The 60,948-nt window shown below is 28.3% G+C and overlaps 8 protein-coding genes and 1 non-coding gene across 14 annotated transcripts; 4 read left to right on the top strand and 5 right to left on the bottom strand.

The window, feature by feature from the left end:
* Positions 1-2,026: 2,026 nt before the first annotated feature.
* On the bottom strand, positions 2,027-2,145 carry LOC113550772. Its single transcript, XR_003405080.1, has one exon. It is a non-coding gene; the product is annotated as a 5S ribosomal RNA (ribosomal RNA).
* Positions 2,146-3,940: 1,795 nt separating this feature from the next.
* LOC113548025 (eukaryotic translation initiation factor 4E-like) lies at positions 3,941-7,040 on the bottom strand. Its single transcript, XM_026948669.1, has 5 exons — positions 6,879-7,040; positions 5,665-5,867; positions 5,152-5,329; positions 4,952-5,094; positions 3,941-4,128 (listed from the first exon to the last, which is right to left on the bottom strand). The coding sequence occupies exons 1-5, from the start codon at positions 6,885-6,887 to the stop codon at positions 4,017-4,019; spliced, it is 645 nt and encodes a 214-aa protein (XP_026804470.1). The 5' UTR covers positions 6,888-7,040; the 3' UTR covers positions 3,941-4,016.
* Positions 7,041-7,191: 151 nt separating this feature from the next.
* Positions 7,192-14,639, top strand: LOC113561226. Of its 6 annotated transcripts, none has more exons than XM_026967523.1 (13): positions 7,192-7,481; positions 7,578-10,542; positions 10,615-10,696; positions 10,779-10,990; positions 11,057-11,182; positions 11,265-11,517; positions 11,583-11,717; positions 11,918-12,087; positions 12,160-12,307; positions 12,387-12,513; positions 12,633-12,697; positions 12,889-12,995; positions 14,151-14,263. In XM_026967523.1, the coding sequence occupies exons 2-13, from the start codon at positions 7,602-7,604 to the stop codon at positions 14,261-14,263; spliced, it is 4,479 nt and encodes a 1,492-aa protein (XP_026823324.1). In that variant the 5' UTR covers positions 7,192-7,481; positions 7,578-7,601. The 6 variants fall into 6 exon arrangements, with proteins under 6 accessions (XP_026823324.1, XP_026823326.1, XP_026823327.1 ...); XM_026967524.1 differs by having other exon boundaries at positions 7,211-7,489; XM_026967525.1 differs by lacking the exon at positions 12,889-12,995 and having other exon boundaries at positions 14,151-14,324.
* Positions 14,640-16,414: 1,775 nt separating this feature from the next.
* On the bottom strand, positions 16,415-18,583 carry LOC113553479 (DNA-directed RNA polymerases I, II, and III subunit RPABC2). Its single transcript, XM_026956835.1, has 4 exons — positions 18,382-18,583; positions 17,065-17,131; positions 16,818-16,909; positions 16,415-16,724 (listed from the first exon to the last, which is right to left on the bottom strand). Exons 1-4 carry the CDS (start codon positions 18,408-18,410, stop codon positions 16,514-16,516), a joined length of 399 nt encoding a protein of 132 aa, XP_026812636.1. The 5' UTR covers positions 18,411-18,583; the 3' UTR covers positions 16,415-16,513.
* A 175-nt stretch (positions 18,584-18,758) lies between these two features.
* Positions 18,759-21,510, top strand: LOC113553472 (26S proteasome non-ATPase regulatory subunit 8). The gene is made up of 7 exons (XM_026956823.1): positions 18,759-18,932; positions 19,012-19,159; positions 19,990-20,062; positions 20,481-20,583; positions 20,651-20,843; positions 20,915-21,100; positions 21,172-21,510. Exons 2-7 carry the CDS (start codon positions 19,049-19,051, stop codon positions 21,307-21,309), a joined length of 804 nt encoding a protein of 267 aa, XP_026812624.1. The 5' UTR covers positions 18,759-18,932; positions 19,012-19,048; the 3' UTR covers positions 21,310-21,510.
* Positions 21,511-21,515: 5 nt separating this feature from the next.
* LOC113553467 (CWF19-like protein 2) lies at positions 21,516-24,959 on the bottom strand. The gene is made up of 9 exons (XM_026956809.1): positions 24,757-24,959; positions 24,464-24,676; positions 23,687-24,394; positions 23,264-23,530; positions 23,126-23,191; positions 22,804-22,998; positions 22,619-22,735; positions 22,204-22,542; positions 21,516-21,708 (listed from the first exon to the last, which is right to left on the bottom strand). The coding sequence occupies exons 1-9, from the start codon at positions 24,814-24,816 to the stop codon at positions 21,574-21,576; spliced, it is 2,100 nt and encodes a 699-aa protein (XP_026812610.1). The 5' UTR covers positions 24,817-24,959; the 3' UTR covers positions 21,516-21,573.
* Positions 24,960-27,005: 2,046 nt separating this feature from the next.
* Positions 27,006-37,402, bottom strand: LOC113547922 (abnormal spindle-like microcephaly-associated protein homolog). The gene is made up of 15 exons (XM_026948512.1): positions 37,388-37,402; positions 36,200-36,385; positions 35,857-36,069; positions 34,968-35,772; positions 34,757-34,873; positions 34,465-34,588; positions 32,373-32,746; positions 32,063-32,283; positions 31,622-31,744; positions 28,650-31,556; positions 28,460-28,585; positions 28,208-28,388; positions 27,960-28,144; positions 27,747-27,887; positions 27,006-27,420 (listed from the first exon to the last, which is right to left on the bottom strand). Exons 1-15 carry the CDS (start codon positions 37,400-37,402, stop codon positions 27,214-27,216), a joined length of 5,925 nt encoding a protein of 1,974 aa, XP_026804313.1. The 3' UTR covers positions 27,006-27,213.
* Positions 37,403-38,078: 676 nt separating this feature from the next.
* Positions 38,079-40,526, top strand: LOC113548642 (cytoplasmic dynein 1 light intermediate chain 2-like). The gene is made up of 5 exons (XM_026949626.1): positions 38,079-38,340; positions 38,420-38,631; positions 38,689-38,977; positions 39,035-39,296; positions 39,895-40,526. The coding sequence occupies exons 1-5, from the start codon at positions 38,337-38,339 to the stop codon at positions 40,385-40,387; spliced, it is 1,260 nt and encodes a 419-aa protein (XP_026805427.1). The 5' UTR covers positions 38,079-38,336; the 3' UTR covers positions 40,388-40,526.
* A 1,756-nt stretch (positions 40,527-42,282) lies between these two features.
* Positions 42,283-48,434, top strand: LOC113548634 (regulator of nonsense transcripts 1). The gene is made up of 16 exons (XM_026949608.1): positions 42,283-42,459; positions 42,567-42,680; positions 43,044-43,366; positions 43,436-44,023; positions 44,280-44,439; positions 44,512-44,706; positions 44,762-44,850; positions 44,918-45,176; positions 45,239-45,452; positions 45,518-45,744; positions 46,189-46,422; positions 46,481-46,748; positions 46,883-47,050; positions 47,167-47,327; positions 47,629-47,814; positions 47,873-48,434. The coding sequence occupies exons 1-16, from the start codon at positions 42,283-42,285 to the stop codon at positions 47,882-47,884; spliced, it is 3,375 nt and encodes a 1,124-aa protein (XP_026805409.1). The 3' UTR covers positions 47,885-48,434.
* The last annotated feature ends 12,514 nt before the right edge of the window (positions 48,435-60,948 follow it).

The following is a 60,948-nucleotide window of genomic DNA, read 5'->3' as shown; positions in this document are numbered from 1 at the left end:
CTAATCCTTAAAATATGGTATGCTTCAGCTCCCTTAATAAAATTAACACTTAAACTATACATATAGGCAATAGAATATGCAGTATTGCGGTTACCTTCCTTATCATAATTAATAAATTACTAATCTACGAGAGTTATCTTCATAGACCAGTATACGATAATAGTCAATATAGAAATTAAAATTAAAATAACAATATTACTTTAAATATCTGTTTGATGAAAATTCTTTATCCTTAAAACACATTACTGGTTTACATTAACAAATAGGTTTACGTACAAAAAAATGTTTAGAAAAATAGAAAACTCATACATTACCAAAAAAAAAACAATTTATAATAACACTGAATAGTCCACTGTACCATATGCCGGAGACAATCCTACTTAAAAACGAAATATTCTAAACTTCAAGCACACATTAAGGTGTAATGCTGAAACATTATATAGGCATATAAAAAAATGGTCAATTTTTCTATTTCTTAATCTTTTTTAAAACAATATAAGTTTCGATAATCTAAGATTTTGCTACGAAATTCATCGAAAACCCGTTTAAAAAATAACTATGTTTCATGCATTATCTGATTGAAGGAATACATTTTGACTTTCAAAACTTAACATACGCGTTTAGACGCAGTAAAAAACATTATATAAAAGAACGCTTCTTCGTGGTATCCAAATGAATCTACAACATGCGACATATGTTTGTAATGTATGTTTGTATGTCATCATCCCTTAATATTCTTCAATAATTCATAATTTCCGAGAGTAAACAAATATAATATATCATGGTGATAAACAAAAACTATAAACTCTTCAACCCCATAGGTACGATACTATGTATATTATACGAATTATGAATAATACCTATATATATTGTACTATTTATACTAATGCGTGAATTTTTTGGCTTAAAGAAATAATAACATTAAAAAAATAATAAGATTGTGAGATTTTCTATTTTGTTTTTAGTTTATTATTTAGTGACATTATTTTTTAATACTTGAATTAAATTGTATTTCCGTTATAAAAACTATACCTAAGCATATAATGCTGACTGCTAATATTGATAATTATAATATACTAATTTATTAATATGTACATAGTGTTGAAGTACATAATATTATTAATTTCGGTCGCACAGTTTATTATTACAAAGAAATAAAGAATACGTCGAATAACATATTTTGTTCTGAATGTATATTGTTATATTGTAAAATATATTAACATATATCATAAACTATATAGGTAATCATTAATCAAATAAAATAATATTACACCCGACGACGTCTATTGCCCTGTAGTAATGGCTAATGCTATCGAATTCAGCAAAATCACTTTACAAATGGTGAGCCCCAAAAAGTATGCCGAGATTTCTTCGATTCGATAACAAAACAATATGGATCAGTTCCCAATATTGCACATGATGTCTGGCGCAGATGCGTTGAAGGTCCGATTACTGTCTTCGTTATCGACGCGGATAGTATCTGCCGCGCTCGACCAAACGGAACGCCGCGAAGGGTGACTTCACCCGTCTACCGGGGAAACCATTTCGATGCCGAACATTCACATAACGTTTGTTGAAATCGAAGCAATCGAATTAGAGAGCATTTCTATGAAAGTTTTGGCCGAGGTTGAAAATGGAACAAAACCGGCCTATGTGCACGTTTATTCGGATCCAATAACTAACACCAGCCATGGAACCACGACTAAACGTGGACGCCATTCGTGGTGGAAACGTACAAAAAAATTCGTCCGTCGAATGTTTTGTTGTGTGTAATATAGCCTATAGTTTAAAATATAAAACAGTGTAATTATTTTAACTTGTACGCATGTTATAATAAGTTAAGTACATTGTACATGTATATATTATATGTATGAATTTAGAAAAGCTTTTTATGGCTTAACGAATTAGGTTAGGTAAAAATATTTTTTATATTGTGTAATTTAAAAATTTTAAAAATCAATTTGACAACAAAAATATCATAATATTTTTAAAGTTGGAAATAAATATTGAAAAAAAAAATAAAAAGAGCCAACGGCACGTAGTGTTCCCAAGCGGTCACCCATCCAAGTACTAACTACGCCCGACGTTGCTTAACTTCAGTGATCGGACGAGAACTGGTGTATTCAACGTGGTATGGTCGTTGGCGATGATATAGAAGAAAATAATAGTAATTAAATATCATAATCAAATGTTTAAACTTTTGAGTAATGACATAAAACGATAATTGAATTCAGTTAATTTTTAATATTTTTAAAAAAACTAAAAAAAAAGCCAACACGACACTAGACATGGATGTATAAATTGAGTTTTGATTTTATAATAAAACATATCTATTAGTTAGTAGTTAAAATGTTACACGTCGTTTTTTTATCGGAGAGGGCAGATCAAGTTTTGAAAAGTACAATTTAAGATTTTTGTAGCGATTTCCATAGACACTTTAAAAATTAAAATAATTTTCAAATTTTCTTGGTATTTCTGGGTGGGGGTGGGCTGCATTCCCCCCCGGCTACACCACTGTTACACGTTGCATACTTAAATAGTAGAATACGAATTTCAATTGAATTAAAACATTTAAAACTTAGTAGCTGAATATTCCGCAATCCGTATCCTACATCATGTCTATAATATGTAACCGTGTTCGTGTAGGTACAATATTGATCGACACATTGATTAAATTATTTAATCGTAATATTCATAGACATATAATAAATTCTATTATATACGAAGATGCATCGTTTATTAGTTAATTTTGTTTTATTAAAATATGTTTAGAAACCTGGGATTTAGAATATGCTCGTAGAGTGAGAATAAGGCCTGCGCTAGAAGTAATGGGTAATGGCATTTTGGACGAAACTGACGAAAACATGTTTTGGAGCACCTAACTCCCTTTCCCATCTAATTTGAGTAGTAATAAAATTTAGTTTTTTAAGGATATTAACTTACAAAATTACCACATTGCGTAAAAAAATAAAATAAAAATAATAGTTATTTTAAATTGGATACTTTAATACTAAGTAATAACTATAATTAATATTAAAACTAGTTTATTATTCAAATATGAGATGTATCTTCAATTAAAATTACATTAGATAATAAATATTTAAAATTGTGTAGAGATTATTAATACGTATTAAAAGATAAATTAAATAAAAATAATTTTCAACTAGGCGCCCAGGTTGCCCATAGCTTTAGCCAGCCCTGACCGAATATTATTAGTATTAGAGCTAAATTATTGAAACTTATGTAATAATATATTGATATTGTATAATATCGATATTAATTATTTAAATATATGGAATATGGATACAATAAAATATTATAATATCAAGTATATTTTAAATTGATTTTACTCAGGGAAAATAAGTTTGTGAAAACATAAAAACCATATTATATGCATACTTGGTATTTAAAATATTTCAATATTATTTACCATGATAATATAAGAATGCAATTAAATAACGTATATTAGTTATAAATTATAATACTTATTAGATAGTTAATGAATGCTTATGTATGTATATTAAATTAGTATAAAGATACATCTACAGATTTAACATATCACTAACAGTAACTTACTAGACATCTAGTATACAGCCAGGGCTGATCAATTCCGGACCCTTTTACTTATATATACTTATTTTATACCTAACCCAACCGGGCTCCCCCAAGAGGTCCGGGCCCCAGGGCTCAGGCTCTTTTTGCCCTACCCTCTCGTCGGCCCTGTATACAGCACAACAGTGCCCAACTTTTTATATAATCTTACGTTGTATATCTAAAATTTGTGTTTTAGATAGCAATTGAGCGTTAGTCTAAGATACTTTACCGGAGAGGGTGATGGGATTTGGATGGACCAGGTCAAGTTGTTGTTTTAGTATATGTGTATAAGAATACAAAATGTAAAGAAATAGTTAATCAAAAATTAAATTTGCATCTCTAAAAATAAGTCTTGTTATTTTATATATTTATTTTTCACTTTAAATGCATTTAATTTTTAAATATATTAAAACTTAGTTAAATTATATCATAAATGCATGTTTTGTAAATGATCCTTGTTTATTTGCTGTATCTGCATGAGTCTCATAAACCATTTTTTCATTCTGGGCACCCAAAACTTCTTTTATTTTCCTTCTAAAATTTAAATTAAATAATATTAAAAACAATTTTTTGATAATATTAATTAGCCACAATATCAATATTTGTTTTTTTTTGTTTATCTACCTCACAATATAAAACATAGATATTACATATTTTCTTGATTACGACTCTCTGGTTCAGTTTAGGACAAAAGAACCTATTATACATTTTTTAAAGAAGAATATAACTGGATAGATTTCTATTATTTATATATTTTTTTAAATATAAGCATGTTTTAATTTAAAATAATTTTGGTTATTTTTAAACATTAATAACTTATGAAAAAATATTAATATTAAAAATCTATCTGGATAATGCACAGGAAATATTCTTCTTTAAAAAATATATAATATGTTTAACCTCTGCACTAAACTGAACCAGAGTCGTAATTGTGAAAATACTTAATATCTTTGTTCCTATATTTTGTGGGAAATATACAGAAAAAAAAAATTTGTTGAACAATTATCACTTTCAATGCAGCTGACGTGTATACGTTTCATTAGGCTATTCTATTAAGCCAGTGATACGTTTACACGTCAGTTTCATTTACGTTTATATCCACCATAATTTAATTGATTTTATTTTAATAAACTCTGATATGTAAACCGGCTGTAGACAATAAATTCTAAATTTATATCTATAATTAGGTGGGTGGGTTTTCGTTATTTTTAGATTCCCATTATCGAATCATCGCGTCCGGTATGAAAAAAGCGGCATCTTGGTATAACCCACGAAATCACGAATGGCGTTGAAAGTGTTAAACAATTAATTTATACAATAGGAACGTATACTCTATTCTTTATTTTTTATTACATACCCAATAGCCATAATATTGTTTCCATTATCTTTTGATGCATTGTTTGTCCATACTGCTATTTTAGTTCCTTTGCTTCGTACGTTGACTATAGCTCCATTAATTTCAGAACTCTGGTCATATATTTCACCGATTATACTTAATATCTAAAAGTAATAATATTAATAAATTTAAATTAAATGGAAAAATTTTTTTTTCCTTACTATATTTTTCCAGTATTCATCAACAAGTTGGCTATTTTTTGCTGGTGGTAAATGCAATAACCAACGTCCTCCAGCACTATTTTTTCCATCTTCCCACATAGGTTTTATTCCATTTTTAAAATAGTTGTAATCACATTGGTAAGAAAGTTGACTTGGACGTTTAATGTGATTAAACAAGCTAAAATATTTAAGATTGGTATTTTGTATTATTTGTTTTTTTTTTTTTTTAAAGAATTTACATAATAAAAAAAACTCTACTTGGTTAGAATCAAAACAAAATTATGACATTTTTTAATTTATGTATAGTTTCATGTGAGGACAAAATATACCTCTTTTTAACATAATAATTATGATAGACAATAAAAAATGTATTTATTATTTTCTAAAATGTTGTATTTATTTGTCAGTCAAGATTAATCAATATAAAATAATAATATAAAGTTCCAATTTAAAATGACTGAATGGGATGAATGTTAAAGAGTTTAGGCAGGCTCTAGAATAAAGAAAACTTACCACCAAAAATCTTCAACAGTATCAAAACTAGCAACTTCATGTATATTTTCTTCCCAAACTTTACTTTTATTTTCAAAGAACCAAAGTGTCCATTTATTCTCTAATGGATGTTTAACAACTAATTCTGCAACAGCCGGTTCAGCTTCAATTGGTTGTTCATTTTCAACTTTTGGTAATTCATCAGACTGTTGAGCTGGTTCTCCCTAAATGAATATAACATATTATTACTTTTATTATTTATAAAAATAACATTTACAATCTGTAGATTAAAAAAAAATTACAATAAGTAAATGGGTTAACAAAGCAAGAAATGATATATAAACCTGAAAAAAATTAGTAGGGTTCTATCCAGTGATAGAACTCTTTTTGCAAGATTCAGCTAGAAGATAAACATGATAATACTTGAAACTAAAAGATCATGACACTGACTTCTTGCAACGGCGAAGAGGGTTGTTAGGAATTAAGAATAATAATTGAATAATTAAATTTTGGTAAGTAATGGGTACCCCTAGAGATTTATTAATTTTAGAATTTACTAGATTATATTAAGAATACTTAAAATTTGTAATAATGCTGTTATAAGCGTGTGCATAAATTTTCACTTGTTCATTTTTCTAATTCTACTATTTGAAATAGATAAAAAAAAATTATTTCTTAAATTAACTATCTTATTACTGTAAGGGAATTTCATTTTATAAATAATTTTACTTCTAAATATAACATTACGTTTAAATTAAAACCACTGGTAACTTTTAACATAACGCATAATCTGTCCAGTGAAAAAAAACACCAAGACATGAAAAATTCAACTCGTCAGCATATCCTCATGTGACAGTCTACAATGATGGAAAGACATCAAGTGAAAATGCAAAAATTTGGAGAGTTCTTTTGCTTAACACACGAATATAATTTTATTATATAAGTGGCACTACTACATAAAAAATGTCCGAAGGGAGCAAGTCCACAATTTTTAATTATATTAATCATACGTGTAGTTTTTGGTTAATTGCACTATATAATACAAAATAATACTCAATTCTAAAACTGTGTTTACTTAAGTATATTTAATAACCGAGTATAAATTAAATATTAATAAATAGCTATACTAGAAGTCTTAATTCATATAAATGATCAAAAATATATTTTGGCTTTAAAAGTAGTATTATAGCTAAAATCAGCTATCAGGTATAAAGATGTAAAAACATGTATCTCACCTCAACCATATTCGTAAGTGTATTCTTCACCTGCTCTTTGCTAAATTAAAAATTAAAAAAGTGTGGATATTCAAAATAGGTACGTAATAAACATCAACAAAATATCAAGAAAATTGTATTCAGGAAATACTTAAAATAAGTTAAATTTTATGTAGAAAATAAGCAATTAATACATGATTAGAAATAAGACCATGGTATAGAAGATAAAGAAATGGGACCACATTTGGCATCACAGTTTGGCCACATGTACATTTTTTTAATATTTTAGAAACGTTAAATGGAGTCACTGGAAAGATGTAAACATAATTTTTCCAGTCTTGAAATATGGAGTCAGGAGTTTGGACTACGGAGTTTGGAATGAGCTATGATTGATGATTGATGTTCGACTTAACATTTACCAGTAGCTTAATTTTTATTGTCATTCGTCCGACTAACTGCTTTTAAGTGTTATAATAATTATTGTGTTTGGTATTTTTATTCAGCTTGCATTTTAATGTTCTCATGTGTTATTGCTTAAATTACTTAATGCTGTTTTCTATTGGGTTCAATTAGTAATAAATACAACGCTTCACATAAACTGATGTTTCAACTTTAATCGTACTTGTAAGTTGGTATATATCTGCGTTTTCATTTAAATAATTAAAATTATGTTTTTTTTTTTTTATCAAACTTGATAATTTATTGATTTTTTTTTTATAGTTCTATAACGCACGACTGATCAATATGGAAGAGGAAAAAGTCGCCACTGATGTTTCTGAAAAGCGTAAAGTTGAGGATGATAATGTAAATCCTAAACCTAATCCTAAACGAATTAAACTTGTCCGACCTGTATTTTCACCAGTTGCCAAACCTCCAATCTCCACAACCTCAGAAATCGATAAATCAGAAGTTCTACCTATAGATATACCTAAATCTAATATTATACAATCAACAGAAATATCTAAATCTACTTCACAGTCAATAGAAATACCCAAAGCTACAGTACAACAAGCAGAACTACTTAAATTAAATAATTATTCTGATTCAAAAGTTCCAGCTGAGGTTGAAGTTTTACAATGTACTGAAAAATCAGTTGATAAACTAGAAATAATAAAAACATCAATTGCACCAGAAGCTGTTAAAAAGCCCGAAGTCATGATTCACAGTCCTGAAGAACAAATTGATACCAGTTCTGATGCTTTATATATAAAAAATATGTTTAGTGAAGAGACAAAAAAAGAATTGGAACATTTAAAAAAAAATATTTTCAAGATTGATGATGATGGATCATCTTCAGAAAATGATAGTCAACCAAAACGACCTCGATTGAAGCGGCCAACCTTTGTTACATCAACTGTGGAAGTTAAAAATGAACCTACTGATTCAAAAATATTTAATAAAATAAATGAAACATCTAGATTTGATTCAGTAAAATCTGATTGTGAAGATAATACTAACAAAAATACTGATAAACCTAGTGAAAAACTATTAAGTGCTGAAGAAAAGATTGACCAAGCAATAAAAAATACTAATGAGGATGTAAGGTTAAAACAGTTAGGGCAAGTTAAAATTTATGTTGAAGATATAATAAAGACACAATCTAATAAAATTGCCAATATTAATAAAGCTAAAGAAGAAAAATCGACCGCATTCAATTCTGTTGTTAAATTAGTTGAAAACAAAACTGATATAACCAAAAGTATTGAAGTGGATAATGTTAATGATATTGATAAAACAATGCCTATCCAAGTAGATACTATTACACGAGAATTTACTAATTTAAAAGAAAAGGAAAAAGTATTAGTTGAGGAAAAATCTATTGACAAAAAAGTTAACTTAATAGTTGAAGAACAAGAATGTATAGAAAAAGAAAAAATAACTGAAGAAAATAACCTTAGTAAAGTAACTTATGAAAACATTTTAGACTCTAATATTGTGAAAGAAAGTGTCAATGACAACTATAGAGTGGTTTTGGAAAGATATGTTGACAAACAATGTAAAGCACAAGATATAAACCCTAGTCCAATAATTGAGAAACCTAAAGATGAAAAGTCTATAGTAGAAACCAGTTATGAATGTATTAATGAGTATAATAAAAGCAATGACGAAATCAATAGTGAATGTAATATTAATGATAAAATAAAAGGTAAATTATGTGATTCAGAATTAGATAATTCTCAAAAAGCTGATGATAATACTTATTTAGAAAACAAAAAACAAAACTCTTCAAAAAACATACACATTGAAGATGAAAATAAGCATACTACTATTATGTTATCAAATGAAGTAGTAGGCATTGATATAAAACAGAATAATGAAGAAAAAGACTCTCAAATGTTTAAATCTGATATTTTAAAAGCAGCTCTTATGTCAAAAAAATCTCCTGAATCACTTGGAAATTCGTCGGAAGTTTATGATCAACCTTCTGCTAATCTACCTGTGTTAGAAACTAAACAAAATGAAAATTTACCAAAACTGGGTCAAGACTCTATAGTTAATAAAATAGAAGTAGAAATAAATCTTGCTATTAAAGATCAGCCAACTAAAATTAAAAAATCACAAAATAAGATTCTTAGTAATGTAACAGAAATGTCTAAAGAAGCATGTAGCTCTGTTTGTCTTGATGAAAACACATCAGTTGGTAAAATTGATGAGCCTCCAAAATGGGGATCAGCTAAAATGAATGAAGTAGAAAAATTTTTAAATGATTCTAATGTAACCATTACTCCTATTTGTAAGTCTCAAGAATCACCCAAACTTGGTAAAATAACATTGAAATTACCTAAAGTTGGAAATCCAGAAATTAAATCTGAAACTACAGTTCGTCCAGATGTTAAATCTGAATTGATAAAAAAAATCACAAATAAGCATATTGCTATGGGGGATAGTCCTTTAAAAAATGCTCTTTCTCAACCTTCTAAATCTTTTAGTGACTTTGTTACTATCAGACCTGCACCTAAACTCAGTGCTGAACAAATTGCTCTTTTAGAACAACAAATTTTAAATACCCCCAAAAAGAGAGGTAGACCACCAAAAGCTTTGGCTCAACAAAAACAATTATTATTAGAATATCAACAACAACAGTCAAAAGTTCAAGAAGGCAGTACTGAAAATGAACCTGTTTTTCATGTTCCATTATTTGATATGGAAGACATGAGCGGAGGGGCAGGGATGTTTGATTCATTTGAAGCATCAACACCAAAGCGAGGAAAGGGTATCAGAGGTAAAGGTAGTCGTGGGCGAAGAGGTCGAGGAGGTCGTGGTGGTAGTGGTCGTGGCCGCGATGGATCAGACAGTGATACAGCATCAAATTGTAGGCGTATAGATGACGAAGGAGAAACTTTTCATGAAGAAATGAATCAAGAGGAAGAAACCAAACAAGTAGCAATGATAGAAGCTGAACGACTTAGGAAAGAAGAAGAACGTGAAAGAAAATTAGAAGCAAGGAAAAAGAAAATAAAACTCCGTAATGATATTTTAAAAGAAAAGAAATTGAAAAAGAAACAAAGAGCAGAAGAAAGAAGACTTCAGTGGCATGAGAAAAAAAGGCTTATGCAAGAAGAAAAGGCCCGAGCCGCTGAGATGAAGAAATCTCTTCCACCACCTCAAAACTTTGATGATGAGACTCGTATGAGTGCTGATTGTAATAATAGTCTGTCCCAATCTGCTAGGAATTTCATAATGGGTATGTAAATATTTTAAAAATTATTAAAACCCTAATTAAAACAAAGGATATGACAATAATATATATTTTTAGGTGATGAAGATTTGTCTATCAGTGGTACAAATGATAGTATTAGAATGAAGAAAGGTAGAATGGAAGTCATTGATCTTGAAAGGTAAACTTAATTATACTTAACAATACATTTTATATTTTGTAAATTAGTATAGTATTTTAATGTGAGTATTAATTTATAATAGTAATAAAACATTAACTGTTGATCAAATTGCTGAATATCAATGGCCATTGGATGGCGGAGAATTGTATATGATTCAAGAACAAATATCTAATTTCTTGGGTGTTAAATCATTCAAAAGAAAATACCCAGGATTGAAGCGTCGTAATGTCGAAGCTGAAGAACGAACATTCTTGTGTGACAGTGGATTAGTTGCTGAATCATTATGTGATCTTGGTATATTTATAAAACAAATTAATCTAATTTATATTAATAATTTATTAATTTTGATGTGTTAAATAGGCTTAACAGTTTTGTATAGTTCGGAAGTATTAGATGTCATGTATACAGATTTTCCAGAAAAATATGAAGAACTGAGAGAATATATGAGACTTAAACACGCCAAAGAATTATCTAATCGACAAAGAGGTATAATATAACAGTTTTTATACTTCATCATTAAGTATAAAAAAAATTGTTTTTTAATATATGTTTATTTTTATACTTAAAGCATTGATGACAATAAGTTCAAATAACGATGGGTCAAAGTTAGATTTACGTGATAGAGCTATGGAAGCTGTAGCCAATTGGAATGCCAATTTAAACAAGTCACGTCTAGAATCTCGTAAGTGTTCAATGGATATGCAAACATTTATTGTACATTATCCAAAAAACAAATGTAAGAAAATGGCTGTTCCTAAACCTAAAATTGGCAGTTATCCATTGGCTTTACTACCTGGACAATTCTGTGATTACTACGCAACGTAAGAGTTAAAGTAACTAAGCTGAAATTTGTTTTGAACTTCTCAAGTTACTTTGTAAATTTTAGATACTCTAGTGAAGATTTACGTTACTTGCCAATGAACACTGTTATGTATGGTCCTTTGAAATCTGTAGATAAAGACTTTCCTGTTTCATTAAGCAGCCAATCTGAATCTGAAGATAGCTCTTCTGACGACTCTAGGTAAATTTAATTATTTGACTTCTATGTCTATATTAACATAACTAAAAGTACTTAAATGCATGATGAATATGTAAATAAGCAAGGTTAAAGTAAACTATGGTGTAGGACTAATTTCATTGGCAAACATTTAATCAGAAAAGGGTATTTTACAAACTAACCATTTTTGCCATGAAGTGTTCATGTTTAAAATTAATTAATAGTGATAGTGATGATTCAATTGACGTTGACAACAAATCTGACAAAAATTGTTTGGAGTATGGTCCGAGCGATAAAAAAGGAGCTGAATGTAAACTATGTTTTGGCACCGCAGATAAGAATAAAATAGGATCGGTCGAACCATTGATTCATTGCTTTAAATGTTCAACAATTTGTAAGAACAATTAATTAAATCAAAATAAATGTATTTAAAATAATGTTTTGAAAAATATATCATCAATTTTAGATCATCCAACATGTTTGGATATGACATTGGAGATGATTCCCTACATAAAACGTTACAATTGGCAATGTAATGAGTGCAAATCTTGTGCTCAATGTAAAGAAGTGGCTGATGAAGACAAAATGTTATTCTGTGACCTTTGTGATAGAGGGTAAGTTAAAATATAATTAAATTTATTTAATAATTTGTTATTTAAATTTATTACTACTATACATTTTTTTTTTTTATAGGTATCATATTTATTGTGTAGGACTCCGAAGAGTACCTGAAGGTCGTTGGCATTGTCAAGAATGTGCTATGTGTAGTTCATGTGGGGTTTCTGATCCAGGACCAGGTGATTCTAAATGGTTTTATGAGGTAATAGTTTAAAATTAACTATAATTTGTTAAACCTTGTGTTTAATATTTTGATTTAAAATTGTGTACTAACAGAGATTTCTTTAATTTTTTTCTACTATAATGTTACATTTATTTTAGTTTAAGAAAACTGAAAAAACTGGGTCAAAAGTCTATTGTCGTACATTGTGTGCTCCGTGTTCCAGGTATATTACATAATATTGAAAGTTATTTTGAACTTTGAATTATTTTGTTTAAATTATTTATTATATGTACATACATTTTATCAGTTATTTTGTGAAAATAATACATTTAAATCATTAACACATTTTATATTTTAATACAAATAAAATACATTTTAACATATATTGGGGCAATCTGGTTTGTTTGTGGCCAGGTCATGGAAAAAAGGCCATTTCTGCCCTAATTGCATGCGTTGCTATCCTATCAAAAACGTCGAGCGCATGACACAGTGTAACAGTTGTGATAGATACTTACACTCAGGTATATAACAAAAGCTTATTGTTGTGATTACTTTTATCATAATACTAATGTATGATAATTTTAACACGTTGTTGACCTGTGTGAAATTCTAAACTTATTAAATAATATTAAAAAAAAAAAAAAAAATTTATGACATAATTTAAAAATAATAATTTTAAACTATCTTATTAAAAACAAAAGTTATTAATTATACATGATACATCTAATATTGTTGATTAAATATAAATTAATGTTTATTATTTTTTATTTCATATTTTTGTAATGATTAACTTGATTAGATTTCATGAGTTTAAAAACCTATTTTCCTTAAAAAATCAAATGAACTCAAGATTACACAAAATTAGTTTCGCCAAAGTGTCGTCAGACATTTGATATTGTATTTAATTTTTTTTGTAGCTGTATGTACATTTTTCAATTGTTATTTATTATATGATGACATTGAATAAGTAATTACTAATTTAAATTAGTTCTGAGGTACTATCTACAATTTTAGAAAATTATGCTAGTTGTGATGACTAGTATACTTTTTAAACATCTTTTTTCATGTTATTAAGTTGAAAAAAAATAAGTTAAGATAATTTAGAATTTAGTTTTCTTTTCTTTAATGTTATCATAAATATAGTAATGAACTTGTTTTAATAATATTTCTAAATAATTGCTGATTTGATTAAATACTGTCTATAGCATTATAAAAAAAAAAAAAAAATACAAATACAAATTACTGTAATTTCACAATTTTATTATTTAAAAGTTCCATAGCTATATTAGAATTTATAATTATTCTAAATTCACAGCCATATTTTTCAATAAAGATGAGGAAAACTTATATCACAGATCTATTAATTAAAATCATTAAAATTATATGTTAAGTATGCATTTTATTTCTTCAGTCTTTAGTCAAAATATTTTAATAATTAAATTACATGACTTATGCTTTGTTATAATTTGTTTTTGATTAAATCAACTTATTGTGGTTTTGCATTGTGGTCGACAATTGTGTGATATTTTAAATAGTAACTTTGACAATATTTTATAGAGTGAGTCATTTTGTTTTCTCGTTTTCTATTCAACTAAACCTAGAAAACATTGAGACCAACTCTATATTTTCATCATTTTTATTTTATTCATTTGTTTGTCGTTTTTTTTTTTTTTTAGAATGCATCAGTGAAAGTACATCAATTAATCAAGTTGTTACATGTACTGTATGTGAGGAAAAAGCAGTTTCTAGATTATTAACTACAGTGCCTAGATCCTTGATTAAAGTCTGAATTAAATTGCTAGGTATAGCCTATTCTTAACACAATAAAAAATTGGTTTAGATTTTTTTCAGCTATTTTAAAGAGTTAATTAAAATCCATCTTTTGCTCATTAACATGTAATTAAAAATTATTTGGTTTTATTTTAATATTTTCATTAAAAATTGTATATAAAATATTTAAAGAGTAATTGTAAATATTAAATAAATAAATAATAGCTGGACTATTGATCAAATCTAATTAAATTTAGCAATAAAACGATTATTAATGAATCCATGAGTAAACTAATTACTTGAAATAAGTTAACTAATTTATGAATCTTGTGAACATTGATTAATTAGGTATGATAAAATCTAAGTATATTTGTCAGTTGTTGCCATAATATATCAATAATATTCATAAGGATATGTATTTATATACATATATATTATTGAATAATTTGTCAATATTACAATTTGTATTTGATAAGTAGTTTATATTCAAGTTTTTATTCAATTAACATGTTGCACATAATATGTACAAAGAATAATTGTTTAAAATTATTGTAGTTATATATCTAAAATAAATATAATAGATTGCATTAATTATTATACAAATGCTACTAACAAATTGGTAATCATCATGTCGTGCATGTGTTTTATTAGAAATCTACATTACCTATAGCTCCTAATTATTGTACGTTTATTTTTAATTTATTTTTGTATATAAAATTAACTTTGATTGCTTTTTAGTTTTGGGTAATTACTAATTGATGCAACTTGATTTTATAATTTTTTTTTTAAGTTTTGTAAATTATATATGTGTTGTATACATTGTTGAATAATTTATTTTATTTTACCAATTAAATAATATTATAATTAAATATTATTTATTTATTTTAGCAAAAATAATATAAACTAATACACTTTTGGTTAGATTAATAGTGTTTTTTTTTTTTAATAATAAATTATAATATTTTCTATGAAAATATAACTGTATGCAATTATCTTAGTGTACTTTTTGATTTTTTAAGTAAAAATTGATAGATTTCAAACTATGTATAATAATTTTTTTTTAAATATAAATATTTTATTTACCTCAAGTATAATTTTTCTTTAAATTTTTAAGGTGAATATATAATAAAATATTCCTAATTTTTGAATAAATCTCTGGTTACACAGTGGTGTATTTAGGATTTCGACTTGAGGCTGGTGATATGTATTTAACCTGAGGTTATTAACTCTAGGAGGTCTGCATCTTCTCATCCATATTTCTTAGCTTATTATAATTTATTGTTTATCGTTTGGTATAATTTGTTAATATGATAAATACAAAATTATATATAACATATTAATTTAAAGATTTAATGTATTGCTAAGAAAAAATGTATTATTTATTACATATATAACAAATTTAAGTGTAATTTAAATATTATTGATTTGTTATACAAAATTTAATTTTCTGTTTTTGAGACACTTGTCATTAACTTAATTTTATGTCATCACAACTTTACAAGTGACATGCTAATAAGGTCAACCTATTTGCTCTGTTCTATTAGTAGAACTCAGTTATCATTGTTTATAATAACTCAATAAAAATAATAAAAAGTATTCTGTCATACTGTTTCTAAAACAAAACTTCTTTTTTTACCATGAAATTTTTCAGGTATACCATTATAACCAGGATATTATTGATATTAGTTTTCCAATTCATCTCTTTTGTACTGGAATATCTGATTGTAATTGAATAAAACTGTAAGTTTTTGAAATTTATGTTTGCGGCTCTAATACTAAATCTATAATTGTTATAAATACTATTTATTTAATTGTCGAGCTTTCTGTTTATAGCTTGTAGCTCATAAAAAATTAAAATACTACATATTTTTGTAATATTTTATGTTAACTACTTCAGAATCATTACAGGCAGGCAAACCTATAAAATTATTGTTACTGACATCTCTTGTCAACACATTTTAAGTCAAACACTACAAATTACAATTTGTTTTTCAGTATCGTAAAAATACTCATTTATGAATATACATTTCTTTAGGTGAAGATTTACCAAAATGGTACTATGTCATAGTCTTTTAAATATGCAACTATTTGGATATGCAATGTTTATAGACATTTTACTTTTTATTAAATAAAAAATAAAAATATTGAATAAATCAATGAAATAAGAACATGAAAGCTAAAATTGTAAAATGTATTCAAATAAGGACTTAAGAGATCGTATAGTATAATTAAATTAGTTTTTACATTTTTAAAGAATATAAAATAAATTTTACTGATCAACTATTATTAGTTCATCAATTCCCCAATCCTCGTAGCTATTGTCTGGCAAATATCTTCTGATTATAATAGGTATTTTACGTTTCTTCAATTCTTTCATTGCAATTTGTAATGGGTCAGTTTCACCTTCAAGTTCTACCATGACAGGGGCACACATTGCTATCTGCAAAGCTCTTGTACCTAATACCCGAGCTCTTTCATACCTAAAATAAATAAGCATGTAGAATATTATTTAAAAATTTAGTTTTTTAAAGTTTAATGTTTGAGATTAATACTCAATTTAATTGAAAACATACTTTGTCATGTACTTAGTAGTAATTCGTTTAGACTTTTGAACTTGACTTTGAGCTTCTTGAATAGGTAATATATCAATGTTATCTTCATTCTCCTGTAAGAGTTTAAAATTAAAATTGATACAAATAAATAATCAAATTTAATTTGTAACGCTAGATATAGATGAAAATTAGTAGTGTTAAACAGTAATAAATGAATAAGATGAGATTAAGAATAAAAATTCAAAATAAGATAAAAATTAGTTATTACTTCAGGTTGATCTAATTCATCCAAATCTGCATCGTCTTCAACTTCATCAAAATCATCTGCACCACCACTGAAATAAATAAATAAATAATAATTTATAACAGATTAAGGTTAGTAAATTATAAATGATAGAAGGAAATATTATATTATATTAAATTACAATTTACAATTCACATTCTATACAAATTAATACAAGATTAGGTACACTGGTACTCGTCTAATATGCTATCTACCACTACTTTGTTGGAGTAGTATGCTACTTACAGTAAAATGATACCTACCAAAAAAAAAAAAAAAATAATTATAATTTATTGTTGTAAAGTACTTTATAATATTTCTATACGCCATTATATATTATTACAACATATTTTATATTATTTTTATATCATCCCAGAAAACTTCTAATAAGTCGTGTTGCGTATGAATGGACCATCCCACCATTCTTCTTTAAATTGTACCTAGGTCTATAAATCTGTTGCTCCTCAGGTTTTAATTCCGTATTTAGTTTTTCCATGTCTCCATATTATACACTCGATCGTTTGTGTTTATGCACCCATTCTAGGATCAACAAAAAACTAGGAATGATTAACGGTTTCATGATGATAACCTATATCTTTTAAGAATTAAAGTACTATATGCTCACCATTAATCTAAATAAATAATTGATCCTAGTTCAATTTCAATTTGTATTATTGGTAATAAAGTTGCCTTATCTATTTTTTTACTTTAAAAAATCTTCATTCTACAACCCCATTAATATTTTTACAACACATACCAAAAATACACGGACTTCAAATGCGAGTACCGTAATTTTTTTGAATTGAATAATCATCATCAATAGATACATTTTCATCTACATTTATCATAATGAATCAAATGTACTTTCACAATAAAATTAAATAAAATAAATATAACAACGATAGCCTACCATCGGTAGGTACCACGTATACAGTTTTTTGATAGATACCATTTTAAGGTAGGTGGCATATTAGACGAGTACCGGTACACAAAATTTTGGTATATTTTTTAAATATTTAAGTACAACGATCAAGTTATTTGTTGCTTCAAAGAAGATTGAACGATTTTGAGTAGACTTGAGTTGAAAAATGTTCTGTCTCTATTGTTGAAGTCAAATTAGCTTTTACACAAATAGTATATGATTAACATGATGGAAAACATTGAACACTAATAGTTTAAACGTAATTTAAAATATTTCAATGATTTGAGTTGTTAATACAGTGTAATGTGTAAATGTTTTATACATGTGCAAACGACGTGAATTTAAATATATTCTGATATTAGATAAAGAGAAATACTCACTCGTCGTGTTCAAATTCTTCGTCAGCCATTTTTACGAAACAAAAAATATTTTACTACAATTCTTAAAAATAATAAATATAAATACTTATCGAATAACAATAATTACGACAACAAATTGACAACAGGTACAAGTGAACGAACCGCGAAGACAAATTTTTCAAATCGTTGTGATATTTTCTTAGTTCGTACTACAATCAACATTACCGAACTAAGTCGAACTAACCTATTTGCAATGATACCATGGTTGTAATTTAATGTTGTGATTGTAAGAAATGTTATCGGACGTTCATTATCAGTCAATTTTCTGATTGGTCGCGTTTAATTGTGTAAATTTCATGGATGCTTCCAGTGCCCGCCCCGAATGACATATCAAAAAAGCTGTATTCCCTGATCGTATACAATTCATTTGTTAATTTGTTATATTATTTACGATTTTCACTAAAGTTTTTATCAAAGTATTAAACCGTCCGCGTTCTGCTCGATTCGACGATTCATTACAAGAGAAATCTGACCGTGAATAATTTAAAATCATTTTTGGACTCATTGAATTGGTGAGTCTTCATCTATCGGATAGATTCTATCTTGTCAGCGACTGGTTAATAATATGTCTTCAATTCTTTGTTTTTGCAGAACAATCAATTCCCAGGTCCCTTCGAACGACCACAATATGACGTCTTCCTTTGACGAGATCAAAAACTTGTACCAGACTTTGAAGACAGAGTGGAATAAAAAAAAACCAGATTTTAAACAATGCAATAATATATTGTTACAAATCAAGGTGAGAGTATTGGTCTCAATAAGTAAAGGGTTTTTTTTTAAAAATTAATTTATGTTTTGGGATATTTTGATAATTATAAGTCCTTTGTAAATATTTTATTCGTATTAATATTAAGTTTGATAAATAACACAATGGTTGATGTATTTTATTAATTTATGCAATCCGGTTCTTTACAAATTTTACATTATCTTGTATTTTTTTTTTATTGTGAATCAATAACTAAAAAATATTAATATAGGTACATACAATTTCTATACTTAATTGTAAATATTAAATTACATTTTTTCAGTTTATATATCTATTTAAATATTAGATTATAATAATAATAATAAAAAAATAAATAAAATTATAACGTAAATACGTTAACTCTTTAAAATACATGAAGTATAGATGAATAAACATAATCAAGCGCGCTCGATAAAATCCTACTTGGAGCAAGGTAGAATTTACTTATAATGTATACACCTGATAAAATAAATTAATTAAAAATATTAGAACTAATATAATATTTTTGTAACATCTTTATTTATTACTTATTTAATATTCTAATCTTTAATAAAACTAGACATTTAAGTATAATTCTAATATACATACAAAATTCCATTGCTTTCGCTCCCCCTGCAGACACCCTTGAACATATTTATATATAATATTTGATGACTGATATTATAGTTAGTTATTAGTGATTTGTCTTATTTATTTAACATAAAAATAATGATTTTTCATCGAAAATATAGTTTATTATAAGGCTATACAGTTTAAACTTTATCTAAAAAATATAAATAGTAATAGTGAGTATGACTAATTAGGTAATTGATTCTAATTTATAGGTTGGAATGACAAAACATACCTTTTTACCGACTTCTAATGTGGAAGCTTCTCAAAAAGAATACCTTATAGCTAGTAAGTTTATATTATAATTTTTAGATTTTGAGTAATAATCAGTAGACATTTGGCATTGCAATAATTTACTTTTGGTAAATATTTTTGTACTAACTACAAATTGAAAAAATATGATATATACTTTGTTTTTGAAAAAAACAACATAATAAAGAAACTAACGTTTCTTATTAATTGTCAGCAAAGTTAATTTCTTTTGGTTCTCATTGCATTTAAAACATAAGAAAATTATATTTTATGTGCATTTTAAGTTTGATTAACAACCAAATGTATCTATTAATTAATTCTTTGACCTAACTCCAATTAAAATTTTTTAGCTAAATATGTAAAATAATGCAGCTTGGTTAATTCTCTCTTTAATTAAGTTTGATTTAGTATGTCGGTATGCCAGATTATGACTAGTTATATTATATATTTATAGGAGACATTTTAGAAGTTGGAGTACAGTGCAGTATTGCTATGCATGATATTCCATCTTTTGAACGGTACATGGCACAACTCAAGTGTTATTATTTAGACTACAGGTAAAAAATATTTGACAAAATAATATTAAATAAAACTTTTTTTAATTTTTAATTTTTTTATTTTAAGGGACAAATTACCAGAGTCTGCTAACCAATATCATTTGTTGGGTCTGAACTTATTGTTCTTATTGTCTCAAAATCGAGTAGCTGAATTTCATACAGAATTGGAGCTTCTCCCATATGATATTGTACAAACCAATACATATATTAAGCATCCAGTTGCCTTAGAACAATATTTGATGGAAGGCAGCTATAATAAGGTAATTCAAATACCATGTATTAAATTAATGTCAGTGTTGGATATTAATGTATAACCGAGTTTATTTTTTAGATATTTCAAGCAAAGAGTAATGTGCCATCTGATACCTATAATTTTTTTATGAATATTTTGTCAAACACACTCCGAAATGAAATTGCCGAATGCTTACAAAAAGCATACAAAAAAGTGTCTATAAATTCTGCTACAAAAATGTTGAACTTCAACAGTACAAATGAAACAAATGATTTTGCTAACAAGGTAATTTCAAATATTACGATTGATTTATATGCTGTAGGTATATATATAAAAATAAAATTATTTTTATTCAGAAAAAGTGGATTTTGGGTCAAGATGGTTACTATGTATTCCATCTCGAAGAAGAGAAGAAAGCAGTAGAACCTTTGCCTGCATTACAGATTGCTGATTATGCTATTCACTATGCTAAAGAGTTAGAAACTATAGTTTAATAAATTAAATTACTATACATGGATTTTTTTTATTGATTATTTGAAATTAAATAAAGTTAAGAAATATCAAATTGCTTAATACTAATATAATAGTTTGAACTTTTTTTTCAAATTATTTTGTGTATAAATGATTAAATATAAAAATAATTTGTAACACCATATCATACTTTTGGTAATTATATGGAAAACAATGAAGAAAAACATTATTTGTATTCATTTTAAGACTGTATTACATAACCTGTTCTAATGAATTAATTACAAATATTATGTTTTGGTAAAATTATAATCTTTCCATATTTCTAAAAATTTTGTAGTTTTCTGTAACTGCTCTTCAATTGGTTCTTTTTGCTTTTTTCGCCATGCACTGTGATCTAAATCCATCATACCACCTATGATTTCCTATATGTATATAAAGATAAAATTTCAATATCAAACATTTTAAACTAACACCATTCAAAATATTGTACAATTATTAATTTTTATTGATGATAAACAAGTCACAAAAACTAATATCTGGAAATAAAGTTTCAGGGTAATAAAGTCTCAGAAAAGTATTTTAGTTTTACGCAGAATCCAAAAATTTAAATATTTTCCAGTTAATATAAGTTTGAGTAATAAATATGTTTATTAAATTATAGTTAATATTAATTTCTATGAATATATTTTTTTATAACAATATCTTTCAATAACTCTTAAAGTTCAGTTAGATATGTGCAGTAATATGTTTATCTATGGCTATTTTATATTTGATTATGATTATAACTAATAATTAGTATCTAATTTTTTATATTTTACAGTTATTATTTTAAAGAATTAAGTTGTATAGACTTTTTCCAGACATTTTATTCCTTGATACTTGTTCTATTTCTTATTTAGAAAAACTTATCAGTTTACCTCGGCAAAGTTGTTTGGGAAAATTTTTTCATCTTCAATGACATGAGCATATCCACCTTGCATTCCAAAATCAACAGAAAAATAGGGTAAACTTTTGGGAACAGCTCTACGTACATCTTTACTACTTAAGTCCACGACTTTTTGGTTAATAGCCCATTCCGTCTCGCATTCTAAAATAGCTTTTTTAAAATATATAGGAGCAGTGTCACCAATTTCAATCGGCACAGGCACACAGTTCCATACCATATGAGGCATATTGTTCAGTCTCATTGCACTTTCAAAAAATATTACGTCTTCATCTTGATCTTTAAACATGGTAGTTAATACTTTTCGAAATACCTAATATTATAACGTTTTGTTATTATAAAAGAATAATTTAACACTTCATTAACAAATATGGTTAATAATGTTCTACCTGCATTTCAGTCCAAACATCTTCGTCAATATCAGTTGCACATGCATAGTGGTATATTGGTACAATTAAACAATGTCCTTCTGTCAAGGATTTGTAATTTGGCAAGCACAGATAACACTATTAACACACAAATTAAAAATCCATGATCAATATTAAAATCAAATAAATATTGTAAATAAGCGTACCTTTTCTCCTTTAGCGATAAATAAGTGTTTCAACATTTCTTCACTATCAAAGCAATAACGACAAGAATTTAAAATTTTTTCTGTACGTTTATGTTCACCAATAGCTCTTTTAATTTCTCTCTCAGATGCCTTGGCAGATCGTTTTTCTGATGCACGATCTACAAATACATCATCTTCATCGTCTCTAGAGTTGACCTAAAAATTAATGTTCATAATTATAATTAAATCATGTTTTACATGATTTTATGTTATCAAATTAACAATTGTCAAATAATAATTTATTCATTTTTCATTTGGTTTATTTAAATATTAAAATATTAACCTTTCTTGATAGATTAACAAACTCCATATTACTATCTTCTGCTGTACTAGTCATTTCTTTTTCAAACTGAAATAATATATATATAATAAAAGTTATGAATAAAGTTTTTTTACAGTTTTTATTTTGTTAAGAACTTACCATAGATTTTAATGAATATTTATCATCATCATCAAAGTATCTTACTCTTTTACCATCTTCATGTGTCAATACTTTTTCTCGTTTTTTCCTTTTACCATCATTTTTATCAACTTGTGCTTGTTTAACAGGATAACTATAACCTTTAGATGAAGTCCTAGTAAGTAATACAAATTCTTCTTTTTGTTTTGTTTTATTTGTAGTGTAATTTTGTTTTGAAGCATAGTCTCGTGCTGAATCCAACTTTTGCTTAAGTTCTTCAGCCAATTTCTATAAATAAAAATTATAATTGAAAGTTTAAAGTATATCATGTAAATGCAAGAAATATAATTATATATTTTAGATGTGTACTTTGAAAACAAATCTATAATAATATATCAGTCTACTAAAAACAATTTTTTTTTTTTTAGAAAATACTTTAATTACCTTATTTCCCATTATTTCTGCTTTTATTTGTTTAGCAGCAAGTGCATTTAATTCTGACTCGGTTAAAGGTTTTTCAACAGTTTCATTGTGTTCTTGAGTTTCGTTATTATAATCTGATTTTTTATGCAATGTTTTTCCTTCATATTTGTCATCATCAGATGAGTATTTTTCTTCGTTTTCAGAGTCTTTGTCATGTTTACTTTTGTTATCTCTTTTATGGTCATATTCTCTTGAATATTTTTTTTTGATACTATTTCTTTCATCTTTGTGTTCTCTGTAACTTTTATTTCTTTCTCCTTTACTTTCATTGTCATAATCTTTATGTTGCCTATTTCTTTCATGATCATGGTTTCTATGTCGTCTATCTCTTTCTTCTTTTCTTTCATCAAATTCTCTATAATGTTTATCCCTTTCTTCTTTTCTTTCATCAAATTCTCTATGCCGTTTATATCTTTCTTCATTATCTTGTTTTGAAGCAGTATATTTACTATCATTTATATTATCTCTACGATCGTGTTTTTTCCAAGATTGGCGACTATAAGAAGGTTTTGAATAATTAGAATGCTGATGGATTTTATAGTGATGATCATCGTCATCATCCATTTTAGGTTTAAGGAAACCTTTGTGACTACTTAATGGTTTTGGCGGTGGAAGACCAGTTCCTCCATTTTTCCAGTAAGGATTTAATTCTCGTTCTGATTGACCTGGCTAAAACAAATATTAATAAAATCATTATAGGAATAATAATAAATAATAAATATTGAAAATGATAATTACTTGAATCATTCTTGCTTTAGCTTCTTCCTGCTCTCTGCTCTTTGTACTGATTTTTTTTTCAATTTCTGAAGATGTATTACACACAAAATCCATCCAATTATCAGGTTCATCGTTTGATACAGCAAATGATGTGGAAGTAGATGATGGATCTTTCTGGCATTTCTCAACCCATTGATCATCGTTTGATGTTGAACTACTGGATGACGAAGATCTCTAAATAGAATAAAACATGTTAATATGATCAAATGTTATTTGTTGAATCGATTCTAATTATCATTACAATAATTACTCACTTGTTTTTTTTTTTTGTGAGATGATTTTTTGTGTTCCTTTTTATGCGATTTTTTCCCCATCCTGAAGATTGGTGGCTACTGAAATATCGGAGTTTATTTCTAACAACTCCCGGCGTCTATTTTCTTGTCGTTCAATGTCTTTTACAACACCTTCGTGCAACTTAATCAAATCGTCTTGTTGTTGGTAGTGTACAAATCCAATAATACCCGCAGACGCGAAACAAGATAGTCCAAATACTATTTTAGATGTCGTTGACATATTAATACGGATTTAATGAATATAAATTTTTAATGGTCGTTAAGACTTAATTTCTAGGATAGAATAATAGGCATCTATTCTGTGGTTCCAATTATTGGCAACCACATCCAGATTGACAACAATATTCCAACACTCAATGAAAATTATAAACGATTGTGGTTTGTTTTTATCACGATAACGGATATCTATAACATTATCATAAAAAATAATAAATAATAATAATAATAATAATATATCTCTATAGAATATAATTTGATGTATCAAATAACTACTTGTTTGAAATGTTTATATTAGCTCAAAATAAATTAAATTACTCTGTAATATTAGCATTATTATACTATATACATACGTATATATACTACGTATATATATATATACGTTATTGTATAAGTAATCCAAATGTAGTTTTTTTTGAGCTATTTATTGTAGACATTAAATTTGTTTAATATTTTCTATAAGAAAATTTAAGCTTGGTTAAAAAAACTTCACAATTTAATACAAGGTTCCAATATTTTTATTAAAGTTTTGATGACAAGATCGAAAGGTTTTTATAAGCGTTTTATATTAATTACGTATTTATGTTTAACTAGGATAAAAATATCACAATTTCTCATAAAATTACTGGGTATCTACTTTTTTAACTGAAATTAACAGAGTATATATTTTTGAAACATTCTAATGTTATTTAAATCATCATTTTCTATACCCAATAACATTTTAAAAATAATTTATTAAATAAATAAATTATTTTTAAACTGTTTATAGCCATTTTAAATTATCTAATACTTTTTGGTATTGATAAAAATATTTAAGCTCGGTCAAAAAACTTGAAAATGTTATACAAGATCAGTTGTTCTTTAAAAAAATAATCAAAATACATATTATATAAAAAAAATTTTATGAGCGTAAGAAGTTCATATTTTGACGAATTAGATATTTATTCAAACAAAAAATATAAATTTAAGTTCATTATTAATTCAAAAATATTCGTAGCTTTGAAGAGCTTCACATTTTTATTGATACCTATATATTTTAATAATATACTGTATGTAATAACATGTAATACAAAAATGTGCAATATTTTTAATAAAAATGAATTCAACCTGCTGTATATTTATAGTAACATAAGTTATTTTAGTAATAAAATAAAATGTATCCATAGTAATATTCACAGCCTTATAGGCCACTAGGCCAGCCTGGCAAACCATACTGAGTCTCCACTCAGAATCTTTTTTCATATTTAATAGCTTCATTAGTGGCTTACTCAATGACGAGGTACTCTCTAGTCTCTACACTGACAGTACAGAGTTTGGTGCAGTACAGCATAGTATTTAGGAAATTTTAATTTAATTAAAATAGTGCTGCAGTTAATTAATATAAATATAAACCATTGGTTAAATATTAAGTATATTTAATCAATGTATGAACAAAATAAACTGAAATGTATTAATGTATCGCATAGTACTGCAATTTTCTACAGATACAAAAATAAAAAAACTGATGTATAAGAAATAACTAACTGTTTTATTAAATATTTTAAAATGTACGTTAAAAAAAAATTAGTGTTGTTATGCCATTTAAATAGCATATTTGTGATTAATGATACAAAACTAGGGTACCTATACATTTAAGGGGAGCTAATCAGAAACGTAGTGGGGCTTAGCCTCAAAGCCCTTTAAAATTTTATTTAATACAACTCAAATAACAATGGAGGGTTCATCCTAGTAAAAAGGGGAACGCTAGTGTATCTAGTTGAGGTACTCTGTCCCAAGTCAAGCATTGCAATATACATTGCAATGCTACAATAATGTATAATAAACAATTATTTAATTGGTTACACAATAATGAAAATAAATTAAGCTTTTGAGGAAAATCATAAATTTAAAAAAATAAACAATTATATTTACATAATTACATTAAACTTTATATTCTTTATAATTTTTTTAGAACATTGTTGAATATAAAATTAAAAATAAATCACAGTGTATAAAATTTCATTAAAATCATATAAATGAGCTGGCATATAAAAAAGTGATTTTTAATGGTAAAATACCAAAAGGTTGTAGAAAGTAATATACATATTATTGATAAAATTTTAAAATAGGAAAAAAACAATCAAATAATTTAAACAGTTAATAGTAATAAAAGATCTTAAACATAATAATAATTAATAATAAATAGTAAAAAAGTAGTTTCAATTATTTTATGATGTTCAACATTTTGCAGACCTGAGTTGTAGCAAAGAGATCAGATTCAAAACATTTTTGGCACTTAGAGCCAATATACCATGTAGGCCGTGTTGATGGCAATACCATTAATTTCTTGTCTATTTTGTGTGTTTTGTATCTCCTGTTCAGTGAATCCATCATATATTTAAAGTCTCCAGTTGGATTGCTTTTAAAATACTAAAAAAAAAAAAAAAAGATTACTACCTGTTGTATTACCTGAATATACTTTAATGAAAAAATATACTGTAAGACAACTAATAAACTTGTTAAAGAATGTTAACTTTAATTAAATTAAATGATGCCCAGTCATAATAATAATAATATAATACAAAGCAATAATTTTCAAACACCATATTAAAAGAAATTTATCACAAACATATTTTTGATGAGTATAAAAACGCTTAAACATCAATATAGATATTATTTTTAAATTTAATATGCAATAAATGTTTTTTCTCTAACACATCTGTGTTTATATGTTTACTAATTATATAATTGTTTACTCGTTTTTTTTCAGGGTCTTGCAAAGCTATCCATATAAAGGTTGCTATTAAACAGAACAGTTTATTTGCTGAACCGAATTTGCCACAACTCATCTTCATCATTTTAATAAGTTCTTTGACCATATCAGCATTTACAGTTCTCTGAAACAAACCCGAGAATGGGTGAAATATAATAAATTAAACTTAAAACAAATAAGTAATAATTTAACTCACTGTCCAAATGATCCATGTCGTTTCGTGGTACCTAAGCAGATTGATGAGTACTCGGATGGCAGGTTCACGGGCCTCGGTGCTCGGTTGTGATTGGTTGGAATACTGTAGGAAATGGAAAATGTAATCTACGATTGCACCATCTGCCGTCTTCATACATAACTCTTTGGATAATGATGTGCAAGTGTCTAAAATGCAACATATCTGGTTTTAATAAACAAGAAGTCACTGTTTAGGAGATAAACACTTGCCCAAGTTCCAGAAGACTGTTGCCAGTTCTTTATATGAGTATTCATTTTTTTTTTGCTTGTTTAATATGTCTATCACATCATTGTGTCTCCTGCCCAACGTCTGGGCACTTCTTCTGGGCATTCTGACAGTGTCGCGTCGACACTGGTACTTTTTTCGAACACAGTATCCTCTCCAAAGGGCCTAATAAGAACCAAAGTAAACTTAGAATCATGTAACTTGTGCAAATACATTATACCTATACATATATATACCTGTATTAATGTGATGGCACAAGCACGTTTGTGAGTTATCAATTCGTCTCTGAGCTTGGGAAATTTCTTACGGGCTAAAAATCCCCTAACGGTTGCTTGTATTTTAGTTGCAGCCTTGTATTTCTCCTGTATGTAAATATGTAATATAACAACATGAAATGATACAACGAAAAAATAATAAACACAGTACCTGTTTAGAGTGAGCCTCGAGCTTCCGTTCGGCCTCCAGACGGTGCTTGAGTTGCGGCCACTGGCGGCGGATCAAGCATCCTCGGATATATGCCTGCAACAAGACCACTGACCGGAGTACTCTGCAGTCCCTGTACCATCTCTGCAACACGATCGCACACCGCCTCAGACCGAGGTACTCGGCACGGTCATGTCTTCCAGCGGCCATGGCCCTGTACCGAGTCTGCACCGCGACCGCAGCCCGTCTCAGGCGCAAGTATTCGGAACGTTCATCGGTGGCGGGCAGGCACCGACGCAGGAACCTTTTGACCGTGTCGCTGGACGCGACCAACCGGTTCTGGTGCGCTTGTAAGTCGCGTTTCACGACGGGCCACCGGACGCGCGCACGGCGTCCCCTGACGCAGGCCTGCAGCAAGACCGCGGCGGCGCGGACGCGCAAGTATTCTGTTCGATGACGTCTCGCTGCCCGGTTTGCCCGAAATCGCTGTTGCACCGTCGTGGCGGCATCGCGCAGTTTGGCGTACTCGCGGGCCTGTCTGCGGGTCCGGAACCGGCGCTGGACCGCGATGGCGGCACGCCGTAGCTCTAAAAACCGTCGTCGATCACCGTCGGCCAGCCGCCTCATCAGCGCTCGTTTCACGGTGTCGGCGCATCGGGTCATCAGTAGGCGGTGGCTGGTCAGCTCAGCCATCAGTGTTGGCCACCGATGCCGGCGGAACAAGTGGCCTCGGGCGGCTGCCTGCAGTCCGACGGCCGTCGACCTGAGTCGCGCGTACAGACTACGGTCGCGTCTCGCGTCCCGGTTGGCCCGGAACCGCCGCTGTACCGCCAACACGCTGCGCCTGAGCGATCGGTATGCTTCCCGTTGCGTCCGCATGGCGACGTTGGCCCGATATCGCCTCTGAACGGCCACCGCCGACCGTCTCAGCCGCTCATAGTGGAGCCGGTCAGGGGCGACCGGCAACCGGCGTCGGAGGGCTCGCTTGATCACGTCCGCTGCGCGGGCCCGTTCCGCCCGGTCGGCGACCAGCCGGTCCCGGACATCCGGCCACATGCGCCTGGCCGCGTAAGCGCGGTACACTTTTTGGATGATCACCGCCGACCGCTTGGCCTTCAAGTACTCCCGGCGGCCCGACCTCATCGCGACCTTTGCCCGAAACGTCCGCTGCACGTACACGGTGGCGTACTGCGACGTCGTGTACCATTCCCGTTGCACCCTCATCAGGTTCTTGGCTCGCCACGTCCGCTGCACGAACAGAGCGGCGGACCTCAGCCCGGTGAACTCGGCCCGCTCCCGGGTGGCCGGCAGGTTCCGTCTCAGCGCCCGCTTCACCGTGTCGGCGGCCGCGACGCGCCTTTCCATTTCCGACCGCAACCGGTCTCGCGTCGCCGGCCAACGTTTCTTCGCCACGAAACACCGGAACGTCTTTTGTATAAGCACGGCCGACCGTCGGGCGTTCAAATAGCGTTGTCGGTCTCGCGTCGCCGCCGCGTTGGCCCTGAAACGTCTCTGCACGAACACGGCCGCGTTTTTCAGGGCGGCGTATCGTTCCGCTTGCGATTTCGTCGTTTTGTTTGCGACGTACCGACTTTCAGTGTACAACACGGCACGTTTCAACGTCAAAAACGTCGAACGGTCTCGTGTCGGCGGTAAGTTTTTCCGCAACGCCCGTTTGATGGTGTTCACCGCCGCCGTTCGTCTCTCGTTTTCCGACACCAAACGGTTTCGTACGTCTGGCCAACGTTTCCTCGCCGCGAAACCGCGGAACACTTTTTGCACCGTCAATGCCGACCGTTTGGCTTTTAAATAGTTTTCCCGTTCTCTTTTCATCGTCGCGTTCGCCCTGAACCGTCTCTGTACGCACACGGCCGCGTTTTTTAGGGCGGCGTAACGTTCCGCTTGCAACTTCGTCGTTTTGTTCGCAACGTACCGACTTTCGGTGTACAACACCGTACGTTTTAACTTCAAATATGCTAAACGGTCTTGTGTCGGCGACAAGTTCTTTCGCAAAAATCGCTTGATCGTATCGACTGCACCAATTCGTTTCGTTTTTACCGCAATTAGATCATTCTTGATTTCGTGCCAGTTTTTCCTCAGCATAAACCCTCGAAACGTTTTTTGAATGATTATCGCAGACTGTTTGAATTTCAAATACTTCTGTCGTTCTTTAACCATAGCCATCTTGTTTCTATACTTTTTCTGAACGAACACGACTGTTCTCCTTAAAATTATAAACCGTTTTCGATCGTCTGTCAATAGCTTCAGTTTGTCTTTTAAATAGCGTTTGATTGTGGTGGACGCTGTGTGCAACACATCACGGTTTTTTACCAGTTCAGCTCGCAAATGAGGCCATTTTTTTCTAATCAAATGGCCTCGAACGCGCGCTTGTATATTGGTGGCAGCTATGTGACGCTTGGCAATAGTTTTGGCTCGGATTCTTTTGGATATTACCAGTTTCAGACTGCTATTTCTCCACCAGTTTTGAATTTTTGTTGCAGCGTTATTATACCGTGGGGTTAAATACTTGTAGATAATCTGCCAGAACAACGATAGCATTTTTTCTCTGTGGCCGTTCACGATATCACGGGTGGTTATGTTGCCCTCAATAGATATGTGCTCAGATATTCGGGTGAATGCCAAATTAACATTGTGTATTTTCTGCAATTTTGAAATGGCTGGAAGCCTTAGTTTTTGAGACAATGGATTGCCTTTAAATAAAATTTCCACAACTCTAGTGATTCTAGTGCCATCTCTTAGGTCATTTAGAGATTTAACTGCATAATTTACTTCATCCAAATGTGTTTGTTTGTGTGTCAAGTTGTAACCAATACTTCGCAGGCGACGTACTATGTCTCCATGTGCAGTTACCATGTCTGCACAAAATCCCATCATTAAGTCATAACTACTCTGTAAATGGAAATAAACATCAACCAGTTTTTGAAATATATTTAAAAAATAATGAAATCACTAACTTTATATGGCGAGTTTGTTTTAAACAAGCACGGATTATGCCTGATTAATTGTTGTTCTTTAGCGCAGTCCAAAAAATATATAAGCATAAACATTTTTCTTAAAATAAATTTTTTCATGGCAGTCTATAGTAAAAAAAAATATAATATTATTAAAAATTAAAACAGTTGCTGATATTTTATACACAAATTCTATAAATTCAATTTAAGATAATTGAAAGTCGATATATTAAAATATTCATAGTAAATAGTTAATAAGTAATAGGACAGTTATAATATATTTAAACAAAACACAATAAATAATCATTTTGAAATAGAGTGTAAGTCTGTAGATCAATTTGTTTAGTTTTATTGATAATGTATATATATATTTTGTACTTGGTTTGGTTTTAAGTACAATAGAATTAATAAAATAAAATAGAAGAAACAAATATTTTTTCTTACATTATATGAAGGGAGGTTCATTTGGAGTACAGTCGTTTTGATAAATTTTTGTTTGACATAATCATTATTAAACAGATTTTTACGAACAAACCAGCCAATACCATCTAAATCATTAGATCCAGGCTTCACATGAATAATTTGACCATATATAGCTTCCAAGCCAATACGGAACCATAATGGATTGTAACATTTTAACAAATCAATAATTTTTTTCTTTAAACCTAAAAAGAAAATAATTTTTGTATTAATTAATCATTTAAGTTTAATTTGAAAAATTGAAATTTAATAATTATAAATAAATAAATCTCACTCAAGTCCAAATGTATCTGACGGTCATCTCGTAAAGTGATGAGATCTTTTTCGATCGATACAGTTAATTTTGATAGGACAGATGTCACACTTGAAGATGTTATAAGATTTGTTGTGGCTTTGCGCAATGCACTCCATTGTTGTGGTGACTGCCGGTACATTTGTGCGACAAACAGATCTTTTTGAGTGGCAAATTGCATAGGTTTATTTTTATGACATGCCTTGGATGCTTCTACCCAAGCCATGGCTGCTTCCTCTAACTCATTAGATTGTTCTTCATCTACCAACTTTTCAGTCGGTGTGAGCATTGCATTTAACCAACGAATCATATCAGATTCTTGCCGGTCCAACCATTCTGTTTCATAGTATTCAGACCTAAACAACATACATTAATTTTAAAAAATTTAGAAAAGTGGGAACCGTTTTGATATATAGCAAGTATTGAGTGAATGACTGTAATGAATGTGTTACATTTGAATTAAATGATATTATTGTAAATTAAAAATAAACAGAGTGGTCCATATATCACTGAGAAAATTTCATATCACAATGTTTTTTAATAACCATTATATTAGGTAGATGTAATTTTTTCTTACAATTAACTATAGGTAAATTCAATAAATATTTTCTTGAAACTTAAATCAGAAAAATAAATCGAGTTTGGTCTATAACAAATGTACATTCATATTATATTTTATTATCAATAACATAAATCATTTTTAAAAATTTTAATTTTAGCTTAACAATCTTGGTGAGGGAATCAATAAAAAGTAATGGTTTTTCTAAACTAGTGAACACCTATATTAACCGATATTAACCCAAATAATAACGGTCAATAACATCCAATCGTTTGTTTAAATTTATTATTCCAACATCTAAACACCTGAAACATGAATAAATTATTTGAGTAATCTGGTGCAAAGCCCTGCTTTAGAGTTAAAACCACCTTATAGTAAAACAGCGTGAATAGGGTTTATAGTATAGTTAGGTAAGTAATATCTTGAAATTAATCTACCAATTATGAAAATGTAATTGCATAAAGTAAATTCATAATATATATAAAAGTTTAAGTTCCATGAATACCTAATGCTTTTAAGTTATAACAAAATAATGAACAAAAAAATCATCATTTAAACACGTAATTTTATACAAATTTGAATTTTAAATATCTATAAAAAATAATTTTGTTTTTAGTTCTAGTATAAACTATTTATGAGGAATATTATATTACATTTTCAAACCATAGATATTAGAATTAAAGATTTTATAAACTGTTTACTAGTACATGTAATTTGTTAAATTTGTAAATATTTTAACTTTAAATAATAATAAAAAAAATGTAATACATTTAAACAGAGTTAAAAACAATTTTTGTGGGATTTTGAATTAAATTTTCCAAAGTTTAAAATCAGCAAATAGTTGTTTATGCCAAAAAATAGCTGAATCAAAATATATTGAAATAAAACCATGTATAGAAAATTATATTATAGACACTTGGTTAAAATATCAAGTTTCTACGGTTATTTGTTTAAAAATTAAAACAAAATATAGAAATCAATTTGGTTTTTAGTGTACAATTTTTAGTTATTTCTTAATTTTTTTTTTTTTTTATTTTTCCTGCTTATAAAAAACTACTTACTTAATAATTTTATTTAGAACCATACCCAAAGAAAATTAAAGCATTTTTATTGCCCCAAAAGGTGGCACACACAAAACTAAGACTAAATAAATAAATAGTACGTAATATCATAATACATATCATGGTAAATCGATGAAAAATTAAGATATAAAATCATAAATTACATGGTCTATATGGATAATTGTTGATACTGTGTTATAATTATTTAAAAGGATATTTTACATTTTTTAAATAAAAATTTGATTAAATGCAATTTAATTGTGTAAAGAATTGAGTTATAATCGTAATAAATATATTAAACCTATTTTGTATTCATATTTAAATAAAATTATTAACATATTAGTCAATAAAGAATGAAGTAGTTTAATTACAACTAGATAAAAATTAAATTACGTTTTTCTAATTTTGTATACTCTAACATGTAGTGATATTAATGATTTAAGATTTTACTTACATTTTTAAAAATGGATCTTCAGCATTATTGTGATATAAAAGTTGTGGATTTGCTAGGCACTTAAGATATTCATCATACTTATCTAGTTTAGGAGTTTTCAAACGTGTTGTTCGTGGATTTGTACCTATAACAATATTTAAAATTCAATGAGTTTTTATAATACATAGTAAGATAATATCATTCAAGGATAGGCTATAACATAAATCTATCATTTTATAAATTGGATTTTAAGCAAGTACTCACACCCATAATCATTGATCCGTAACCTAAATAATGTATAGCATTTACTTACTGCATTGTTTTACTTTGTTCTTAGATGTCATTGACGTTTTTGGACTACATTTGTAATAAAAAGAGTTTTTAATAGAAAATGATGGTCTTTTCGGTTTAGTACCACTCCAAGTAATCACTGTAATGTAAAAAAAACTAATAAAAGATACTTTAATACATTTAATTATTACTATTATTAATTAAGACATATTTATGCTATTCTGTTACTTTACTTGTATGTTGATGAATATTATGTGTAGGCGACATTTCACACTTTTGTATTAAGTCATTAGATTTAACCTCTGAAGGAGATGTAGAAGGTTGTGAGTTGACGGTATGTGACCAAACATTTGTACCACCATTAGTTAATTCATCTTCTGGTGATTTTAAAAATTTATTCCAGAGATTCACACATACATTGCTTGACTTTTGGTTTTCTGGAGTATCAATTAAAACTGAAGTGAAACCATCTTGAGGTTTGGATACAAAAGAATTTGATAAAGTAGTAACATATCGTCCATCAGTGACATCAAAATTATTAATTTGTTTCTTAATGCTGAATGGAGAAAGTAAGTTTTCAGTACTTTTTAATGGTGTTAAATAGAAGTCATTTAATTGAGAATTGTTAATAATAATTTTGTTTAATGGTTTCTCTAGTGAATCATCACTCATTGGGCTAGAACTATTGTTTAGACTCTTTAAATTAAAATGATTATTAAAAACGTGATCTTGACGTTTCTGATCTGGCCGTTTAATACTGCGTTCAGGACTTGTAAGTATTGTATCTCTACATAATACATTTTTTTTTGAAATTGGAAGATTTTCTTTTTCTCCAACTAAATATGTTTGTCGTCTGATAGGTGGTATTTCTTCACTAATGGGTTCTGGTATTTTTACAGGATTTTTTACTAGAATAATTCTTTCAGTTTTAGAACTTATATGATTTGTCTTTTTTGGCAGTACTTTTTCTTGTTCATGTTTTAATTGTTTTTTAATTAAATTAGAAATTTTTGTTTTTGAAGTTGTTGAGGTAGCACTCTAGAAATATATTAGACGATAATATACAAATTAACAATAAACTAAATATATACTGTTATATTTTAATACATTAAATTGGCATACCTTAAATTTTTTATATGAAGGACTATTACAATTTCCCAAAATAACAAAATCATATTTTTTGTTATTATCGACTTGTTCTATTTTAATAAGTTTACGCATATTTCCATACTGAGATGGTTGCCAAGTTATTGATATCTCGCGTTGAGAATTAGGTTCTAATGTGAATTTATAAACATCAAAATAAACACCATCACTTGGAGGAGGTAAAACAAACTGTAATCATTTATTTTTTTTGTTTATACATAATTATTAGATAAATAATATTTAAAATCATAATCAAGAATACATGGCATATACAATTAGTAGATACCATTATTTTTAAAATAAGTATGGATTTATTAACCTGTCCATGTTTGTCAAGAGGATTGACAACTGTTAAAAATCTCACTGCAATTTCTTTAAGTTTTATATTGTTAAATTCTACTTGAGTTTGCTTTTGAAATGGTGCTAATACCATACGATAGTTTACAATAGAATCTGTAACATCGTATGGCTCTGATTTAATTTTTTCTGGAGGAGAAAATTCAACCTAAAATAATATAAATTTAAAAAATATATAATTATTATAAGATAAGATTGACACAAATGAATATGATCTGAATTCAAAATCATAACTGACTTATTTTTTTTTTTATTTACATTTATGTCAATAATATACACATTAAAGCATAGGCATGTTCATAGTTTTAACTCATTTTTAATTGGATTTCTTATAATTAGGTATGCATCAACTTTTTTTTATTTAAAATTGATTATGCTATAAATAAAACTGTATTTTCCTACAATTTAAGTTATTTAGGGCTAATTCTCATTATAATTAATAATAAGTTCAAGTTAGATAAAAAAATGAAATGTGATTATTTTCAATTATTTTTTTATTTCATAAAAAATATTTCTTATGTAAATAGAGTCCAGGGTTATGAAAAAAAAATTATTTGTCTAGAATGGCTTACAGTGAACTTGACATTAAATTGTACTATTTGTGAATATTTAAAAGTATTTGAACAGAAAAAATATTGAATGTTTGAAGTATTGAAATTATTTATCATGCGACTCCTTTAACTGTTAAATCATAATATTCAATGTACATGGTATTTTTTAATTAAATTAAAAAGTACATAAACTGTCTGTTAGTAGTCCTAAAGTTAACTTAAAAGTTTATTTTAACAATTGTTTTTATTTTGAGATAACAATTAATAATTTAATTATAGAAGCTTAATAGGTACTCTTACATTTGTTATTTTTTTAAATTAAATAATAAAGATAGTAATAATAATAATAATAATAATAATAATTGAACTTAACTTAATTAACACTTTACAAGGAATATGACTAGTTTTTAAGATGAGATATTATCATTATTAAATTACAAGTTGGGACTTATTTTTGTTTTATTTAAACAACTAGAAAATGATGTTAAATTGTTTTTTTATTAATCTTAATGAAAAATTTGTTTATAGGAACAGTGAAATACAATAGGTATACAACATTATTATACATGTAATACAGAGAAACTGGTCAAGATACTTACGACGAACTTGGCCATTATTACTGGCTACTGGAGTGTCAGTAGTTTCACATGACTTTCATCTTATATTGATTGTGAATTTAAATTAAAACAAACAAAATATTAAAAATTGAAACCAAACTATTTACAGCATAGTGGTTCAGACGACATTGATACTAATGTAACAACGATTAATGATAATATTATATTTTGTATTTAAATAATCGTGAACGATACTCGTTTTGGAGCCGGTCGTAATCGTCATGTACATGATATTAAATTGTGATAAAATATTAAACGAGTAACGACGGCGTAATAGAAATAATTATGGTAACTGGTTTGCTGCAGCAGGTACTACACAAACAGCCTGTAGCATTAGTGTAATGCGCGGACTAGAATTTATTAGTCGTCCGTCACTCAGTCCGGACGGAAATCCGTTAAATTGCTATTAAAAATAAATCGACTTCCAACGCTCAGCCGACAACACTACTTCTCGTTATTGTGAGGGGGGCCGTTAACCGTTATCATAAAATATTCGTAACGACCTCATGTTTACCGGACGAGTAGCCTCCGCGGTGGAGGTCCGCGTTACTCATTTCAGGGTACCGTGGTTGTATTATCATTCTATGGTTATCTCCAAACGGTTTGGTCCACGGTTTAAGATAGTACTATAGTAGATAGTAAAAAATACATAATCTCAGTACAAATCGTGATCGGGATTTGGGACATTCTTTACTCGATTGTTTTATTCGTGTTCGTCGATGTGGTAACAATACGGAAACGGATCTTAAACAACATATTTCCGTCGACGATCCGTTCGTTTTCGTGTGTTAATTTTTGTTTTAAAATATTACTCTCAATTTACTTTGATAAAACAAAAAAAGAAAATAATTAAGGTTGTGGTAAATGCATTATTGTTAAGACTTATGTTCTTTAAATAGGTATCCATATTCCACATCTATATTAATATAATATGGGTAAGTACAAAGTTTTATAATTTTGTTAGCATATTGACATTAGAAATAAAATATAACATACATATTGAATCTATTTAAGACTCTAGCACTCAAGTTGATGTTGAAAATGATGCAAATCATTGGAATAAACTTCTATTGGATGTACAAAATAAAAGTCGAAAAAAATTGCCAGAAAACAAAAATGTGTTGTTACTGGGTGATAGTAAATCAGGCAAAACAACATTGGTGACCAAGTTGCAAGGCCTTAAAGATTCAAAACAAGGATGGGGCATGGAATATGGATACATACAGGTAAGAAAATTTCATCTTTTAAATTTTAGATTTATTTACTTATACTTCAATTACTAGGTTCGCGATGACAGCACTGATGAAAATGCCCAATTAAATGTTTGGACATTAGATGGCGATCGATCACTAAAATATTTGATGAAGTTTGCGTTAAATGAACAACATTTTGAAGATACAACAATTGTTTTAGTTGCATCTTTGAAACATCCCTGGAAAATTATGGAATCCTTAGAATTTTGGTCAGCAAGACTTCAAGATCATATAGATAGCTTAAATTTAGGCATGGAACAAACTCAAAATCTTAGAGATAAATGTGTTGATAGAATTATTGATTACACGCTGCTTGATGGTAAATACTTGTAATTTAGAGTTGCTTTATATCTAAGATTTTTGTTTAAATGTTTAGATCCATCATATGAATCCTGTACAAAGGTTCGACTTCTCAATGATGGAGTTCTATCAAAAAATTTAGGATTGGATATAATTGTTGTCATAACTATGACTGATTGCATCAAAAACTTAGAAATTGATAACTATTCAGAAGAACATTTTGATTACATCCAATGCTGTTTGCGAAAATTTTGTTTACAATTTGGAGCTGCGTTGTTTTATGTATCTGTAATGGAAGATAAAAACTGTGATCTTCTTTATAAATATTTAATGCATAGGTAAAATTAATTATAAAAAGTTAATTTACCTATAAAAGCAATATTGTAAGGGATATAATAATACTATTATAAATATTTTATTATTTTTATTAATTTCATATTATTATATTAGTGAAGAAACCTAATTTAAAAATACCTCTTTTTAAAATGTCTAAAAAGTTGTAGTTATAAGGTATTTATAATTATTTAATTTTGTCTATAGAAAATTCAAACAATAGAAAAAACATAAATAATTTAAAGATATCTTGTCCTGATGATATGCTATACATTTAAAATATGAATTATGAAAAATTAAATATAATTAACGTTTAGTATTCTAAAACAATTTTAAGGATATTTTAAAAATAAAGTTCTTAATTGAAAATTGTTGTATATTTTAATGTTTTAATAATTCAATTTTATTAAATGTATGTTCATAAATAAACATATGTTAAAATAATATTGACTGAGTACAATAATTAAAAAATATTTTACAACAGATTACTTTTTTTATTTTTTACTTTAATATAAAATTATTTTATCATTCAAGTAAAATAAACTAAAGAATTTGTATTTATAATTCATGATTTATTTACATTTTATGTTATATATTTTTCAGAATTTATCGCTTTCCATTTAAAACGCCTGCATTAATCGTGGAAAAAGATTCTGTGTTTGTTCCTTCGGGCTGGGATAGTTTGAAAAAAATTGAAGTTCTCTATGAAAATATGCAAAAAATAAATCCTGAATCACATTATAGTGATGCTATACCATATCCATATGAAAAACCACATAAAGAACATGAACTTCAAGATGAAGAAGAACAAGCATTTTTGGCCCGGCAACTTGTACTGTTAAATCAAAATTTAGCTCAACCACAAACACCGGTTGTCAGGAAATCCATAGAACTTACAAAACCATTATCGGCAAATAAACGCATTTCAGATAACCCTCCTCCTAGTAGTGAACGAGCTTTGGCTAGCTTTTTTAACGCGCTTTTGCAAAAAAAGCAAGAATCTCCAACAGTAAGGACTCCTACGAAAAAACCAGTTGATAATACAGGCTCTCCAGAATTAAGTCAAATTGATGATGATCCTAATACTCCAAAATAAATTTTTGTTATTAATACATGCCAAATATTTTAAGTAACATAAATTAAATTAAACTATTATCTATGTTGTATTAATACACATCTCATTACTTATTTCCCATTGTTTGTGTTTAATGATTATAATTTATTATGATCTTATATAAGTTGTATTTTAATAAACAATGATTAGTTGATTATGTTATGTTTTAATTTTATTTATAAAATATAAATATAATCAGATTATATCAGTAATTAACTTTATTTTTCATATATATTATAAGATGCATAATTAAAACTTATATTATTTTTAAACACGAAAAAATTTTAATTTTAATCTATATTATTTATGGAATATTAATAAGTTTTAATTTATTTAAAACCAAACCTTTCTTTCCCAAAATGTATACCTTAACACTATTAATACCTTTCCATTTTATTGAATATTGTTTTATTTAATTTTTATAATTCATTTGTTCATACTTAGGATTATTTGTACTATATTTAAATCTGTTCTGTGAAAATTATATTTAACAATTATATTTTAGTTTCCTCCTTGATAGGACAAATTAAGTTATTAGCTTTTATAATACCCATTTTGGCAGTATAAAATATAAACGCTAACATAATTATAAGAACCAAAAATCTTATGGTTATTTTATTATACTTCATATTGTTCATAATATACAAGCATTTTTCTTAAAACTATAATGCTTATCACAAGTTGGGGGGGAGTCATTATACGTCATGACAATAATTGCATTTATTTTTAATTTAACTGTGGTTCTAAAAGGTTTAAGTATAGAATGTTTAAAATCAAATTTTAATTAGAAAAACAGTTGTATTATTATTATTTTTATTAGCTTCTAATATTATTACCTATATTAATAATTCCATATTTAAGGAGTTCTCTACATTCTATAGGTCCTAGGGCCACCGAGCTTCACGGTACACTACTCTTATAGGCTACAAAGTATAAGTATTTATTCTTAGAGTAGGTATAATATGTTACATATGTAGTCACATTTGCATAGGGAAATCACCTTATTTCTTGAAGCGAAAGCTTACTAACTTTTCGCTGAAATACGGTTCTGCTGAATTATACTCGTCTAATTAATCATTCTTCTGCTTTTGTATACTCTTCTGGAAGATTTCCGATTATGTAGCGGCTATTCGTCTACCGAATTTAAAAACTATACGTCTATACCGTATTTGTATTACTTATGATCCATGACGTTAATTGTTACTTGTTATTAAATATCAATCTATTATTTTATTAATCTATTATAAAAAGATATACGTCGTGTCTTACGAAGTCAAAAAAATCACATTGGTTTTCGCGCCTGTGTTATGATGTTTTCTCTTCCACGATCGACCACAATTCCCGATGGTGGCGTCGAATGGCACGAGACACGAAGTCGACGAGGCGTTTTTTATCAGTGGTTTGTCCTTGAGCGCGCGTGTACTGTGTTTTCAATGTTTTCATAGCAGCTCTTTCTCCGACTTGCAGATATACAACTTGCTGTTGTGCGCGTCGTCGTCGTTCCGTGTATTTATTATTATTGTTGTTATTGTTTTTGATCGCGTATGGGCTGTCAACGCATTGTCGTCCTATACAATTTGCGTCTGTGCTGTGTCTCCCTAGTCTCCTTAAATAGTTTTGCCGCCATCGATCGCGATCGACGGTAAGCGCAGAATCTAACAGTTACAACACGTAACAAGTAACAACACGTAAACTATCTTGTGAGACGTGTTGCCTGTGTCTGTCGAGGCGTTTGATCTGTGTTTTAAACCTCGTGTGCTTGACATATTTATTAAATCAGAATTCACGTAGCTCCGTTTACTCTCCCAAACGCCACTAGTGGTCACCACTCGCTGAATCCTAAATATTGAAGCTGTCAAAGAATCTGAGCATTCACGATGAGTGTCGACACGTATGGACCAAGTTCACAGAACTTGACATTCTTGGAGACCGAAGAGGCTGACATGATTGGCGCGGATACCCAGGGCAGCGAGTTCGAGTTTACTGACTTCACATTGCCGTCCCAGAGCCAACCGCCAATGTCTCAATTAGACTCGTCATCGTCTACCCACAGAGTATGAACGATAATTATCCTATTTATGACACAAATATTACAATTTTTACAAATTGTTGTTTTAAATTATATTTTTATTTTTATATCTATTTTGTATATAATATATAGATGCAGTTGCTGTGCAATAAAACTGATAAAGATGACACTAATGTCATTACAGTTACTAAAAAAATTGGCGAACTGCAGTTTGAGGACGAAGAAGAAGATTCATTTTTTACCAAAGTAATATTTTTGAGTGTTTACATATTATAACCGTCCAGGATAAGAATTCTTATTTTATTTATATATTATGTATCTATGGTTTAAAACTATTATACACTTAAATCAATCAAAACCATTATTTAGAAGTGAATACTTATTTTTATTTATTTAAAAATATTGCTTGGTTTGATATAAAAAATATTTTTTAAACCAGTTTCTAATTTATTAAAATAGAATAAAAGTATTATTATTATCTTAAGATAAATTATAAAATTAACATTAATAATTTTTTTAAGTTAACTAATAATAATCTTACAATAACAATACAATTCTTATAATATCCACTAATAATAATATTGGTTTTGATATATTGTTTCTATTTAGGAGTTGCCATATTATGCATGCAAATATTGTGGCATTCATGATCCTGGATGTGTAGTCATGTGTAATATTTGCAAAAAATGGTTTTGTAACGGTCGTGGGAATACTTCTGGATCACATATTATTAATCATTTAGTTCGGGCTAAACATAAGGAAGTTACATTGCATAAAGATGGTCCATTAGGTGAAACTGTATTGGAATGCTATTCCTGTGGTGTAAAAAATGTGTTTGTGCTTGGATTCATACCCGCCAAAGCAGACTCAGTGGTTATATTGCTATGCAGACAACCATGTTCCACACAAAACGCTTTAAAAGATATGAACTGGTAATAGTAATCATTTTAAGCTTTTATCATAATATAATTTTTTTAATGTATTTATTAACAATTTATCAGGGATCAAGAACAATGGAAACCATTGATTGCTGATCGTTGTTTTTTAACTTGGCTTGTTAAAGTACCAAATGACACTGATCAGTTACGTTCTAGACATGTCAGTGCTACTCAAATCGCTAAGCTTGAAGAACTATGGAAAGATAATAACGAGGCAACAATTAATGATCTTGATAAACCAGGTGTAGATGAAGAACCACAAATTGTTTTACTTAGATATGAAGATGGATTTCAGTATCAAAATGTATTTGGACCATTGGTAAAATTAGAAGCAGACTATGATAAACGTTTGAAAGAATCCCAGACTCAAGAAAATATTACTGTACGCTGGGATGTCGGATTAAATAAAAAGGCTATTGCCTATTTTCATCTTGCTAAAACTGATGGTGATATGCGTTTAATGCATGGTGATGAACTGCGTTTGAGATTGACTGGTGAAAATCCTTGGGCTGGAATTGGTCATGTTATTAAAATACCTGACAATTATGGAGAAGATGTTGGTTTAGAATTGAAAATTAACAACGGTGTACCAACTGAAATAACATCAAATTATGTGGTAGATTTCATATGGAAATCCACATCTTTCGACAGGTAAGTTTAAAAGAATTTAATTGCTTAGAACAATTTACTTTACTCTGTTTCATGAGAGGAGGTATACAAGTGTTGCCATCAATAGCATTTCTCCCACCTTTTACCGCCTAGCGGTTAGTCACATCGATTATAAAGTGGTGGGAGATGCGTATCAACCAACAAAAAACATGTACCTTCTTTGATGAAACCGAGTATAGTTATTTTTTATATAATAATATTATAATAAATAATAAGTCTTGTATTTGTTGTTGCTTAGAATGCAGTGCTCATTGAAAAGATTTGCTACTGATGAATCATCAGTGTCATCATATATATATCATAGATTGCTGGGTCACGAATTTGATGATCTAATGTTTAGGTCACATATGCCAAAACATTTCTCAGCACCAAACTTACCAGATTTAAACAGATCACAAGTAATTAATTAATACTTGAAAATGTGAATTATTTGACTATGTTTTTAATATATTTGGTAATATTAATTATAGGTATATGCAGTTAAGCATGCTGTACAGCGGCCTTTGTCTTTAATCCAAGGACCTCCAGGAACTGGTAAAACTGTGACTTCTGCTACAATTGTTTACCAGTTAGTGAAGATTAATGGTGGACCAGTATTGGTATGTGCTCCTTCAAATATCGCAGTGGATCAACTAACAGAAAAAATTCATAGAACTGGTTTAAAAGTATGATATTTTAGTTTCAGTTAACTATAGTTTTTATTAATGTAATTGATTTTAGGTTGTCCGTGTTTGTGCTAAATCTCGTGAAGCTATTGATTCTCCAGTTTCATTTTTAGCTCTTCATAACCAGGTCCGGAAGATGTCATGGTAATTGATTTTATTATATTTTTAGAATTGCAAATTTGTATGTACTAATATTATTTTCTTTGTTTAGTAATGTTGAGCTCCAAAAGTTCCAACAGTTAAAAGATGAAACTGGTGAATTGTCAATGGCTGATGAAAAGAGGTATCGTGCTCTGAAAAAAGCAGCTGAGCGAGAATTACTCAAAGCTGCAGATGTAATTTGCACTACATGTGTTGGAGCCGGAGATCCACGTTTAGTACGATTTAAATTTCATTCTATCTTGATAGATGAAAGCATGCAAGCTACAGAACCTGAATGTATGGTACCGGTTGTGCTTGGAGTAAAACAGGTAATTAAAATAATAATTACTTTTTATATTTTGATTATTTATTTTTATTTGTCTATTTTAAGTTAATTTTGGTTGGAGACCATTGCCAACTTGGACCTGTAGTAATGTGTAAAAAAGCTGCTAGAGCTGGATTGAGTCAATCTCTTTTTGAGCGTCTTGTAGTATTGGGTATTCGTCCATTTCGGTTGGAAGTTCAGTATAGAATGCATCCAGAACTTTCACGGTTTCCTTCAAATTTCTTCTATGAAGGTTCATTGCAAAATGGAGTTTGTGCTGGTAATAACATCTATCATATCTAGTGTAATCTAGTGTTTTAATTTATTATTATTCTGTGTATGTAGATGATAGGAAATTAAGCAAAATTGAGTTTCCTTGGCCAGTGGCCGATAAACCAATGTTATTTTATGTGACACAAGGCCAAGAAGAAATAGCAGGTTCAGGAACGTCATATTTAAATAGAACAGAAGCCGCTAATGTTGAAAAAATTGCTACCAGGTTTTTGAGATGTGGTGTAAAACCTGATCAAATAGGAATTATCACACCATATGAAGGACAACGTGCATACTTGGTAAGTTAAAAGTTTATTAACCTGTTAACTGCCATATGACCACTGGTGGTTATACTATATGGTTTATCAGCTCGCCAAACATATTTTTCCATACTATTCCTAATTTGTTATACTATTATACTTTAAAAATAAAAATAACATGTTTATTGCATACAATGAATTGTAATTAATCCCGCTATGCATTACTGTGCTTTTTTTTAGTATATTATTGTAGTGCCATAGAAAAGTTAATAATTTAAAACTATATTCATTTATGGTTGCCGGTAGTCATGTGGTGTAATAGTAATGATTAGCTATATGTGTCGACAGTTACAAAGATACAAAACTCAAAAATTACAGATGACTGCAGTCATATAGTAGTTAACGTGTTAATGATTTTTTTAATTTTAGATATTATAATATATTATGTAATATAAATGTTATAATGTTGTATTGTTTATTTAGGTACAATACATGCAGTATCAAGCCCCTCTTCCAGCTAAAGTGTATCAAGAAATCGAAATTGCTAGTGTTGATGCATTTCAGGGCCGAGAAAAAGATTTGATTATTATGTCATGTGTGCGTTCCAATGAACACCAGGGAATTGGTTTTCTCAATGATCCCAGGCGATTAAATGTTGCTTTGACTAGAGCTAAATATGGCATATTGATAGTTGGAAATCCAAAAGTTTTATCAAAAGTATAGAAAATAATTTACTCATTGTTTTTCCTTATAACTAATTGGAATTTTATTTTAGCAACAATTATGGAATCATCTATTGAATTATTATAAAGCAAATAATGTATTGGTAGAAGGACCATTGAATAATTTGAAAGAGTCTCTTATTCAATTGTCTAAACCTAAACAATTGGTGAATGCAGCTAATCCAGGATCACATTTCATGACAACTCATATGTATGATGCTCGTGAAGCTTTGATTCCTGGTAGTGTTTATGATCGTAGCAATCAAGGAAATGTACCCAATAGTCATGGTACACCTCAATACTTCCCAAGACCTGGGCCAGGTATTATAAATTATCTTTCAGTTCATCTTGTTTGTAAAAATAAATTTTAATTAGTAAATTTAGAACTTCATAACTTAATGATTTTTCTTCTCTTCAAAGGGTTAATATAATCTTAAATATTTTTGTATTTATAGGTCCTGCAGTTGGAATGGGTTTAGATTTATATACACGTAATCACGATCCATTAACATTTATTACACCAGACTCCAGATCTCAACCACAAATTGGCGGGATACCTGTTGGTATGGTGATGAATATGAATTCAATGGCTCCCCGATTCTTTAATCAACAATCTGTACAAAGTAAGTTTATCTATTTAGTATTTTATAAATAATTTTTATCTTTTAGTAATTTTATCCATATTTGTGTGTGGTACCTATATCATTGAGTTAGTTTCTTAAATATAATTTTTGTACAGATCGCCAGAATATACGTACTAATCGTTTACCAATGACTAGTGGTCGTTTGAAAACCAAACCAAATCAAAAAAATCAAAAATCGAATGGAATTAGTGCTTCACCACTCAGTCAAGCAATTACTCAAGATGTTTCTCAGCCATACAGTCAGAATATGTCACAGGTATTATTTATTTATTTATTTTGCACTCGCATATAATAGATTAATTAATAACACCAAATAGATAGCAACAATGAAGTTATTTATCACTCTTTATATTAATTTGGATTTGGCTTGCTAGTAGTGTTAAGCAGCAGGAGTCGAGTAAATAGTTATTGTTTATCTCTGCTTGCCACTGTTGAGCCAAATCCAAATTAAAATAACGAGTTATAAATTATTGTATTGATATTGTTTATCTGTTGTATTATATAATAATCTATATTACAAATTCTAAGCTGCTTTAACTTACATGTGCATTTTTCAGAGTATGTCTCAACCTGGGTTCAGTCTTTCTCAACCTGGATTATCTCAGCCTGATCTATCCCAAGATAGTTACATGATGGGTGAGTTTCATTCACAAATGGATGGATTACTTTCACAGGATTCAACATATCAAGGTGACCGTACTGTCACATCGTTTTACAATCCACCAAACACATTGTACTCTCAGGTAAATCAACTTATTTTATATCGCTATTATGAGATAATATTTTACTTTTATTGTATAGCAACCTTATTGAAGACATTTACAATGGACAAGTACATTCAATGAGCACGTGGGAGCGTCTTGTTGGTGCTGATATATCAAAAGAAAAAAAGAATATTTTTATTATTGAGCGCCGTTTGGGACATCATGAACAACAAATGTTAGCACATTAAGTGTTTGTGGGTAAAAAACACAAAAGGCTTAGATGAACATTTACAATTGATTTTATATAATTATTGTATGTGGAGAATAATACATGTTAAGAATTACACTTTTGAAATGTTTCGGAGAAAATAATGTTTTTTGCATGTTAGTAGTTTAACATATTTATTTTATTTTTTTGTTTATTAATTTCTTGTTGTTGACACATCACATATTTACAGTTTTTATATTTTTACTTTTAATTCAAGAAGATATGTTTCAAACCTTTTAATTATTATAAAAATTTGGCGTCCTTACATTTAAGCAACTGTGCCCAATAATAACCAAACAACAGTTCTGTTAACTATTGTAACATTTTATTGTGTATTAGAAGTTTCATCATACAATTGATATCAAAAGAATAACATTTTTAACCTTGTCTACATTTTCTTTTAATTATAATTTTTATTTCTGAGTTCAATGCAATTGCATTTAATAGATTTTAACATTAAGAATAGTGATTGGCAGGCAATTAAAAATTAATGTCTCTAATTTTGGTTATTTGTTCATAGAAGTTACAAAAACAATTTGTGTTTCATTATGGACTGAATATGGAGATATAAACAAAATAATATATTTTTATTATTTTTTGGTTTTAATAGTTCATCTATCAGTATAATACTAAGATTATACTATTTTTAATTTAAACTGTTGTGTGATATTTAATAGCATAATTAGGCTAGAATAATTAAAAAATGTCAATTGATTAATTTTGGTCAGTAATCAATTCAAATTATTTTTACTTAAATTATTCATTTTTTTTCCGTATATTCAATGTCAATTACTTTTTGGTTCACTTTAAAAATTATATGGTTGGAGGTACTTAATAAACATAGTGCGATCAATTTTTTTCTATTAAACAAATTAATTCTATAATTAAAATAAATTACACAAAGTATTTTCTTCTTAAATTATTACTGAAGTTTATTAATTTTGTTGTCTTTATAATGTTTGTGAAGAAAAATCTATTTACTCAATCGTAAAAAAACAGTCATTTTAAATGTCGGTTGTATTAATATTAAATATTAAATATAAATTGTAATAGTGCACATCTTCACAATTCATAAACTAAATATTCTCCCATTATTTTAGTGCCAGTTTTGTTGTTGAACATATAATTTTTTTACTGTTCCAATTATTATTATTATTATTATTATTATTATTATGCATTAATATTTTAAACGTTATTTGTATATAAACAAAAAACATAATTCAAAATTAATATAAATGTTTATCAATTTAGGTTATTAAACTTAAAGTTAATAATGTATTAATTTACGACATTTTGTTATGTACCTATTTTAAAAACAAAATAATATGTAAGTAAATGATTATTGGGGATAATATCTATGCTATATAATATAGATAATACATTTTACATATAAACACATTCATTATAATTATGATTTATGATAAATTAATTTGATTACAATAATATATTATATACATTTTAGATAACTAGTTAATTTTCGTTAATTTTATGTTAAAGCAATGTTAGAACTTATTTTATGGGTCGGTTATGTAATGATTAATTTGAATAAAATTAATGAAAATAAAATGTTTCGATTTTATAATTTTCATTGATATTTAGGATTATATTTTACACTATATAAATATATAATTATTGATTACAGACATATAGGTAATATTGATTGTGTAGATAAAACAGTAAAATACTTAAAAATGTATATAGCAAGTTCCCAAGGAATTAAATTATCCACATAAATATTCAGTTAATAGGTAATGTTAAAATAAACCATAAACTATTTAATTTTAAATCTTTACTTCATAAAATTTAAAACTTAATATTTTAGTTGTATAAGTGATTGAAAATGTATATACTTATATGTATTTCACACAATTAAAAAATCATGTTTCTCATGATAAATTTTATAAATACGAGCTACGAGATCTACGTAATTATAATAGAATAATACTATTACACCAAACATAATATAATATTATAATAGGTAATTAAATTTTCCAAAGTATATGTAAAAATATCAATGCAACTATTGAAGAGCCGGTGAGTGTTCGCTAGGAAGACTTAAGGATAATGATATTTTGAACTTAAAATTCCTCATTTTTGTCTTTAGGTTATATAAGTATTATGCCTAAAAATGGGACTTAAAACTATGGTGTACTTAAAATACCTTTAGGTATTGAATAGGCAAAAATATTACGCCATATAAGTTAATTATGGTATGTATAGCTGACAGGTATATTATTATGTATGTATTCATCATACATTTGATTATGAGCAATGACAATAACATCTACTTTAAAGGCAGAAAAATGTTTAAATTTTTAAGAGGTTGGTTTATGTTAGAAAATTGGATGTGGTTGCTGCTTGTTGGTACTAGAATTAATTTATTCTGTGTTGGTATTTTGGGCTGCGGTGATTAGGTATACACCAATAATATTCGTATTCTATACTAGTTATAAACGAATAATATTCGTATTCTATACTAGTTATAAACGAATAATATTCGTATTCTATACTAGTTATAAACGAATAATATTCGTATTCTATACTTAGGGATTTAGGCATTTTGTGGCCTTAGACAAAATAAAAAATGTGGCCTCTTATTGTCAACAGTAGCACATATAGCCACAGCAGTAGCGTAAAAGGGCCCGCAGACTCCTCCACAAATAAGTTGTATAAAACGAAATAATAATTTATTACAATTTAGTATTTACTTATACATTTTCACAAACATAATTATTATAATGTTATTATAGATTTTTTATCTCTACAGGCTATAGATTTCTTGTACATTTTATTTTAATTTACATTTTACGTTGATATGGATCAATTATTTTATTTTTTTGAAATATTATGTTTCTTATATTTATTTTATATGATGAAAAAGTAGTACTCTAAAAAAAAAAAAAACGAAGTTTATAAAAATCCGAGGCCCTCTAATAACGGAGACCATAGGCAGTTGCCTATCCTGCCTAATGGTAAATATGGCCCTGGCGGTGGTAGGGAGATCAAAAGAAGTACCTACCTAAAATCTTTAGCAAAATCTTAAAACATTGTATTATTATAATAGGTACCTATAAGTTTATCTATTCAGTATCCATTTATTTCAACTATCATACATTTTCTTGTCGGCCGAATATTAATAAGCAGTAAATGTGGCAAGATTTGAGTTTTAGTAATTCTATATAGCACTACTGTAATAGCAGGGTGGCCAAAGATTTTTGGCGGAGATTGAGAATATTGAGATCTACGTTAACAAGATTTTTCTTTGGGAATCAACTTCCACCATACTTTTTTTTATTATTAATTACCTTTAGATTTTACCTATATAATTATTAACAAATGTATTTATATAAATAATAAAATTGAAATGTTTTTCACAATTAATTTATAAAATCTAAATAAAAATTAAATAATTAACATATTATTATTTTGTCACATGATAAATACCTAGTGTGAATTTGTGATATAATAGAATATCTTTGACAAGTTGATTTTAATTTGGAGAATAGTTAGATACCTGTCTGTTAAATGAAAACACTGCTCTAAAAGAAAATGTATAGCTCGGTTATCAGATTTAATAATTTTCATGTGAGAAAATTCTGTTTCATACAAATATGTTATCGTTGGTCATCGAGTTTTCCCGACAAAGGACATTTGATAAGTTGATTGGAAATAAATTCGAACATGATCGACTTTGAAAACGTCCGCGATTGACCATTTGGCCGGGGCTGTTATAACGGTAATATATGTATACATTCTACTTTTTTATTATAATAATAATATAATATTTGGTTTTACTCGGTAGTCGAGGAGGATCTGCATCTGTACATTGATTCCTATACCTTTTACGACTTTCTGTGACTAAACATTTTATTGACTCCTACTCCTTCTCACCGGTAGGTACATTTTTAATATTTTTATACATCGTAGACACAATTTTTCACTGTAGATATTCATATTTATAGTTCTTAACTGTTATGCATGTGTGTGATGCTACATATTGTAGGTAATGGCGCCAAACCCTAGCTATGTCCTAGGCCGTAACTGAAAAAAATTTTCGGGGAGAAGGTCCAACATTTTTTTTAAATATAAATACTGAAATTGTATAGTCTATATAAACTATATTCACCAGTTCATCACTAAAATGTTTTCACTTTTAAAATATTCGGGGAGGAGTCCGAACCCCTAGCCCCTCCCCAAGTTATGGGCTATGGACTTGGCTATGCCCAAGTGGCCGAGTATTACGATCGCAAGACGTCATGCTTTGTGTGGTTGGTGGTTCCAGTAGACTTATTTTTAACGTCGAACTTAAAGATAATACTTAGTTTCCAAATAAAGTAATTTTGTTGAATTCAAGCTATCATAAATACCTACATGAATACATTAAGCTTATATAAATGACTTAATTCTCTTTACAGGCACTTTACTGTTCGCGTCCAAGTGATGAGTACAGGTATCTTGAGAACTTTAACGACGTCACTGTGGTGATGAACATAATGATGTTGGCCGCAATGGGCGCAACTATAGGTCTAAAATATCAAGGGCGGGGCTGCAGCTCCATAATAAATACCTAATTTAATTTAGGTACTTATTTTTGGGGGGCTCTTCGACCGTCTTAATACAATATGGTAAAATAAAAATACTCATTGATATCAACAAAATTCTTGCAAATGTATTTTTTCAAACTTAACCACAACCAATCCTATTAAAATGTACACACTGGTAAATTTTTTGTGCATTAGGTACATTCTACAATTCCAGCTAGGTGACCCTGTCAGATGTCTAAAGCATAGCTGGTGACTTATATTAGTCAACTAGTCGACTAATTACTCTCACCCATGCCAGTATTATTGAATAGTTTCTTTAATCAATTCAATTAAGCCTTTTTTTTTTATCAAATCACTGTCTATTGTGCTTATTGTAAAAACTGTAAATAGATTGTATAAACTATAGTAAATATGACAAAAAAAAGTACGTTTCAAATAATTTCTTAATTATACATATTACTAATTATACTAAAAATACATATTAGTCGAAAAATAAGTACTCTTAGAAATACGAATATAATTATTAGTTTTATTAATTTTTGTTCATTAAATAAAAACATACAAAATGCAAATGTGCACGAACTCTCGGGGACCAGGCCCTAATTATAATTTATTAATTGATAAAATTATTTGAATTAATAGTATCAGTTAATAATTGTATAGTATTATTCTATGTCCAATACGTAGTTATCTGTTATAATAATTAGGTTAGGTTAGGTACAGTCTTATACGACTATATTATTGGAGGTTACTTAGTCTGATCATGTAGATGATCTCTTTGTCGTATTGGTAGTACAATTCTTGTGGGCTGAGGTAGACCAAAGTATGTTTTTTTTTAGTTTTTGATGTGATTTTTATTAAATTAGTAGATTCATTTTAAAAACATTTAATTGGTTTGTGAAGCCTTTTGTAGCTGTATATACATCTGGATTGTTAAGAATTTGTACCCATTTTTGTTTTGAAAGTTTCTCAGAGAGTGTGTGTTTGAATTAAATTTATAATTTATATTACAAATTGAAGAGCTAAATTGTTTTCTAATGACAATTATTTTTTGCATGTTAAATTTTTACGTAATATAGTTAGTTCTTATGATATTGAGGTATGTTTATCGTACGTCTTAAGTGGTTTAATTTATCTTATAATTCATAGACGCGTAATATTATGTATTTATAGTTTTTGATTTGTCTTGATCAGTTTCAGTTGTTTTTAAATAGAGTTGTGTCATATTTATATATTACGGATATTGTTTTGATTTTTAAAATCAAAATTTATAATATTGGTTATTATAATGTGTTTTATGCCAGCGGTACTAAAGACTGAAATGCGTCGTGCGTGATGAGTCCGATTGAATAAATATTGAATTATAAACAATCCACCCGCAATGATGCAAGAATTTGATTCGTTAATCAAGGCAATTGGGGTAGATGTCATTGTGAGTTTCAATGTTTTTTACCATAGAATTGATCACGAAATTATACAGTATAATATGTCTATTATTTTCATTTTTATTATATATTAATACATAAGTTAAAATTGTTCATATTTATTACAGTGAACTACAGAATAATTAACATAAATATAAATACGCACAAATATTAAATTTTTTAACTTTTATAATTGTTTATACATAATTTTATAATATTGTTATAATAGAATTTTACGGAAAGTAAACATGCATAATTTATAAATATTATAAAGTATTTTATGAATACCTGCAAACTTTAAGACTAGAATATAAATTACTAATATTAGGTTAAACAAAATAAAACTAAAACTTAACTATTATAATTATATACCATACAAAAAAACAAAACATTATGTTATTGTTAAACTATAGATAATTCAAATATTAACATCATACATTTTTCCATCGAGACCGAAAGAACTAAAAGAACCACACCACTTGGGCACGGTAGAACAGAATATTTTTATCGGGTTATATGTGATTCCAACTGCAAAATAAATTGTGATTAGATTTTTGATTGTACGCTATTAGATCCTACTATATAAATTTAAAAACCAAATGACTACAGTATGTCAATATCATAATGCTCAACATATAACATCTAATTTATATTCGTCCTCTGTTGCCTGTTCTAAATACATCTACTCTTACTTGAGCTTGAAAAAAATTTAACCTTGTTATCATCCCGAAATTGTAAATTTACGTACGAATTTAGGTTACTGCGATATCCAATAAACGCTACGATCGATTTCGGCTTACCATTTCCCGGTTCACTGCCGCGACCAGTCGCTTACTTAACCCAGGGACAAAACCATGGAACCAAGTTATTTATTGGTATTTAGTTACCACGTATTCAATTTAAATCAATAATTTAACACCATTCAAAAACCAAATTCTTATTATACATTCATTAAAACACTCTGTTTGATATTGATTATTTTTTATTTCATAATACTTATGTCTGACAGCAATTTTACAAAGGTATAACAAATTAAATATATATGTATTATTATTATTATTGACACTACTCTATAATTACTATTACAGTATACTTAGGTATAGAAAATGTTAATAACTCACCAAAATTAAGAGCGAAATATGAGTATAGATTTGCAGTTTCTGGAAGCATAATTACATAACAGCAACTTAATATTTATTTGCATGGCACTAAAACTATATCATACGAGTAACGAGTAGTCTAGGGCGGATACAGGGGGGAGCAATGGGGGCAATTGCCCCCCCCGTTCACAAAAAAAGTATCATATATTCCCAACAAAGTTTTTTTTTTTAAAATAGATGATGACCATTTTTTAGTTGATAACTAACAAGTCCCCCCCCCGTTTAGGATCACTGTATCCGTCTTTGGGAGCAGATAGCTATTTAGATTAAATATTTAATAGATTTAACAAATCTTGCATACTGGAACAATGTTTTTTAAACGTAAAAATTGAAAAAACTTAAGAACAATAATCACAGAAAAGCAATAGTTTTTAAGTAACATTAGTAAATAGTTTTGGTCAAATATGGACTAATTTAAAATGTTCATAATAAATATATTCTATAATATTTTCAATACATTATAGTAATAATATAATTTAATTTATATTATATTTTAATACTTTAGGGTTAGGCATGAGCATTTTTTATTTGTAATATTTTACATAGTCATATCTTGCTCAAAAATTAAAATATGAAAACAATTTTAAATCTTATTCACGTATAATATATAACTCTTATAATAGGTCAATTCATTCTTATATTTAAGCAAACAACACATAATGAGTTCTACCGAACGCTGCAAATTCGCTACATGTTATACATGTAATAACTATATGTTTAAGCAGTGATTAATTCGTAATTTTTTTCTAGGGTATACGCTCAGCGCATAAACGTATAAAGGGAGGGGAGGCTTAACCCCATCTCAAAAAAATGACCTAACCTAACCTTATGGTGTTGATGTGGAGTATACCCAACCTATACGTGTTAATTGATTTAACCTAACTTAAGATGGAGTTGAACTTGCTTTTTCTTGTAAAATATTTTTTATTAAGAATATCCGAATATATAATACTATAATACATACACGATAAATCATAAGCATAAAGTAATTAGTAAATAATAACACAACACCCTGACTATAAAATCTGTCATAAACTTTTTTTTAATTCTTTCTTTAGATTGTTTAGACCTTGTGTCATGTGCAGATCTGTATTTGGCCTAACCTAAGTTTTGCATACTATAGTTTCGTCCCGAAAATATCTACGAAAAAAGGTCTAATCCGAATTGCTGCCAGAGTTTATTTTGGATACAGACGAGTACAGACAGCTACTTGCCCTATTGTCCTAGTCGCCCTGACTGGGCATCAGTGTTGTCAAGCTAACAGGTATACGCCGTTTACCCGCGTATACCCTCCAATTATACACCTCATAGAACTACTATGCCTCCAATATACCACTGTAGTATAAGACAGAAACAACACATGCGAATGTGGTGTTCTGTTAAAGTTAAATTATAAGAAATTGCATTACTATTCAATGTACAATGACTTTACCAACGTATATTTTGCATAATGCGATTAGAAAAATATGGTTATTTTACTCAACCCATTATCACAGAATTAAAAAAAATAATTATTATAAAATACTAAGTTATCAGTTTTGTGAAATCGGGAATAATATTAAAGTTCTAAAATACAAGTAAAAATAAATAAAATATATTAATAGATAAAATTTTGTAATCTAAATATTACTGTTGGCGTGTTGTGTATTATTTATACGAATCAAAATATTGCATTTTTTATTTAATTTATGGTAATCTATTTAACTATGTAATTTAAATTATCTTTAAATAAATTTTAAATACTTAAATGCATCATACTTTAAGAAAAAGTATGTTTTAAAATTAAAATAAACGTACTTCTAGCTAATTCTTCTAAAAAAATAAATTAATTTGTTATTTGACATATAGCATAATTAATAAAGATAATACATGATCATAAAGCAAAAAAAACATCCGTGATTCTAAAATGTTAAATTTTAGACAGTTACTTATTTACTTTTAAATCGACATAAATATATGTTTAAAATAGGTGTTAAATTTTCCAACATTGATCAATTTGCAGTATAGTATAATAAGAAATTAGGAGGTCCTAATCTGCTGCGAATAGGTATACAGGGTAATGATAATAATAATAATATTAATTTTCTATAATGTCTGACAAGATCTAACTGAACAGTCTTAGAAATGTAGTTTATACTCAATAAGTAAATCGTTAAGGACGCTTATCTGCAGTTATTATTATATACTTTATATATGAGACACAAATCACATAAATTATAAGTTATACAATTCTATATCATCAGAAAATAAAATATCAAATACACTTACCTATTTTCTCTAGAAATAAAATATAAAACATATTTTTTAATAAATAATACATTGTATACATTATGATTGAATTATACAATCTAATAATGAGTATTGTCCTCATTCAAAAATATTAATATGTAAATAGTGGTTAATTTACAACGATCCAACTAATGGGAGTAGAACTGATTATTTTCATAATACAATTTCAAATGTTAATAGAATATCGCTGTTGTTAGATATCATTCTATATTATTAATTTAAAAATGTTGAACATTTAATATAAGATTATCTTAGGTTTTTCATAAAGAAATAAAAAATAATAGAAAATACTAAGTTGATATTATTATTGATAAATAATCTTAAATTTACCCATCGAGTGGATATTTTAATCTATAGGCTACTTTAATAAACGAAAAAATATTATAAACGTATGCTTTATAGATAAGTTTAATTTTTAACAGTGATAATAGAGCATATCCATAATATAAATTATATTCCATACATAAAAATTATACTACTTGTATATACAATAATTTGCCTACCAATCCATCCAATCCTAAGTACGTCGGACATGACTTGAGTGTATATAATTCAATAATTGTATTTGTAACTAATGTTCATTACGACTGACCATAATAATATTTGTAACCAGCATTTCGGAAAATACAAACTAAAATGCATTATGAGAATTTATTTTATAATCAAATAAAGGCTAAACGAAAAATTAACCTTAGAACAAATAAAACTCATCACTCACCATCAGTATCTGAAATAAAAATAAAAAATAGTAGTAAGTACCCATTGATAAAGGATTTTTAATAATATTGTTCTGCTATAGAATCTTGGATTGAAATAACAATTACCAATTAATTTGTTAACAATTTAAATTGTTTAAAAATGTCTGGTATAAGACCGATATTAACATTAAATAAGTGAAATAAATAATGATTAATGACCAGCAGTTTTTTTTTTATGAATTTTGTAAAATTGATTTTAGAAACGTAAATAAATTTAAAATAAATATTGAAATTTTTATTAAAATATAAATATAAACATTTACCGTAATAATCTTGAAAACAAAACATCCAATTGTAATTTATAAGTTTTATTATATATTAACATAGGTATTATATTAAAATTGTAAAATCTAATGATTTGTTTGAAAAGTTCTTAATACATTTGCAGATAACTCAGTAGGAGAGCAAGCTTTTAGTCTGATAGATTTAATTTCTATTGTGATATCTGCGTTCATTAATACAATATAAATTATAATATTTATTGGTATTTTAAAATATATTTTGTAATTCCTTTATAACAAACAACGTTCATAGTCAATAGTCATTCATTAAAATAAAAGTTAAATTATTTTTAGGCCTTGTCTACAATGCTTAAAAGCACCAGAAATCTAACGCGACGGCAGTGGTGCAATGTGCGAAGCTAAGTTAAAAAAAAAAAACAGAGTAGTGGTCACTAACGTACAGTAACAGGAAATCGAGTTGTACCATTGAAAAACCGTGCTAATTTTTGTAAATCCATCGGCTAGCTCTACAGAACATATAAAGTCGTATAAGAGGTATTATCGATCAGAAATATTGTGCCGATGAGAACAGGGAAACTCGCAAGCAAATTTGTTTGATGAGTTAAACGTTATAACCAAAATTGGTCAATTACTTTTAAAACCAATTTTTCGTACGTGACGAAAATATCGTAAAATATATAATAATATGCCTCCCGATCCATTCTACTACTCACACTGCTGCGACGTACGGCGCCGGACACACGGCGTTTGTCGTATCGCCATTGTAATAATTATCATTACTTTATATAAACTAAAAATAAAAATGATCAGAATTTGAATAACAATATGTTGATAAAGTGTTTAACTTTACGATTGGTTTTATTTGTCGTCATAGGTGTGTAATATTAAAAATGGCATTTTACTTAGTTTCCATATTTTATCACGTCTTTTGAAGGAACCTTCAATCATTACTTATACTAAATGTAATGTCAATAGAAGAATTTTTTTAACTTAGCTATTTTTACACGGAGTTATAACGAAGTGTTTTTGGTTTCATTACAAATAATAGAAACCTTTTTAATACAGAAACAATAATAAAGATAAGTAGATACTCAAAATATTCATCACTTATTAAACCACACTGAAAATTTATATTAACTATATTAATAAATCACGCTTAAAGAGTAATACAGATTTAAAAAGTTTGTTTTTTAACAAAATTTACTAAAAACGATTTTGAGGAAGAAAAATTATTTAAGTAAATTTATTAAGAATACATTCAAACATAATTAAATTATACATATTAATAAACTAAAAATATATAAAAAATATTACATACAACCTGGAAATTAATAAACAGATATTAATTAATAATCATATTATTATTCTTCAAACGTTAAATCAAGGGACCAAGCAAAAGCTGATTTAGAAAAAGGTTATATTATGTTTCTTTTATAAATTAACACAAATTATTGTGATGCGCTTTATTAAAATTAAATTAATAATACTCAATAGTACTTATTTCATGATAATTAACACATAATATCTTATATATTTTATCATGATATATGTACCTACTTGGAATTTTAAGCCGTCAATGTAAATAGCATTAGACTTAAATTCTGATAAGAAAATTTCCTTAATTTTCACTTAATGTTCATTTCATAGTTATTTCTATAAAAATGTTAACTTCTAATGTACAAATCTTCTATCATTTATAATACATTATTTTATAAACTGAGAAAAATCTGCTTATCGAATATTTGAGTCACGTAAATATTCCTGATTTCCTAAATTTTTTATTCATTTATTAGAATTAAAATAACTGTTATGAGTATTTTTGAATACGATTTCTACTTAAATCCACTGCAAACGGTGAGATGGACACTTTTTAACTGTTCAAAGTATGATATGAGAACATATACTTTTAATACTAATACATCTTCGGTCATCAGAATCTTTAATTAAAACTTCATGTCCATCACATATTAGTATATTACAATATTAATAGGAATTTCTTAAAGATATTTTAATACGTACTATTTAAATCTGTAAACGATAAGATTCAATTAATATATAAATAGGTAAATAATATTTTAATATTTTTAATAAATAGGTTATATACAATGTACATTATAATAAACATTAAAATAAATTGATAGCTGCCTTTCTGAGAAAGGCGCAATAAAATTCGAAAGTATGACATTAGTATTTCGAAATAGTATAGTCAAGAGGTGGATTGATATATCAATACATTTTGAGTATAGCGATACTTATCATGGCATATTACAACGATAATGTTGTCATTAAACGATGTATACCAAACAGTATAATGAGAAAATATTATTTACAAAATGAATATTTTTAATAAAAAAATATTTTTTTATTTTTCATTGGTTCATTCCATAAGTATAGCAAGTAAAATTATTAAAGTCAGTAAAATATAAGATTAAAAATAAATGATACTTACTAGATTTTTCTGCAAAAAAATAAAATACAATATATTATA

This window comes from Rhopalosiphum maidis, chromosome 4, assembly GCF_003676215.2.
Source record: "Rhopalosiphum maidis isolate BTI-1 chromosome 4, ASM367621v3, whole genome shotgun sequence".
Classification (NCBI taxonomy): domain Eukaryota; kingdom Metazoa; phylum Arthropoda; class Insecta; order Hemiptera; family Aphididae; genus Rhopalosiphum; species Rhopalosiphum maidis.
The sequence above is the reverse complement of the archived record's forward strand: the minus strand, read 5'-3'. Positions and strand labels throughout refer to the sequence as shown.

Excerpts from the sequence above, each read along its gene's own strand:
- LOC113548634 (XM_026949608.1), top strand. The coding sequence starts at position 42,283 with ATGAGTGTCGACACGTATGGACCAAGTTCACAGAACTTGACATTCTTG. Across the intron at positions 44,707-44,761 it reads TTCATAGAACTGGTTTAAAA|GTTGTCCGTGTTTGTGCTAA; the intron begins GTATGATATTTT and ends AATTGATTTTAG. Across the intron at positions 45,453-45,517 it reads GCAAAATGGAGTTTGTGCTG|ATGATAGGAAATTAAGCAAA; the intron begins GTAATAACATCT and ends CTGTGTATGTAG.
- LOC113548025 (XM_026948669.1), bottom strand. Across the intron at positions 5,095-5,151 it reads ATGAATACTGGAAAAATATA|ATATTAAGTATAATCGGTGA; the intron begins GTAAGGAAAAAA and ends TATTACTTTTAG. Across the intron at positions 4,129-4,951 it reads AACAATATTATGGCTATTGG|AAGGAAAATAAAAGAAGTTT; the intron begins GTATGTAATAAA and ends TTTAAATTTTAG.
- LOC113547922 (XM_026948512.1), bottom strand. Across the intron at positions 32,284-32,372 it reads TCAGATACATTTGGACTTGA|GTTTAAAGAAAAAAATTATT; the intron begins GTGAGATTTATT and ends TTTTCTTTTTAG. Across the intron at positions 31,745-32,062 it reads TGAACCTCCCTTCATATAAT|ACTGCCATGAAAAAATTTAT; the intron begins GTAAGAAAAAAT and ends TTTTTACTATAG.
- LOC113553472 (XM_026956823.1), top strand. The coding sequence starts at position 19,049 with ATGACGTCTTCCTTTGACGAGATCAAAAACTTGTACCAGACTTTGAAG. Across the intron at positions 20,063-20,480 it reads AAAAGAATACCTTATAGCTA|GAGACATTTTAGAAGTTGGA; the intron begins GTAAGTTTATAT and ends ATATATTTATAG. Across the intron at positions 20,584-20,650 it reads TGTTATTATTTAGACTACAG|GGACAAATTACCAGAGTCTG; the intron begins GTAAAAAATATT and ends TTTTATTTTAAG.
- LOC113553467 (XM_026956809.1), bottom strand. The coding sequence starts at position 24,816 with ATGGGGAAAAAATCGCATAAAAAGGAACACAAAAAATCATCTCACAAA. Across the intron at positions 24,677-24,756 it reads CTCACAAAAAAAAAAAACAA|AGATCTTCGTCATCCAGTAG; the intron begins GTGAGTAATTAT and ends TATTCTATTTAG. Across the intron at positions 23,192-23,263 it reads AATATTCATTAAAATCTATG|TTTGAAAAAGAAATGACTAG; the intron begins GTAAGTTCTTAA and ends ATATTATTTCAG.
- LOC113561226 (XM_026967522.1), top strand. The coding sequence starts at position 7,602 with ATGGAAGAGGAAAAAGTCGCCACTGATGTTTCTGAAAAGCGTAAAGTT. Across the intron at positions 11,718-11,917 it reads AGCTCTTCTGACGACTCTAG|TGATAGTGATGATTCAATTG; the intron begins GTAAATTTAATT and ends ATTAATTAATAG. Across the intron at positions 12,088-12,159 it reads CTTTAAATGTTCAACAATTT|ATCATCCAACATGTTTGGAT; the intron begins GTAAGAACAATT and ends CATCAATTTTAG.
- LOC113548642 (XM_026949626.1), top strand. Across the intron at positions 38,978-39,034 it reads TGATTACACGCTGCTTGATG|ATCCATCATATGAATCCTGT; the intron begins GTAAATACTTGT and ends TTAAATGTTTAG. Across the intron at positions 39,297-39,894 it reads TATAAATATTTAATGCATAG|AATTTATCGCTTTCCATTTA; the intron begins GTAAAATTAATT and ends TATATTTTTCAG.
- LOC113553479 (XM_026956835.1), bottom strand. The coding sequence starts at position 18,410 with ATGGCTGACGAAGAATTTGAACACGACGA. Across the intron at positions 17,132-18,381 it reads GAAGAATTTGAACACGACGA|TGGTGGTGCAGATGATTTTG; the intron begins GTGAGTATTTCT and ends TATTTATTTCAG. Across the intron at positions 16,910-17,064 it reads ATGAATTAGATCAACCTGAA|GAGAATGAAGATAACATTGA; the intron begins GTAATAACTAAT and ends AAACTCTTACAG.